Source organism: Colletes gigas, unplaced genomic scaffold (genome assembly GCF_013123115.1).
Source record: "Colletes gigas isolate AHSC1104 unplaced genomic scaffold, ASM1312311v1 Colletes_gigas_Sc00011, whole genome shotgun sequence".
NCBI classification, from domain to species: domain Eukaryota; kingdom Metazoa; phylum Arthropoda; class Insecta; order Hymenoptera; family Colletidae; genus Colletes; species Colletes gigas.
Window position 1 is genome coordinate 8,482,943 of NW_025106640.1, and position 72,089 is coordinate 8,555,031.

General features: G+C 45.1%; 2 protein-coding genes across 2 annotated transcripts; one reads left to right on the forward strand and one right to left on the reverse strand.

The window, feature by feature from the left end:
* Nucleotides 1–5,918: 5,918 nt before the first annotated feature.
* On the forward strand, nucleotides 5,919–15,160 carry LOC122398298 (protein rhomboid-like). The gene is made up of 4 exons (XM_043398023.1): nucleotides 5,919–6,191; nucleotides 11,646–11,816; nucleotides 12,093–12,248; nucleotides 14,587–15,160. Exons 1-4 carry the CDS (start codon nucleotides 5,937–5,939, stop codon nucleotides 14,905–14,907), a joined length of 903 nt encoding a protein of 300 aa, XP_043253958.1. The 5' UTR covers nucleotides 5,919–5,936; the 3' UTR covers nucleotides 14,908–15,160.
* Nucleotides 15,161–20,835: 5,675 nt separating this feature from the next.
* LOC122398318 lies at nucleotides 20,836–57,326 on the reverse strand. The gene is made up of 14 exons (XM_043398054.1): nucleotides 57,230–57,326; nucleotides 36,629–36,832; nucleotides 36,224–36,313; nucleotides 35,757–35,942; nucleotides 35,647–35,685; nucleotides 31,840–32,031; nucleotides 30,691–30,785; nucleotides 27,351–27,587; nucleotides 26,567–26,875; nucleotides 25,843–26,114; nucleotides 24,048–24,226; nucleotides 23,038–23,169; nucleotides 22,608–22,793; nucleotides 20,836–21,866 (listed from the first exon to the last, which is right to left on the reverse strand). The coding sequence occupies exons 1-14, from the start codon at nucleotides 57,324–57,326 to the stop codon at nucleotides 20,836–20,838; spliced, it is 3,249 nt and encodes a 1,082-aa protein (XP_043253989.1).
* Nucleotides 57,327–72,089: the final 14,763 nt, after the last annotated feature.

Genomic DNA, 72,089 nt, shown 5'->3' on the forward strand with positions numbered 1-72,089 from the left:
GGAACGTCGCTGAAAATTAATGAGCCAATCGTGTGTAGACCCGCTAGTCGAGCCGGAATAATTAATGATCGCCGCGTTTGTAGTTCTTCGGGCCCCGTTGGGACTCTGGCTTTCCAGAGAGAAAAAATTTCCCAACGCGCCAGCTTTCCAGGAAAAGTCTGCGATTCGAGTCTCGTGAATGGATCAACGTATTCGTAGTTTTCGAACTGCTGTCGAGCTGTTTTAAATATTACGTTATTGGAAACTTGATCGTTCGTGAGTAATTTATTTGTTTGACATTCTTTATGAAACAGTGAAAAAAGGAGAAGACCCTAAAAATATTCAAAGACCCTAATAACCTGATTGCGTCCGCCTTGAAACTATCAGAGGATAAATTAAAAAAATGTAAGTCGCTAAGTGAGTTAATTAAAAATTCTGCCAAACGGATGGAAATCAGAACTGTAACGTTGTTAATTGTTTGTTTCTTCTTCTATATTATTTATTTCTGTACCGAATTATAAAGATTAGAACTTAAAAAAGTTTCCGGCGGGAAGTTTCGAAATTGGCCAATTTCTGGTATTGTCCTCTATAAAGTTTCGCGAACGAAACGCGTTGCTCTGGCCGGTGCATTCCATCGTCGCGCCGATTCGCGAGCTCGAGAACGAAGTTCGATCGGAAAGTTTCCGCGAAACGGCCGGGTTCTGAATAACCCGATCGCGGGGTACGGGCGATGATAAGGCTGTCGCCGCGAAAGTTCGACGCACCGCTCGCCGTCGTGCTTAATGAAGCATTGACGCGTCCGGCAAAAGCGTGTACCTGTCCGCGCGTAATTAACGTAACGGCCGTCTGGTCGACGCCCACGCAAATCAAACGTACGCGGACGTACGAGGAGCGGCGTAATTAAGGCCTCTCCCAGGCCGCGCGAAGAACAATGCGGGCTGCTCCCGCATAGATCACGCTCCCGTGACCGTCCCTGCGTCCGATTACGCGCTATCAACATACCCAGCGATCGCCTTCTTCCTCGAGACCAAATCCTACAGGGAAGTCTCACAATAATACGCGATAAATTCGAATATAATCGGTTGAAACTCAAAGAAAAATACTATAGGCCTGTGCGTATCGATACAAGGATATTACAGAAAAATAGCGACATCTGGCGGCCAAAAACCTTTCCAAATTTAGAAAATATCTGCATGTTTTACAACCCTTGCATCGACCTCTCGCTTCCCCGTGTTAAAAAGGACTATTTACGCGTATTAAAAATAGTTAAACTTTGGACGCGTGTAGTTCCGAAACTACTAGTGTTTTATTAATTATTAAGGCATTGTTGGCAGCGGTGAACCTTCCTCTTTAATATGGCTTTTGGTTTTTGACGATCGGGCTTCCCGTTTTCGAGATATCGTAATTTATGTAAAAGGTAATTTTTCAAATTCCGCCGTCTCTCGCTTCCCCGTGTTAGAAAAGGCTATCAACGCGTATTAAAAATAGTCAAACTTTGGACGCGTGCAGTTCCGAAACTACTAGTGTTTTATTAATTATTAAGGGATTGTTAGCGGCGGTGAACCTTCCCCTTTAAAGTGGTTTTTGGTTTTTGACGATCGGACTTTTCGTTTTCGAGATATCGTAATTTATGTAAAAGGTAATTTTTCTAGTTTGACTATCTCTGTCTCCGTCTGACGCGTCGGACCTCCTTGTCGCACGTTGACCCACTGACCGAGTGACCGAGTGACGTCACGTTTACTATTTACTACGGTCACGTGACTTCATTCATCTCGAGATGTAAACAAACGTAATCAGGCCCTTCGGACTCACGCGATCGACTTGACATTAAAATCGCCATATCTCCGGAACTAATAAAGCTATCGACTCCCACAAACGCTCATTTTAAAGGGCATTTAATCCTCTATCCGATGACTATACCAGCTACTATAATTTTTGCTATCTTCTATGTTTATTTTGACATCTACTTTAACATTACATACCTAAAGAAGTTTCAGCACTTCCTATTGATCATACGACTGATGTGGGATAAAACAAAACTGTAAATTGTTTATTTAATTGAAAATAAATTTAAATTTAAATGATGTTTGAGTAATTGCTAGTCAGTACTTTTTCTTAAATAATTGTTTCCTCGAAAACTAACTACGGTATCGACTTGGAACAACATTTTTTGACATAAAAGAGAATAAATATCAGAACACAACTCGGTTACGTTTCGCCTATGGCGTTTAACAGTTTTCTAGTCTTCTTTCCCACGCAACAGATTTATTTTCCGCCGTTCCGTCCCTCCCCAGGGAGACTATAAAAAAAAAGACCTCGTTAGCAACAATCGCGATCGTTTTTCCGAAACATTGCCGCGCGGAAGAGAAGGCACGGACGGGGGGCCAAGATGGGCGAATAAATATTTGAAAAAAACCGCGCTCGGCCCCGGTCATAATCAGGAATTAAAATTCAGGGGTAGTAAATTTTAAAAAAGCTCGTTTCCCGTTTATCCAGCTTTGCCGGGGGAGGGGTTTGGAGGGCGAGATATGAAAGTCGCGGCAATTAAAGCGAACCGAGAAAAAAAATAAAACGGATCTATTTCTCTCTCTTACTCTCTCTTTCTCTCTCTCTCTCTGACGGTCTACCGCGAGATTCATTTACTCGGAGCGGAGGGTAGAACGATGCTCGACCGCAGCGATCGTTTATCATCGAAATGGACGAACGCCCGTTACAATAATGAACATCAAACGCGGTGTCGCGTCGCGTAGCGGCCGTAGCTGTCCGCGGAAAACGCGACAGGGGTGGTGGTGGTGGGGTGGTGGGGGGGAGGGAACATTGATTTACCCTGCGGTCGAAAGTGTACCGTGCGTTTCCGTTTCCGCGTGCCCGCGCGTTTCAAGTGGCTGCCAATGATCGTTTCGCGGTCCTCGAACGCTCCGCGACATCGACGCCACGCCGGGATTATTATTCCCTCGACGGCAAAAGCCACCCTCCTATGATTTACGCACGAATTTCGCGGTAACTGGCTCCTCGGACGCGTTCGACCGTTTCCGTTAATCCTTCGATCCTTCTCCCCGGGGGATAAAGTTGCCCAAACAATACGCGTATTTCACACGAATTTGTTCCACCCTCCCTTTTAGACGCAGCTGGAATTAATAAGGACTCGTTTTAATTTTCTCGGACCGGCCAAGGGTTGAATTTTCTGTATTTTTTCAACGGTACTTAAAATATTGTATTTCTTGCAATAGTTTTGAGTGAATCGAGAGAAGAGTTTTGAAATATATTTTAAGATATTTTAGACATTTTCCCTTTAATATCTTAATGCAATGACTTGTATGGAAAGCTGTCTCGAACGTAACTAACTAAATAATTAACTAATAAAATGAACAACTTCTAAATGCATACTTCACATAGTCGGCAATGCCTTTAATGGAAACTCTCGTATAATGTAACTGCACTCATTCATTGCAAACCTAAAGGTTGCTTACAATACATATTATTAAAAGTTGTTTTCCTGCAAATCCTACAGATTCCAAGTGTAATTTCCGACTTCTCGGGAACGAAATATGTATTAAACGGGAACAGATCGCGGTACTTTCGATTCCCCGGGTGCGTCGACGTCTTTCGAAAAATCGAGTTCCTGAGAACGAGTCATTCCATCGCGGGACGAGCCGTAGACGGCTTAAATAAACGTTAACGCCTTTCGATTCCAGTGCCTCTTTGCATGTGAAAAGTGCGCGACACCCGTCTTCCCCGTATCTTCCCGCGAAATCTACCAGATTTTGCCACGGAATCGATTCGTCCCGAGGCAGCCAGCGTCAGGATCGCACTCCCGGTTTCTCCGACTCGACGAGCCCCGATAATTCACAGCGGAATTCTATGGGTGGCTCGAAAACACGGCCCCGGAACAAAGAGCAGTGTCGGAACGGACAAAAGGGCTCGCCAGGATTGACCCAAACCCAAAACTTCGGCCCCATCTTGCTCCGCTCTGCTCCTACCGGGTCTTCCCTGGCTAACAAGTCCTTAAATTTTTAATTCACGATCCTCGAGTAATGAATACTCGATAAATTGCACGCACAGTAAACCCTGACGCTAGTATCTCGGTCACTCGCGAGCCATGTCGACCTTTCCCTGTATTTAACACCCAAATGAATGCACCTCGACGCGTTCGGGATTAAAGGCTACGTCCGGTGGGCTAACGAGGCGGGAAAAATCTCCGTGGGTGGATCTCTTTTCCTCCTTTGTGCAATTAGAAGCGAAGACAACGTCCAGAAGTGAAATTTTAGGGTCGAGGACCAGCGAGGAGTCAACTAATTCGGTATCTGTGGCGAAATCGTTACTACTCTGATATTTCTGGTATCAAGAATAAAATTTTACAGTCGTAAGTATCCAAACGCGCAAAGTTTCGACGAATAAATGTTGGGAAAATCGTTGTTTCGGTGCGTTCGCGAATTATCTATTCACAGTGGGCTTTGTCAAGAATTCGCGAATTTATCGAAGGCGGGATCGTTCGACCAGGAACGGCGGAATGGCCGTGTTTAGCGCGGAACCGTGTACTTGAAACCGCATGCAAATTAATGCCTGCCCGTTGGCGGGCAGTAAAGTGCGGCCAAAGTGAGTTTAGGGAGCCATACGCGTGTAATAGCGCGGCGAAAGCTCTTCGCGCTAATTATGGATTCCGGTTCTGCAGCTTCCGTTCTTCGACGCTTTCCTCGCCCACCTCCTACCCCCTTTTTCCTTTTAATCGTACACGTTCGCAGCCCGTGAAAGAAACCCGTTTAATTAATATTCCGGCCCACGTAGCTGCGAACGTTCGTTTTTCTCCTCCTCGGCACGCGAAACGGAACGTTTCTTCCTTCCGGTCCGGGTCGTTTCTTCGCGGGGGTCTCCCTACGTCTACGGAGATCACGTTTCCTCTTGTACTTCTCTTTCCGGACGTTTTCCCCGGGAAGTATTTTACGATAATCTTCCACGGGTAGAAAGAATATCCCCGGGACCCGAAAGCAAGCGTCACGGTCCATAAATTACGATTAGTCGCGTCCGTGGCGAGCTTATCGCGATAACTGGACGGCGATCGCATCGTGATTTAGTCCACCGAGCTACGTTCATTTTTCTCTCGGTCTTCCTGCCTGTCTCTGCCACGCGAGGGCACAGAGTCCTCGACGTTTCGACCTTCGAAGGATCAATTTTTTTACCCGGAAAACCTTGGAAAGCTCAAGATCGAAAGTCGACCGTGAATAGCTTAGATTCTGAAAGGACGAAGGCTCCAGCTTGATTTGAACTAAGTCGAGTCTGAATCGAGAAGCTTCGTCCTTCGCAAGGTCAACGGTACCGAAAGCTCGCGAAAGTTGTCGAAATCCAGGAAGCTTCAATTTAGAGATCCCGAGGTCCGGAGAGCCTTAAAGAGTGACAAATTAAACCCTCGAAAGATCAATGTTGCAAACTCCGACACGGGAAGCTCGAGGGCCGAAGTTTCGACCTTGAGAGAGCAGGAAAAGACAAAGACTCGGAAAGCTCGAGGGTGGAAAGTCAAGCGTTTAAAGCGCCCCAAGAAACTTTTCGCCCTGAGACGTTAAAAGAGGGAAACTTTGAACCTGGGGAAGGTCAATGCTCGGAAGCCACACTCTCCGAAGCTCTGGATTACGACACTCGCAAAATTCTGAGTCCCTCTTTAGCTCGAAATTTGTTCTCCAATATTTCAGACGCTGAATTCAGCCCTACGACAAAGTACACGTCCACGTAAGATTGTTTGAAGGTCCCAATGTGCTCGTGCTTAGATAGATATTCCGTTGGAACGGCGAGTAGGTTCCGTAATGGCGACAAAAACCGTTTCCCAGACGACCAGCGGAGGACCCTCGAATTATTTCATAATCGTGGCCCTCGAAGGGCGGCTGTTAACGCGGAGATTATGCGCAGAAGGGCCACTCGAAGCCAGAGGTTAACGAGTCCCGTTGTTTTTTCGCAGGTAGGCCAAGATGGACGTCGAGGCTGCGCTCCTGGAGAACTCTCCGACACTCTCGACCATCTCGTCCGACTGCACGGACACCACGTACTCCGGCCCCGGGTCCCCCTACTCCCCGGAGTCCCCGATCATCGTCAAGCCCACCTACAAGAAGACCAAGGATGACGAGGTCACGCCTAGACCAACGCCCAGGCATCCACTGCCGCCCAGGAAGCCCAACTTCCGGATACGACCGCCCTACCTTATGATCTGTATCAGCATCCTCGAGGCGAGTCTCTCTAAAACAGCACTAAACGCGCGACACGGTGATTAAAACCAGCCCTCCGTCAATTTGGTGGACGAGCTTTCGTCGAATAGTTCGATGAATATTAGAAACGGTTCGGCAAACACCGGCGAAACGGGGAATTCGGCCTCGTTAATTAATCACGCGACCGATTCGACGAGCAAATACAGTCGGGGCGAGATAAATTGACCGCTCAAGGCCACAATTTCCACGCCAGGAAGTTCCGTTTTTACCGCAAGTGGTCGGGGAGATATTTTGTAATATCAATCAGTCGTTCTTTCTCCAGAGTCGAGGGAGATTGGCGAATTACCGTGGATCTCGGCTGAATTTAGGGAGAAACGAACAACGTGCGTGGGCGGGGCAACGCGACAAAGAACGGAGCGGTGGGCGGAGCGATGTCGCGTGGTGGGGGATAGCCTTTCAGTGGCCTTGAGCGGCCAATTAATTGCATCCCGCTGCGAGAGACTGCACTCGTGGTCCGGACAGTCCTTCTTCTCCGCGTTTGTCAATGAAATCAGCTATATTTCTTTAAATTATTACAAGCTGTTGTAACATTAGAGCGATTTATATAATTTTCGACGGTGTTATTCCCCGGTAGAAAATCGATTAAACCTGAAAATTTCAACGAGCGGCCCGCAAAAAGTTACGAAGCGCGATATCAGCGTCGTCAGTCTCGGAAGATTAAGGGCGAAACGCGTGTTTACGGCGTCGGGAAGGTTTCCTAGGAGGGAAATTGGCAACAACCGGTACACGTATTACCCGAAGACACGGGGTTCGAGCACGAAAGATTTCCCATTAGCCGGAGCTAATGCGTAGCGGGGATGGCGGGACAAGGACGGAGCAGGCCGATGGGAATCCCCCTCAATTATACGCACGAGTTCACGGACGAACATCGTACCGATATTTCAAGAAACTCACGCTCGGGAAGAACTCTCGGGTGAACAGAAAGAAAAAAAAAAAGAAAAACGTGAAACGAGAGGTCTCCTGGACGCGTGGATCCCCGCCTTCCCACGCTCGATAATAATTCCAGGATAGCTTGTTCGAGCGTTTCCCGAAGCTCGTCGGGGCAAGAAGCGTGTGCAACGGTCCCCCGTTAAAGCCGCGAAGTTAAATGCACCCTTCTTTCCCGCAGTTTCGCGCAATAAAACAGAAGTTAACGCCGCGCGGGGAGTTAATGAAACGCCCGAGATTGCGGGGAGAGCCAGGACCGACCAGGATATCGTTGATTCGAAATCGAATTCCGTTAGTTCATGGGTACAATAATCGGTCGAGATCCGCGATAAAACGACGGGGGATCGCGTTCGCGTGTTCGTTTCGCAGGCTCTCTTACGCTCCAAACCGGAAATCTCCAAGTTCCTTCGAAACAACTCTCGAAACTATCCTATTCTATTTATTTTCTGCGATTAAAGTCGTGTAAAATTATGTACACTTCGAGATATTATACTGTCTATGTAGAGAAGAATTCTACAAGCATGTAACTGAAAAATTGTACGTTTATAGAATTTATATCGTTCCGTGCAATAAACGCGAGGCTGTTAGGGAATATTTGTGGTCGATTTTGTCGAATAATCGAGGCTCCTATAAGCCATATTTTCGATTTAGTTTTTAATCAAGCGACCTTCGGATTTGCACGCCCTATAGTATATCCGATACCTTTGGAAAAATTCATGAAACTCGCTCAGTTTTGTTTCGACTCCGATAGAGCGAGATTTCAATAGCGAATTTTTGCCCCCTCTGAGTGAAACAAAAGTAAGACTCCCCGAAGCCTTTTGGCGTTTCCATTCGGAGGAAAGCTAATCGCAGTCTGTACTCTGCCCCGTCCAGTTTCGCGCGATGGAACGAACGATAATGTTTCGAAAGGGCGGAGGAGGGCGGGTTTAATGAAACGCTGAGATAGCGGAAACGACGATATCCGGTTACGCGGCCTCTCGCCGAAAGGTCGACTTTCCCCGTCTGCGTCGTAATAATCGGTCGAGTTCTTCCCTAATATCGCCGGAGATAGGATAACGGACTCGATAAATCACGAGCGAACGCGCCGTCGTAAATATGGCTCGTTAAAGGATTCGCTGATAAATCACGGTTAACTTTCCGAATAAAACGATTTTTAAATAGAATAAAATACCCCAATTACCGTCGCTTAGTATCTTTGACTTTCCACGACTTTGATACCTATTCTGAGCTCGTAGAATAATTAACCATGGCGGACAGTCGCGCTGTTTAATTTTGCAAATATCGGAATTGATTCAAGTATCGGAGAAGTATCGGTCTTTTGCTCTGACCTGTCGCCTTTTAATGGAAATTGACGCGTCTCGAAATCGCGGAAAGGTCGTGGCTCGGCTCGCGGGGGTCAGCTCTTTCGGGGATAATAATTGCTTGGGAAGTTGCGGGAGTCGTTATGGCCGGGCGGCACCGCCGAAGAATGCGTCCAATCTAGAACGGTTCAACTTAAAATTGCTGGAAAATGTAACAGGGGATAGTAAAACGACAATGAACGTTCCCGGGGCTAATGAAACGTCGAGATACGCCAGAACGATACCGCAAACCGCCGCGGACGACCCCCGGGTACCTCGATCCTGCCTCCTTATAATGATCCCCGGGCGTCGTCCGTCCTTCCCACGATCTTTCCACTTCTCCCCATCTTCGATCGAAACACATTTTCCTCAAAATTAACGCTCAAATAATTCCACAAAATAATACAAGTGGGAAAATAAATCGAAAATTCGTGGGGTCGATATTTCTACCCATTAATCTTTCTTTCTGATATTTTTAAACTAGCAACGATATTAATTTTGTCGTTTAAAAGTGTAAAACACTATAAATTTGCAACATAATTAAATAGAATTAAACGAACAAAGTAAAAAGAAATTTAACCTTGGTACAGAGTGTATTTTACACGAGAGGAGTATCTATCGAGCAAGCGGATCGGATAGATCCAAACCTCGACGTCTTTTCAGCGAAAGAGGAACGAGAGAGGAGAGGGTTGGGAGGGGTGTGGCGCGGGGAGAATATGGAAATTCTTTATTGCCGGTCGTGGCCCGAATTTTCGAGGGTCCCGACGTTTCCCAAGACTACAAACACGACAGGGCATTAAGCGCCGGAGCGAGACTGAAACCTCGCAAGGGTCGTAAAAGCACGTGACGTAAAAATGGATGGCCCCGAAACGCCGCCCCCGCAGCCCAAAAGTGCCGTGTATCCGCGGCGAGCGGGATGATTTACAGAGAGAAAGCTCGCGGTCGGGGCGTGAACATCGCGCGAAACGTAAAAGGAGGATATCAGAAAAAGATCACGCGGAAAGATACAGGAAGGTTAGTGGCGCTGTCGAGGTTTCTTTCCGTCGTAACTATTCGACCAAATACGCTGCTTACAACAAGCTTGTGTCATAATAAAAAAATTTAGGTGATTCCTCGTAGGAAAATACATCTAAAATATAGAGTACATATTTTTTGTACGAGGCTTGGTTCACGAGAAAATTAATCTTCCAAATTCTCCGAGACCTGTCTGACCATTTCGCGATATTTCTACTTACATTATTATTTTTCAAACCTAAACCGATTTAATATCGTGTTTTCTATAAACGGTGCTGTAAAGTAGTTAGAATCGAATACTCTCAAGTAATTAGAACCGGTTCAAGCAGCCAGTACCGCCGTGAACGTTGAAACCCCTCGACGCAAGTAGAAACATCGAGGAACGGTCAGACACGCCAGTCACGTACCGAACAATTTAAAAATCAATTTCCTCGTGAACAAAAGGTCGTATCAAAAAATTTCATTCCATATTTTCCATTCATTTTTCCACAAGGAATCATTCCCCATTCGGTTGCATTACGAATTTATCTCCATCCTGTGCACACGGGTGATATAAACTCGCGATCGGCCAGACGGATTAAAATTACTTTCTCCAATAAAGTTAATACCCGCGAATAAAATTGCGAGCAGTCTTTCGAGGATTTAACAGACGTTCCGACCAATGTCCCTGATTCAATTTAAAACCTTTCGATCATCGCTATTACCAACATACCTCCGAGTAACTCGATGGTTCCTGTAAATTGAACGTCAAGATCCTCGTCTTTTGATGCGATTAAGAAATCTTCTTGTCCGGTAAATTTGATACCACTCGCCGCTTAATCGTATCTCGAATTTTATCGCGAACGCAATCGACGCCCGATTCAGTTTAACCCGCAGAATTTAATACACCAAAGCGTTTAACTAACTTTAACCGAGCCGTTCGGATCGGGCACGGTCAAACTCGATTTAACAAAATTTCGTCTCGTCTGGCCAGTCGGGAAAAGTCCCCTCGTCGCGCACGTTTCCGGTAGCCCAAGAATTATTTCCACCGGAGATATTGCTCTTTCCAGCCGTCGATCGTTTTCCAACGAATATTTGCGACTCCAGAATATTTCACCAGGTCGTATCGAACACGTTTTATCGCACGATCGTTCTGGCTGGTTATTTACCATCGATCGACCAATTAGATACACCGTTGTTCGTCGATAACTTCGACGAATATAAACTGCTGAGCGTGGATATCTTATTCGGACCATTTAAACCAACCCGGAATGAATTATTATACAAATATGATGAAAAAGATCTTGCAAAAAATTCATACGAGTAGTAATCAAATCCCCCGTCGAGCTATCTTTGAACAGAACATCGGAGAATATTATTTTATCGCGTTTTTAATAACTTTCATTCTGGTTGTAGAGAGGAAGTCATTGTTCGTTCGAGTGATTTGAGAGGAGAAGTAGCCTTGAAAGTATCCACAGAATGATATCAATTAAAGACAATTAATAACGAATAATAGCAAGGCTTTTCGAGTCGTCGATTATCGTTCGCTTTCACGCCTTTCGTTGTTTAAAGGCTGATAATGACGGCGGTTTATTCGGCGTTTAAATAAGGCAATTTTGATTAATTACCATTCTGTCAGTAGAATTTCCGTTAATTATTGGCTAGATTGTTTGTCGATAACAGCGCAGTTCGAATTTTCGCGTCGTTTTACCAGCGAAACGGGTCGTTTAATCCGTACCTATACATTTATTCTGTTTGCACAATAATTCCAACGAAAAAAAACCACCCGTTTCTCTACAAGTTTGGATTTCGGTTAACTCTGTAAATAATTGAACAGATTTCTGTGATTTCCTCTCTAATTTAATAATATCCCATTAACGGTGTGCATTTAACGAACGGGAATTAATAACGGACTAAATTAATCCCTATAATAATAATGATGTATGTTTGCTAGAGAATTATCGAATGCCCCGTGGGGATGGACATTTCGGGAAATCTTTCGAAATTTTGCTAGATTATTTTGCAAAGAGATTTCGATAATGCTGCGAAATAAAAACGATCCCTTCGCCCCCTTTGCTCCCTCGTTAGTTCTTTCTTTTGCGATTCGATAGGGTGTGTGAGTGGGAAAATTGAAAGGTATTCTCGATGACGACAGATAGCCGTCCACTGTTTGGGGGATGAAGCGACCTTGCGCAGGTGGTTGGTCTACGACCCGCGTCAGAGGGTCCAGGGATGGAGGTTCGCCTCGTACATGCTCCTGCACTGGAACGCACTTCACCTTGCACTCAACGTGGTCATCCAGCTGGTGCTGGCCACTCCGCTCGAGGTGAGTTAATCAGACTAATTGCTGGGGCTGTCGCGGAGCCACCCTTTTTTCCGCTCGCGAGCAAAGCGAATCTTTCGCCGGGTACGTTTTATCGATTTTGCGCGATGAAAGGCTCGAATCGACCGGAAACCGCCCGAGACATCAAACGCTCGACGCGAGGGTCAATTTTGGGGGGATTTAAACGTCGCGTCCGGCATAATTCAGGAAGAACGCTGTTCCTTCGACGCGATCTTAGAGTCGATAGTTTATAAGAGAGAATAAACGCGATGTTCGCAGGTGGAGCAGGGTCGAATAGGCGTCGCGACGATCTATCTGGGCGGAGGCGTCTGCGGAGCTTTGGGAGCGTCCCTTCTGCAGCCGAGTCTGTTCCTGATGGGCGCCTCTGCAGGTGTTTACGCGTTGCTCACCAGCCATCTCGCGCATCTTTACTTGGTAAGTCCGAGAAAAAGTTGTTCGATCCATCGACGACGGAGTTCCAATTCCTCGCGAGGGGAAAAAACTCGATGGGACACGCTCGACGAAGTTTCCTCCTCGAGCTTCCCGCGCCCTTTCTTTTCGTTAAATCTCATTAAATCGGGGAATAATAAATTTCTACGGTCCGGGTGAACCGAGGGGGTTGAAAAACAACGAACTTCCGAGGGATTAACGGAGATCGCGACGCTCTTGAATCTGGTTTGGCTTCGTCGCGATTGTTTCTGGATGTGTTTTCCATTCCAAAGTTACCGCGTTCGGTGCAGTTTTATCGAAGTTACGCTTTGTGGGATCGTTTCTTGTCGTCCGGGAATCGACGCCGGAGGAAACTTCGCCAACGGGGGGAGGGAATTTGTTTCGCGGTAACTACGAACTTAACCCTCCCTGGAATATTCCAGGGCGCGGTAACATTGTAAAACCGGGGAAATTGTTTTTACAGATCCCTGGTTCCGCTTGGATTCTCTTAAGGAGAAATTCGCGATTCGGTTAATAACGGTACCCGGTGGGGTGCAAAAGTTTCCGGGCAATTATTTGTTTAGTGATTCCCAAATTATTTTCTCGCGAACTGGAAACCTACCTACGTATGAAGCGATAGAAACGAGGAATTGGACCATTTTTATGGGGTTTTTCCCACTTTACGGGGTTAAGGAACAACTTTTCGAATATTGTTAGAATCTCTACATATTCTACACTAAAATACGCGTCGTTTGCCTTTTTGAACATTAAAATCGTCCAATCCGTTCAGAAGTTATGACGTTTCAAAGATTCGCATGAAATTTCAGTGAAACATATCAACGTATCATCGGTCAGACATTTCAGTAAGGAATTTTTTTCTCGAAAGTGCGTAGGATTTCGGAGGTATGTCTATCCACCAAAAATGATTGTAATTGACCCACGCAACCAAAAATAATTTTTTTAAAATGATTCCAAATTTTTTAATTTTGTCGAAAAATTTCACACATTCTCGAATTTTTTTCTTGAAAGTGGGTAGGATTTCGAGGATATGTCTATTGACCAAAAATGATTGTAATTGACCCCTGCAACTAAAAATAATTTTTGTAGAATGATTAGAAATTTTTAAATTTCACCAAAAAAATCCACCTTCTTGAATTTTTTTTCTCGAAAGTGGATAGGATTTCGGGGTATGTCTATTGACCAAAAATAATAGTAATGGACCCCTGCAACTAAAAATAATTTTTTTAGAACGATTTGAAAGTTTTTTTTTTCGCCGAAAAATTGAGGCACCTACCCCCTGTCGATTTTTCTTAAAAATCAGTTTTTCATTTTTAATACATTTGATTGCCGCTGTACGGAAAAGTTGTTTAATACTTTTTTGTAGGTACCCATGAGCTCTACTTCAGAAAAAAATTTCATTGAAATATATTCACTATTGTAAGAGTTATGGTCATTTTGAAAATTGGGCCGCTTTTATGGGGTTTTTCTAATTTTACGGGGTCAAGGAACAACTTTTCGAATATTGTTAGAATCTCTACATATTCTGCACTAAAATACGCGTCGTTTGCCTTTTTAAACATTAAAATCGTCCAATCCGTTCAGAAGTTATGGCGTTTTAAATATACGCACGAAATTTTGGAGCGATATTTCTGGCCTGAAATTATAGTTTCGGTAAGGAATTTTTTTCTCGAAAATGGTTAGGATTTCGGGGGTACATCTATTGACCAAAAATGATTGTATTCGACCCCCGCAACCGAAAATAATTTTTTTAGAACGATTCGAAACATTTTTTTTTGTCAAAAAATTCAGACACATACTCGATTTTTTTTCTCGGAACTGCGTAGGAATTCGGGGGTATGTCTATTCATAAAAAATGATTGCAATTGACCCCTGTAACTAAAAATAATTTTTTTAAAACGATTTGAAACTTTTCAATTTTGCTGAAAAAGTTAGGCACCTTTCTGAATTTTTTTCTCGAAACTGCGTAAGAATTCGAGAGTACATCTATTCACCAAAAATGATTGTAGTTGACCCCCCGAACCGACAATATTTTTTTCAGAACAATTCGAAACATTTTTTTTTATCGAAAAATTTGGGCACCTACCCCCTGTCGATTTTTCTTAAAAATTCGCATTTGACGTTGAGTCTCTTTGGTATCGATGTCATGCTGGTTCAAAGTGGCTGTGAGTTCCCTGTTGCACGTATACATTAAGTTCTATCTATCGAATGCAACGGCGTAAACGTTTTAAACGTTGCAAACTAATCCCCCATGGACCTTTTGCAATCCTTTTGGACATCCTATCTCGCGCAAAATGACCACACGGTGGTCTTTGTTTTGTTACAGTGTCACGGTGAGCTACGTTACGCCAGCTGGCGTCTGGCCGCCGTGTTGTTGCTGGCCAGCGCGGACGTGGCGTCGCTTCCGGTCCCGGCGTTGCTCGGTTGCGGAAGGGTCGGTTGGGCGGCGCACGTGGCCGGTGCCCTCGCGGGGCCCCTTTTGGGCCTGGCGGTGTTCCCGAACCAGAGCAAGAAGGACGCCAGGGGACGTAGATTCGTCAGGTTCGTGCGCCTGTTGTCGGCCATCAGCGTGATGCTGCTGGCAGTGGGCGCCATCTTCGGCAACATCTACCTGATCGCTCTGCCCCAGCTCAGAAAGCCATCCTGACAGAGGATCGAGCTGCTCGTCAAGTTCTGCAGGCGGTCGTTCCTCATCATCAAGATCCGGGAGGCCGCCGAGAGCGTTTTCGAGTAGAACCGCCCCTGGAAATCTTCACGGAATAGAAACTCTTGGGGGAAAAATTAATTAGAAATTGTGATTGCCGGGAGAAAGAATTTTGGAATCGATTGGAATTTCGAAACGATCGTGCGGTGGTTCGATACCGCGTTGGTTTGGACGTTCAAAAGTGATGCTGAAAGCGACGGTGAGATTAAAAAGCTTGATAAATTATCGCGTGGAGCGAACGCGATCAACAAACTGTTGGATAGTTTTCAACGTCCACGAGGATCGGTGGACCGTCGAGGGAGCTCGTTTCCCGATTATTGATACTCGGTCCCCGCCGGAAACCGGTAGAAGAAAATAGGACGCCGGGATAATGGAAAGACGGATGAAGGAGATCACCGGAAATTCCGCGGAACTTAACCAAAGACAACCAGCTGCCAAAGTACACTCGGTTTAATCGGGGTCCGGGTCGGTCGGTATCGACAGAAAGGATCGAAAATCCACGGAGGAATCCCTCCCCCCCCCACGTGCTGTTAATCAAACTCCGGCGGAAACCAGCCACGCGAGTTTCTTTGTGAAATTTACGGACGGTCGTGGCCCGTCTCTAATTGTAAGATTAGAAGATTGTTGCCCCGTGCGACCGTTTTTTCCCCCCCCCTGGCGGAAACGCTGACGAATCGCCGGTTTCCGGGACAAATGGACGCCTCTGTACTATAAATCGCCTAACCCAGGACTCTTCGGTGTAATCGAGTATTTAACGCTAAGACGCTTCCAAGCTGGAGGATCGACGTGTAACCCGGTTTCCGTGGATCGAACGAGTTCGAACTTAACGAAGATGTTTGTTGGTGCCGTTCAAAGTTCACAGCTTTGCCGAGTGATCGCTAGGTTTTTGTTCGAAAACGACGTTCAGAGTGATCGAGACGGATTCGACACGGAGCAAGAACTACGGTGAACGTTGACGACGAGTGTACAATCGACTATCAGTAAGCTACGAATCCGTTGATTGGTAAAGTATCGGTAGATCGTTGTTTTTTTCCACCCTGCGTGCAGATCGATTCATCGAGAAATTATCACGATTTCTGTTCGGGAGTTTAATCTTAACGAGGACAATAATTTCTAACTGGTCCTTTGATTGGTAAGCAAACGTTTCACTTCTAATTTCTGGTGATTTTCAAACATTCATTCTAGTCAAAATCTATATGGATACGAAAGAGAAATAATCGTTTTCTATCGAATGAAATTTTTTGGTCAATCTGCGCACAGCGTTAGAGATGTTAATCGATAAGGGTGTTTCGAGTCGTTCTTCGATATTAACTATCGATAAAAGTAGCGTAAGTTGGTTCGGTGTTTAAGCTGCAGCGGACGAAGCAAACCCCCACGCTGCCCTGGCGTTTCGACTATCCGTAAATCCGACGAAACTCGAGGAAAATTGCGTGAAACTCGAGAGATCGAGTACGGATCACGGATTCATTGTACGCGTCGATGCATTTTTTACGTTAAGGCTGACGTACCGGCCGTTGTCAACGATATCGACGCTGTTTCAATTCCACTTGGAGAAATCCTGCGCTTCTGTGTTCAAATTTATGATCCTCGATACAGGTTCGCGTCGACCCTTCGCATTCCACGTAGGGCGGGGACTATTAAAATCATTCGATGCACAAGCATTTTCTACACCCACCACGAATAATTTGATATTCCAATATTTTATATACTCGACACGGGAACGGTAAAATAATTTAATATTCCAGTACTTCGCGCGTAGATTCAATAGGGAACTGTTGAGATACTTTTATCGATCGGACCGTAAAAAGTAGTCCCAGCCCTAATCGCAGGTTTGTCGTAAAACTTCTAATATCACTGACTTCCAAACGTTAAATTGCCTGAATCGAGAAATAAGTTTAATCGTGAAAGATCGAGGAACTTGTAAGAGATAAGTTGTATGTTGGTTGAAATTTAATTATGTTGATAGAAAGGACGATAGACCCTTTATTAGGATATATTGTCCCGGGGAAGGGAAGAAATTTAACGAAAGAATTTAACGAGGCCGAATTCCGGGAGGATATTCGCGGGAATCGTGAAACGTGTCCGCAATTTTGATCCGCGATATTAGTACCTTTCGAACACGCTCTAATCGTGCATCCTTGGTCAGTCTTTTTTTCTCCGCCCCCCCGCACCCTCTTGTATTTACGACGCCGCACCCTTAACTCTAAGCTAAAGGTATCTTTTCTATCAGCTCGCCGGTAATTCTCATCCTGAATCACCCTACACGAAAAGGCTCGACTAAATCTCTGCCAAACATTGCGCGATAATTGATCGGCCAAAAATAAAAATAAAAATAAAAATAAAAATTCTCGCTGCCCCCTCTTTTAAATTGAATAAATTTTCTTACTCCAGTCTTCTCGCGAAAGAGAGTTTCGAACGTGTAATTTAAATTTAATTAGATCAGCGTTGTGAGTGGCCAAGCAATTATCGCGCGCCACTTTCCACTGAAAAATAGAAGCAAAAATGGACGAACGAAAGAAACTACGGGCTCTCTGCGTGGCCGAGTAGAATTTAACGCTTATTAAGGGTTGAGAAATGCTGTCGGAGGATCACTTTCGCTTGGATTCCTTTCGCGAGGGCTTCAAAGGCGCGACGTGGATCACTTTCGGTTCCAGTGTCCCGCGATCGACTCGAAGGAATCGGATATCGACGCGGGCGTTGCGTAAAATCGCTGTAAAAATAATTCTGGGCTCGCAAAACGGAAGCTCCGGCTAAAGAGGAAGGAATCCAAGCTTCCCGAGGCGATCGAGCAATTTTCGCGGAATCGCGAGAATTTCCCAGAGGCCTGTTTCTAGGAGAATGTTCCCATAGTTCCATCGCGACGGAGCATCGAACGATGCTGCCAAAAAATAAAAAAAAATAAAAAGAATACATTTATAGTTATATGTAGAAATTATTCGATAGTGGATCGTAGAGCCGAAACCGTGCTCAGGTTGTCCATAAATTTTCCACGAACGTTTAAACAAAAAATTCAAAGTTACGCGCGATCGAGGGGAAAGTAGTTAAGGTAACAAAGTCTTTGGCGGGAAATTTAAAACGGTTTTTTAATTACTTCGCGATGGAAAATTGCTGAAGTAAAAGCGAAACGAGGTGTTTTTTTTTTTTTGTGGAACAAAGGAATATCCTGTCGAGGATAAAATTCATTTTAGAGGAAGTAAATGATTTTTGTTCGAAGAGACAAAGAGCCCTCTTGGGGGAAAATTCGTCGAGGAGTCGATAGGAATTTCGCGGATAATTTACGGGAGAATCTGAGCAAATAAAGGATGTGTTCTCCCCGGCAGTTTAGTCGATGATTGTACCTACTTGTTTACACAATATTATACACACGAGGCGAACTGGCTGTGATTATGTTAGTGTTACTGACTACGTCGACACGATTAATAATAACGATAATACGATCTGTAAATAGAACCGACTATTGAATATAAATACGATTATATACACTGTGATTCGATCACGGGCATATAAACGAGGAGCCGTCACCTCCCCATTGTGTATCGGAACAATCGATTGCCTGCAATAAAGTCGATATCGTACCGCGGTTCCCGTATCCACGCGTCTTTTCATCCAACCCGTCATTTTTATTGAATTTCAGCCGTTGACGCGACCAATTGCCAAAGTCATCGTTCCATACGATTAACAGAAACGTAGGAACAGCTATTTATTATTTGAAATGAAAATTTTCAGCCTCGCTAAGGCTATTTCTACTTACCCGAATAATTTCGTGAATTTCGTTTTTAATTCTGCAAACGAGGAGGGAGATCGTGAAGGGTGAGAACGTGAATTCCGTAAACGTTTATTACGACGAACATAAAACGTATAGTACAAGCCTCTGTGCGGCATTCAGAGCGAATTTACGGCCTTGAAACGCGATACAGAAACGACTGTGCGCTTTCCCGTCATCCTTTCCAATGCGATTCAAGCGTATCCTTAATTCTTAAACGGTGAGAGAGAGAACAAACACGGGAGGTGTACTTATAGAGAGAGAGAGAGAAGATCGAACGAGTCCAACGCGAGGAATCGTTTTTACCTGTTCGTTCCATGCGTCGAGATTATAGTCTTGATCGATTACATCAATTACTGGCTAACCTTACTATCTACGATAACGCTGCCGACGACGGTAAGTGAAACCGATAGCTCGCTTTTCCCGATTAATGGACAGAGAAAGTCAGCAAATAGTATCCCGATGCTCTTGCTCGATAGAAAAACGTAACTCGTGGGAAGCGATTCCGAGAAACACGATAGCTTTTCTTTAAGTTCTTTCTTCACGATTCAATTTGATTATTAAACATTCAATTCCGAGACCATTTCGCGGAGACACGTTGCCCTAAATGTTGCAACGTTCTCGCGAGAGAGAACCCGCACCGAAAGTTCGGAGGAAAGGAAAACTGTTATGTTTCTCGAATGGCTTCTAACGACTGTCGCGATTCCAACATCAACGCGGAAACTTTTCGCGGCAAGATCGTCGACGTGTCTGTCGGGGAACATTCCCCGTTTACTCAAACAACGGTGAAATTGTTGCCTCCAGTTCGAAACTGGATCGTTTGCGGCTGAATTTGAATTACCATATTTTCTTAATTTCTAAACTATTTCGAATCGCTGAAATAAAATTCTAGTCGCGAGAAAGAGTGAAAATAACCGAGACTTTCCGTTTTTTTGCATTGTTTTGGCTAATGAATTTATCCGGGAGTCCTGAAAAAGGCTTTCAAGGGTCGACGAATCAATCTACGTTGGCAGTAATTGCAACCCGCCGACCAAAAAAAGTAGTTTTCCGTTGTTTCTCCGCTTTCTTGCGACTTTAATTTCCTGTAAGCACCCACGGAGCAGTGTTCCCCGGAGTCTCGACGGCTTCGTGTCTCGTTTCTATTTACTATAATAAAGTTTGTATCACTCTGTTGAAATGAAATTCCTCGTTTCATTCAAGTACTAGTTCCTACCTGCAATTGAATGCCTCCGCGTCGCTCTCGTTCATGCATTTCCATTCGCGCGCGATTGTTTATCAGCGACGGGGAACTCCGTCGTGGAAATAAATTAATAAATTTCGCGAACGATACAACGTCCCGTTCGTTGTTTGACGATTATTCGATGCAAGGAGGACGAAGGGTAATTTGCAAACGGCCCTTCTCGACGTGAACAAAGGGCCGAGAGAGAGAATATCTCCTCTCGGTTTCGAAATCTGTCGATGATCCACGGGGAGGTTCCATAACGAAATAAACTCGAGCGGAACGAAAGGGCGAAGAGCGAAGCTAACCTAACAAGATAACCCGGGGTTCTCCGCTGTCCTCCGGGGTCGTATCTTTTGCATTTAACCGGCGGAGATAAATTGCAGAGATAAATCAAAATGGGGGGACGTCTATATAGCCGAGGATAATTCCCATTAAAGCGAAGGGGCCTGGCCGAGGCGCTAACTTCCGTCTTTATCCACTTATCCTTGCGAAGCACGGAAGGACTATTCCTCACAATTACATCCTGATCGATCCTACCAAGGCTGTGGATCCTTTCCAAGGGGCGTTTATGGTCTGGTCAACGACGCGGCCGGAATAAGGCGAGAGAAGGTAAGTAGCGCGGGGATAATTGAATACTTTTTGCATTGGAATCTTCTTTAAAAACTTGTACGATTTTTCTTTTAAAATCTCGAGCAACGCTGTCCTCCGATACGTAAGTATTTTCAAACTCGATGTACGCTAAAACGCATTGGGATTCATGACTCCCTGGACAACCTGCGAGCCAATTTCCCCTTCAAGAACAGCGAACGCGTTACTCCGGACCGAACCGAATCTCAGTACCATCGGAAAGGAAGACTACACCCTCCTCCACGACGCCAAACACCGATCAACACTGCAGCTGCTTGCATTGGACGCCGATCTCCGTGCACCTGCACTCGAGACAAGGACCGGAGAGCTCGGTGATGATCCTCCCCACGCGATACATCCTCCCGTAGATGTTGCACCCGGCCAGCTTGAGCAGACTGGCCACGGAGACGGGGATCTCGTTCTCCAGGAGCTTCGAGGGACTTCCAGTTTCCGTGACAGGCTTCCTCGTGCTCTCCGTCGACACGCTGACGTTCTTCGTTTCGAGTGTAGTGGTAGCAACAGTGGTGGAGACACTCTGCGTCCTGATACTCTCGCTGCTGGGATCGTTGTCGGAGGCGAACAACAGATCCAAAACGTTGTCCAGCGAGAAGATCGGTTCCGGGTCCTCGAGAGGTTTGCTGGTCGTGGAGGAAACCTTGGTATTGTCCGTTTTAGCCGGAGAGTCCTTGGACATTGATCCGTTCGAGACTTCCTCGTCCCTGGAGTTGTTTAACTTAAGAGATCCAGGATCCGTGACGTTGCTGGAAGAACGATCCTCCGGGTCCCCAGTGGTACGTTCCAGCGGCGGCGAGCTGATTCTATCAAAATCGAAAGTTCCCAGGACACTTTCCGAAACGTGGCTGGGCGTCTGATCGGTGTTCTTTGAGCCGTAACTCGATGGAACTGGTTCTTTCGGATGGTTGTCCTGATTGGCGGCGTATTTGCTCTTGGAGATTAACCTGTCGGGGGCTTCTTCCGGCCTGTAATCGTACGGTGGGTGGATCAGGGGCAACTTGTCCATGTAATCGAAGTTGGACGCGTGCTGTGGGTGATTGGATCCTTGGGTTTGCAAAGGCTTCGACGTGCTGGCGGTGGTGGTCGGTCTCGGGGTGGTGATTCCGTGCTCCACCAGGTAGGGGATCATGTCCTCGATGAGGGAGGGCAGGTCGGGGGCTGGTTCCGTCTTGATCACGTCGCGAAACGGATCGGGCGATACGATCGGTTGGTGGAGAGACGGGGCTGTTGCGTCTGCGCGATCCAACACCACCGTAGGCGACTCCTCCGCCTCCACTGGAACAATTCAAACAGCTGAACATGGTCTTGAAAGTCGAGGACATCCAGAAAAAAGATTTTGGGGGTTTCTTCGAGCGTTTGAAAAATTAGAAAGAAGAACGTAGATTCTATCTCTGCTCCATTGGATGTAGGTTTAAAGGTGGTCGTTGCAACGTGGGTGGATCGTAGCCAGGGTCAATGTTCAGCAAGAAGGAAACTTGTGGCTATTATGAGTATCGTTAGACTCGTAGTTAAACTAGTTTGGCAAACTCTGCCTTGCGAAATTAGCGGAGTAATATACCGGTAATTTCGGAGACATAGTTTTCTCGCGATAAACACCCTCGTTGCGGATAAACTTTCCATTTGACCGATGATCATTATATATTAAAGGGCGATTACGATGTAACTTTGTTAAAAAAACATTTTTTTAAAATTCGCGAGTCGTTTGTTTCTGGTAGGTGATCAGAGAAACGTCTCGGGGCGCAAAAGGGTTGGATCATCCCCTTTTCTGTATAACTGGTTAAAAGTTCCTTAAAACTGTCCGGGGAAAATTTATGACCGGGTCACACTAGCCCGCCGCTGCAACGATTTATAGTCGGTGTAATGCCGCTCTTAAAGAGTAAAAGTTTCCACCCCTAACAAGCTGCAAGTTCTAATGGGAGGGGGGTCGAGGGAAAAGCGTGCGAAGCACGAGTCCGGGGGATTTCGCTTTGTTACGCGGGATTTTCTGTGTTAAATCCGGGTGTGTTTCTTGCATACCGCATACGATTTTCCCGCAGCAGGCCTCCTCGGTGTTCATTCTTCGGCAACCGATCTTCAGGGGCGGGCACTTCTCCGACGAGCACACCACCTCGCCGTAGTAGCACATGCATATCACGCAGATATTGCTGCTGGGCAGAATCTCGCCGTGACGGTGCTCCATACTTTCGAACAGGCAGTTGCTGCCTGAAGTTTCGTGAAACAAAAACACAGCCACTCTTCGAACCAACTTCGAAAATAAAATAAACGAAGCGGGTCGTTAGCAGCGGGTTCCGAAATGGATATTTTTGGGGGAAATAGGAGCAACCAGACGGGGAAGATACTCCGAAAATAATTGCGTTATACAATACTCGAAATAAAGGGGGATTCAGATGTCGATGTTAAAGCAAACTCTATGTGATTGAGGATAGTTACAAAAATCGAGTGTTACCATCGCTTTTACGGTGAGGATTCGTCGTGATCGGTGCTGGAACAACAGTGACGGCTGTTCCAATTTCCAGATTCAAATCGGTGGAATGATAAGGGGCGTCGAAATAGGGCGGTTCCCTTGGCACGAAGCCACCTTGCAAAAACAAATCGGTTTCAACAATAAACAAGTAAGACGGCGAGCAGACCGTAAGTTCTTTCAGTTTTTTAAACTGACTAATGATCTTACGGACCACTCTAGCGTACCAGACTTCGGAACAGACGCATTAAAATTGACAATAAACGACAGCTTGTTTGACGAATCCTGGTCTGCAACTAATAACGAGAAAACGTCCAAATTATATAAATGGACGCGTTGGTAAAAAGAACGAAAATATCGTCGAAAATACTGTCAAGCCCAGTGTGTCTGTCCCGGTAAATTGTACAGTCTCGCAAAGGGAGGGCCCGCGAAATGCATGCACGTCAGCGTCACGTTGATCGCAAAAAAAAAAAAAAAAAAATCGTTATAACTTCGAGCGCCCATGTCCGTTTCTCCGGCAGCAGCTGGAAATTTTTCAATTGCTCGAAATAGGTTTCTGCGGAAAGGAACAAAAATAAAAAAAAAAAAAGAAGCAACCCGAAAAAGTTAATAGCACGTGTGTGCCACCGGCACGGCGGTGAAACCAGCGATGGAACCGAGACGCGTTTACGTTTATTTTCGAATTTGGTAATAACCAGCGAATCGCCTTGCAGCGAGAAAAATAGAAGATAATTGAATTTTATTTGGAAATCTTTAATATCAGAATGTTCGAAGCGTTTCAAATTATCGTTGGATTTTGGTAGTAATAAGGAAAGGTGTCCTAAAGGGGAGGTAAACTGATTTTTGTTTTACGGGGGTGCCCATCGCTGGTCGAAACTGTTTCGAACGGGGATGTTCGTCGTCGGGCATGCATCGCGAGAAATTTGAAATTTACGGGACGGATAAAGTGTGAACGCCGGTGCCGGGGAATCTTGGAAATTTAAAATACGACCCACCTTCGGTCTCGACCGGCGGACTGAATCTGTTTTCCTGAGTGGCGATATCGTAAAATCCAGAAGTGTCGGTCGGTCGTAGTTCCGGTGGCACGACCACCGAACCGGAAGGATATCCGGTGACAGGCGACGGAACCGTCTTGTCTTTCACCAGCGCGTCCGCCGCCACGAACGGAATTATCCTGCGCGGGAAACGTACAAAAACCCCCGTCTTATTTCGCAGCGTTTCAAACTCCGCGACAATTTGTAAATTACCTTGGCAGCCAAGAAATTGGACCGTGTAACTTAAAAACGAGTGACATTGCACCAGAGTACGAATACCAGTACCTTGGTTTTACACAAAGTCCCCTTACCGATATTAACGAGAGAGGTTCCTGGGAATGGCAGAGTAGCAAAGGTTTGCTCGACGACTCATATTTGCTGTAATTTTCGACGGATATCTATAAATTACGTAGCTCGCGTGGAAAAGCATACAAACTGCTCGAGGGACAGGAGGGTCGGAGTGGACCGTGGCCAGCGCGTCAAAGGGCCATAAAGTTTGTTTGTTTCTTTGTGCTAACCAGCATTGATTGCTGTGTCCACCGTTCGGGGCCCTGCATTTTCAAACGGGCTTTGAAACCATCCGCACACGGTCCTTCTAAATAATCAAATGTCCGACCGCCGAGCGTGTCGAATGCACGGGACACGATGCGTTATCGGTGGAAACGAAGTAACAGTTAAAGCCAAAAGGCTACTTTGCAGGAACGCGGATGAGCAAACCATAGAAATGCTGGTTCCGTTTCTACGGTACTTCTGTCATCGATCCGAGTACGTGGGTGCTTCGATAGAATTTTCAGGGCTTTCCCCTTTGAGGCAGAGTCCGGGCAAAGTTAATTGGTCGCTCAAGGTCGCTGGGTTAACTACCCCCCACCCTCTTTGCTACTCGAACCGGGGAATTTGGAAGATTGAAAATGGATCTTTGTTAACCTCTTCTGGTAAATATTTGTATTAAATTTTGCGATATTGTGATATGTTAAACAAGGGTAGAATCTCGTCGCGTCGATAGGATGATGATCGGGTTGGGGTCTGGGTTGTTTTATATTTCGGTGAAAGTAATTCGTCCCCGAAGAGATTAAAGGGAGGAACAAGCTTGTCGTGGGATTGGGAATCGTGACTCGTGTGATTCACAGTCGAGGGAAGTGACCTTGACAGTCCAATCTCTTCCGTCCCGACAATAGATAGCCTTACCAACGAATCCATTAGCAGATCCAGTTTCGAACACACTCCTCCACAGAGTTTCTCCGTCCATTTTCTTGTTACGTTACCGTAGCCACCAAAATAGCAACGATAGAGTTCCAAAACTACCCCTTTACGGAGAAGTATAAATTGGAAAATGAAAACATTCTTCGAGAATCCAAATTCGAAAGTTGGTCGCCTATCTTAATGAATTTCCAAGGGCGAGAGAAACGACGGGAGGAAGGATCGGTTGTTAGGTGCGCGAGATTCTGCATAAAAACGTGTTTTCTTTGGTGTTCCATTCGCGGGGGCTCGTCTTTCAAAAGTAACACAATAAACGAGGGGAAACTAAAACAGAGGAATCAAAGCTGCAGACTTCTTTTGTTACGACCATTTCGAGTTACCCGTTAAAATCACACCGGGCACCGGTGAAGGATAACAAAAGTGGAGACTGGAGGAGAATTCTCGCTCCTTTGCCATCTTTTGTTCCTCCGATGTCCAGGGCCAGCCTTCAATCTCGGTAATTGGTATTGTTACTTCGTGTGGTTTCGAACCGTGTCTCGTGGAATCGTATTTACCTTACCTGACATTCGGTAGCGACGGCGGCAGAGTAGGCTCGCTGTAATCGTAATCGTAGTCCTCCCCCTTCTCTCGATGAGTGATGTTCAGTATGGCCTCCACGTCCGGCGGGATTGACCTAATCGGGTTTATCGTGACACCCTGAATGTGACCCACCGAGACGTTCGTTTTCACAGTCACGTTCATCACCAGGATGTCATCCGGCATTAGTACACTGGATGACGTTTTGCTGACGGCCCCTTTGGTTATGGACTCCATTGTCTCCGACGGCTCGATCTAATCGCAACAGGTTGTTAAACGTCAACCCCCCGCGATTGGCACCCGGATCCCTAATTTCGCTTTTAATCGATCCTCTCTGGGAAATTAGTTCACTGGTACAGGCGACGGAGCATATCAATTATCGAATCCCCATTCGATTCTTAAACTTTAATCATTAATAGATTAATCCTTTGCACTCCTATCTCGAGTGTGACTGGACATCGTACGCTTGGAAATTACAAAAGTACAACAATAGTGTTAATGAAACAGATATTTAACCCTTAAGTGGACTCTCGATCACGACTGAATTATTTTACCAAATTTTACTAATGGAGGATTACATAAGTTTGAGGATCAATTGCCTTATTTTTTGATCAACGTAAATTTCAAAGCGTTGGTGACAAAATTTAAATATAATTTGGGGTGCAAAGGGTTAAAGAGACAGCTTGTTGAGCGATTCATTCACTGACCGTGAAGTTTGCGTGCTCGAGGTCTTCTTTGAACGCAGCATCCGTCAGATTCGAGACGGTGTTCTTGTTCCTCACTGTTGCGTTGATCTTGGTGTCCTCTGGTTCCGTTACCGTATCGTTTCCGATGGCTTCCGGTAACGGGGTGGTCCGGTCCGTCGTCGCGTCCTCCACAGAGGAGAGATCCTCGATCGTGGTGATCGTCGATCCCTCGGTGCTGGTCGAAAACGTGGTCGACAGATCGTTCGCGAATTCGTCTTCTCTGCTGGCCAGAGTCGACTCCAGGGTCGTCGAATCGTCCACGCTGGTCAGCTGAGAAACACAGATTTTTCGAAATTTAAACCATCAAAGATCAAATATGGGTCGGTTTGAACTAGACGCCCAGTTTTACGAAATAAAAGAGATCGCCAATGTTTGTTCGAGTGAAAACTGTGCCAAACACTGGGTAAAAAGTTCTGATGGTGCAGGAGAGTGGTACAGCTGGTGAACTGGGGACGTTATGGCTCGTAATCTGGACGGATGGAAACAGCTGTCCTAATTGAACGTAAGACGTAACTTGGAGTGGTGGCTGGGATGCAGGATAATAGCAGTGTACCTCTATGCATCCTGTATTCCCAGGCGAGGGAATTCGCCAGACTGTGCTACTATGTTATAGTTAATATATGACACGACCTTGAGACAACCAGACCTCCGTCAAATTAAACATCTCGGATACTTTCCACGAAAATTTCAAATTTTTGCAATTCGTGAGACGAAAAATGGACGCGTTGGATGTTGGGGAGATTACCTCGTCCAGGGACGCTGGCGTCGTGGTGGCGATCTCTGGGCTGGATTTCACGTAGTCCACCGTCTCCACGAGGATCTCGTTGTCCATGATGTCGGTCTCGAAGGTGGATGGCCAGGACGTGGGATCGGTGGGGATCGAGGAATCCTCGCGATCCGTCGTGCTTGAATCGATCCGTTCGTCGACCACTCGATGACCGCGTCCCTCGACCGGTGGATTCGTTATTTGCTCCACCGCCGGCTGTACAGAAAATCGTTCGTGGCCTAATCGCTAAAAAACATCGAGCTTTTCGTTCGATTTCGTAATTAAAATTCTACGAACACCGCGTTTACTGTACACCTTCCTCGCGTCGAACCGCATTAACGGGGTTATGCAACCCGATTTTATCAAACTCGTCAATGAATCGAACCGAACGCGTATTTTGATCCTTTGCAATAAGTGTTTTTCCAAATAGCAAACGATCCAAATAATAAAAATTCCATCATAGTTTTAAACTATTCGAATTGGTTTCGAAGGGTACGGGAAAACAGATCAATATTTAAAAAAAAAATATTTGCCCAACCGGCGTAACGCGCGATCAAAATCATTCTGTTTCGTCGAGAGGCAACCGCCGTTGCACATAAAATATTTGTCCAGCTTTGTTTGTAAAAACGATGGACTGCCGCGTGTTCATAATATTTTGTCATTGTTGCGGAAAAAAATATTTGGAAAAAAACGTGAATTATTCCCGGGATACGAAACGGTACGGGAATATAATTGGAACGATGCGGACGCGTCTATTTTTTTTCGAGCTTGTTTTTGCCAGAACGTGTAAACGACTAAAAAATATGATCGAAACAGCATGAGATTTTAATAGAATAAGAGGGAACAAAGGTATCGTTTTTTTCTACGAGGTGAAAATATACCAAAACCGGAAGTATTAACTTGTAATTATTTCAAAATAAACAATTCATTTTGTAGAATTGTTATTCGTTATAATGCGCTAAGCTCAATTATCGAAATTAAAGCGTATAATTTGACTGTTCGACGTTGTTATCGACGATCTTGTGAGTGAATTTCATATATTAACAAAGTCAGACAACTTAATGATTACACTGTCTCGTTAAAATGGTTAAATCGTTATCGATGTATTATTTTGGCAATTGCGGCGGTTTTAATGCCAACGTATTAATAGTATATTAATATTTACAGGCGTTAATAGCGTTTTAATTTCCGTGTAATGTTAAGTTTAGGATGCACGCTCTTGCCACCCGTTGCACTTAACGCTGAAGAACTCAAGGCGAGGAAATAACATTCGGAATCTATTTTTCGAGGACGTGTGACATGCCACGGGAGAGCTACTTCTTTCATCTACAAGGCAAAAGAAGCGAAATTACATTTGCTCCATTCGTTTTCGACAGATGGAAACAAGAGTCGTAGCCTGCACAGAGCTTTGCGACTCCACGCTGAATAGTTAACAACGTACCGGGGGGAAAAAAATTTCAATGTTAATTAGAGGGGACTAACTGCAGCGTCGCCTTAAAAAAAGAAATACTCACGTTTTGATTAAAATAAATACGGAACGACTGCGTCTCGAATCTGAACTAACAAAAGATCTCCCAAAAATCACCATTTATTCTTGGAAATAGTAGAAATTATTAAAATTTTTGACAAATCAAATATCAATGTACGGATGGTCGACAGTGTAATGGAAAAGTATTCTCTTTTAATATTTATTTGAATATTGACGACTGCAATATTGATTTCACGACCGAATTTTTATTTATTAGCGACATTATAACGATATCAATAAATTCGAAGCATATGAAATACTGAGAAAAAACGTAAATGCTTTTATCAAACGGTTAATAATCGCGTTAATGAAATAAATCGAAAGTGCCGGTGATTGGGTTATATCGATATTAGGTGCACTTACCTAATTAATATCGAAGGAAAATATCAAACCATTCGTTTCCACTGTTATCCAAATGGCAAGATATTTAAAATTATTAAACAAAATACTCCCGTCGTGTGGATTTATTAAATCCGTGATGTATTAATTTTACTTTAATTTCATCTGAATAGTAGACAGTACCACGAAGTGAAAATTATTTGAAAAATTCACTAAAATAATATACGGATCCGATAATGCAAGAGTCTGGTTTGCCGTTCGACCGCAAACATTTCTATTTTAATATGGTGGAAAAATTCGTGGAAATATTTTTCCTCCCCCCGTGACTTTTTAATTAATCGAGAATGGAAGGGTTTAGGGCGCACGAAGCAAGGATCGTCAACTATTCCTTTTGTCATCGATGTATAATCTCGTTCGCGGCCACGTGATTTACAACCCGTAGTGGAATTTAATTAATGCAATCCCAACGGAACGGACGTCGCGCCGGTTAGACATTTAACTTAGTTAATCCGGAAACGCGAAGTGAAGCATTCCTCGTCAGAGACTTCAGCCTCGAATTGGACAGTCGCGTCTTGTACGGTGCTGTCGGTGTTAAACCGCTCTAAACAATTACAGGACCATTTATTCGAGCGATTTTGTCCCTCGAAATGCTCGATATTCGAGAGGCTATCGATCAGAAGCTTCGGAATCTCCCTCGCGGAAACTGAGAAACTAAGTTTAAGCAAAGTACTCGATAGTGAAATAATTATCCGAGCAAATACACTGTCAAAAAATCTTTGGAGCGTTAAGATCCCGTATCCTCTTTTCAAAGCACATCCACCGAATACGAAAACAGCGATTTTGGGTAACGCGGACGCGGATAAAACGGTCCGCGGTGATTTTTTCATTTTTATTTTCACGCTCCTCTTACACCGGGCGATTTTTCAGTCGGTTTTAGAACGTTTCGGACGGATATCGTCGGGAACGAGAAATTTATCGGTGTCGGAGTACCGTAGCTCCTTTCCTCGACGAAAAATATGAAAACACGATCGATACATCCTAACGTTTCGTATAAGATTTAAACATTTCTCGATTCCTGGTCGATCGGTCCCTTTGACCTTTCAAATTCGTTTTAAATTAATATTTCCGTGAAAAACCGCTTCCGAGGGTCTTCCATTGGCTTTCTAAAATATATATATAAGAATAAGAACTCGGGGATCCATCCAATTCGACGAGAGCCGGCGAAAAAAGCCCAGAGCCCGGAAGTGGATCGAATGCAGGAAATTCAGGAAATTCACGAAAAGCGGGACAGAGTTGAAAATTTCCAGCCAATCACCGGGAAGGCGAAAGAAGCATGCACGGAGTGGAAGCTGAAAGCACAGGGACAGGAAGATTGATTCGCCGGAGCGACAAGTCGGACAGACAGAAGAAGCGGGGGGAAAAGAATTCGAAGAGTGAAAGGCGAAAACATACAAAGAAATTGGTCTCCTTGCGGAACTTGGCGTAGTCCTTGCTGATGAACGCGTACGAGGCGTAGTTCTGGGTGGCCTTAACCTCGATGCTACCGCCTTGAACGTTTAATCTGTCAGTTTCTTATGGCATTCGGGCTAGAACACCTAGGTGGTAATCAGGGTTGTGAAAGAGCACAGGGTTTTTGCGCTGCGCCCGGCCCCGCTTGTGTTTCCGTCTTTCTTCTCGGCGAAAATTCGAACGACCACTCGTTCCTCGTGTCGCCAGATCCGTCTTCGTTAAGGCTCGCGAAAAACTTCACGCTTTTTAGAAATATCTCGCGAGAGCAAACCTAATTTCTTGCACCGGGAAATCCCGAAACTAACCTGCCACCGATTCTCCGTCGTCTCGACCCTCAAGTGGACTCTCAAATTGGTAAATTGAAATCAAATTCAAATAATTACATTTACGTTTAGTCCTCTTGAGGGTTAACTCGACTTCTCCCCGTTTTTTTTTTTATTTACTATCGCTATTATATTTCTTAATAAAAGAGCCGACTGATTTTGACTTTTGTGAAAAATCACGTGGCTGTAATTTTGTTTTTACGTCAAGCATTCCGCGTCTAATCAGGGAGTTTAGCGAATATCGAGGCAGGATGTTTTCGACGAAGTTTTATTTCACGCAACGACTGGAGAAAAACCGTTTTGACCGGTGTCAAACCGTCGAACGCTTTATTTTTTTTTTACAACAAACATATCACGGCTCGCTAAATTATTTTCATTCGTTAGTCGCGATGTATCCAATCTCGAGCTGCGACCGGATCGAATAAAACGCCGCGTCCCCACCCCGTTGAACGAATCAACGAAAATGGAGTACTTCCAAATACATACGTGTCAACAGCGCGGCTCTTTTTATCAACGCCGTGCTCCCGCGGAACACGACCGCTCGAATTTCACGACTTTTCCGAGTGGACGACGATCCTAAAAATTCCCCAGCAACGAATTTTAAACGGTCGAAAAATAGATTTCGAACATTTTATACATTTTGTGTGTGTTTTTTTTGTTAGCCCGATGGAAATTAACGCCGAGGGGGAACGCGAAACACAATCCGGGGTGGGCCTTTCGGGCGGGGCGAAATCGCGGCAACCCTGGTGCATAGATTATTGCGACTCACTGCAGTTGTAGGTGGATGGACAGCAGTGTCCATCGCGTACGATGGGGCTGCAGCCTTGAAGAGGCGGCGCGCAGGCCAACGGGACGCAACGCACCGCGCCCATCGCGCAAAAGCAATTGTCGCAAGCAGCTTTCCACTCGATGTCCCTCACCATCTCGCCCTCCTCGTACACTCGCGAACCCACGCGACACCCTGTAGAAACAACAAAAAAAAAAAAATTCCATATTCAAGGGAGAAGACTCGTGTAAAATGATAGAAACGAGAAGCGTTGTTTGACCATTTTTTTACAGCTTAAGGGTTCGATGAAACTTTTCGCCACTTTCCACGTATGTTCTTTAACGTTTCGAGATACAGATGCAATTTTTTTTTCGTTAGTAAAGTAAAAAGAATTCGCGAAGAAATGGAAGGTCCACGGTCGATCGAAATATAATTTTTGTGATCGGATCCGGAGAAGAATATAGATTCAAAGATGTCCGCTTAGGTTCGACGCCGGGAACATCCACTCCGCATGGACTCGAAATTTGAAATCGATCGTCGATTCCCAAGATATCGCGTCGACAGAGTCCCGAGAAGAATGGTTCCGAGAAATACGCTTTCGAAGTTTTAAGAGCGCCAGATTTATATCGTGCTTTTCTGTTCGCGCGGTGTTCTCCTCCAAGTATTATAAGTTCGACAATTTCTCATACGTCGATATAAAATTCACAGGATATATTTTCAGGAGCACTCTTTAAATAAAAAAAGACCGATAAAAAGAAACGAATGGTTCGAGGTGTCTGATAGAAAATGCCCCGATAAAGTCTTTCGAATTAAATTCGACTTGTTATCGGTAGAATTTAGAATCCCTTGGATCTGGGTTCTTAAATCATGGTCTCGAGTCCGCGTGCTCGTAATATCTGAGGCGATATCTTCACCAGGATACGATTAATAGCGTAGTAATTATCGTTACTGTGCAATAATTGTAAATAAATCCTGTAAAAACTGATTATCGTATTTATTTATAATAAATTTTCCCAGCCTCTAAACATCCTCGAACCAAAGCAATGGAATACAAAAAAGGTTGGAGAAGTGAAGGAGAACTATCGCACATAGTTATTCCAGAAAAGTTGGCAAATCCGGCAATTAAACTTTCAAACTGAACGGAATCCAGGGAGAATCAAAAGGAGACGGTTGCCTTCGAAGGGAGAAAGGAAGGATAATCTTTAGAATCCATTCGGTCGAAGGTGATACAGCACTTCATAAAGCGCCGAGAGCCAATCTCCTTTCACCCTCTTTCGAGTGGCGGTGGGCAGGGTTGAAAACCGAACGAACCCAATATCGGTCCCGATGATCCGTTCCAGGACGAAGTTCTATCGCGAGAACGTCTCCCGAGGGCGTTATTACAATGTTATGGCGACGTTCGACGGGGCCACGCGTTGTCTTCTCGTTCCAGACGAAACGACGGGGCTGTCGTACGATTTTTAGCCAGCGATTTCAAGGTCACCGAGTGTTCTTCGCCAGAAACGATCAAATAAACTACAAAACACTCTGTGTACTTATTCTTTCTAAAATGCACGTGTTAGGGAATGGTTCTGTAATGGCCATGAGCGCTCGCATAATGGAGGGAAACGAGGGTTCAGAGGTTGGTTTAAAGTTTTAAGCAGTCGCGGGAAACTGGCCGTTAAACCGACGGCAACCACCGACGTCTGAGCTAGGCTTTCGAGAGACCTCGACCACTAGAAACAGACGACGAGAAAACTAAAAGTAGCGAGAGCTTTCGAAACCTATTTTCCGCGGGTCAAAATATGGAAAAACGAATGGAGGAGTTATTTAACGCGGGAAATATTTGTATGAAATTTTTCGTTGTTTTCCCCCCCGGCGGAACGGGACGAAAATTAAATAATGTACGAGGTCCCGTGCAGCGTTTTAAAAAAAACGTTCGATTTTCATCGCCGAGCGAACAGAAAATTAAAAAATAAAAAATTTCGCGACATCGTCTGCGCGGTGGCGGGGAGGGAGGGAGGGAGCAGGCGGGAAATGGGGAAAAGCGACGCCTCGCGCGGCGGGCGTCTCTTCACCCGTCAGATTTACCTGGAAACGTGATTTCCAGTTTGCCCGGGAAAGGGCCGCCGCGTCGTAAAATTGAATGAAACTGGGCGTTAAGTGAACGAGCTGAGAAACGACGGTAGAAATCTTTCTGAAGCAAGTGTCACGGGATAAAGTAACGCCGACAGTAACCGTGTTTTATTGCGCTAAACGTTTCCCTCCAACTTTCCGACGCGCGCGCGTATTACGGGAAAAGGGGGTGGGAAAGTTTTTCCCTTCTCGCGGCGAGACGACCGGTGGGGATTCTTAAAAGGGATCTTTCGCGATGATAATTAGAGATGCCCGCGGATGAGAGGCTGTTACGACTCGAGAGGATTAAAATTCGCGGTACAGGGGTCCGCGTGATTTCGTACCGCGCGGCGATTTTTCGCTCGTAAGCCGAGCTTTTTAAACTCGACCAGCGGCTTCTTCCGAAAGCGACGCGGGGCCCGGTGAACTTTCCTTTTTATCGCGCCGGGGGAAACTTTTCGTCGCAACTTTCCCTGGACGGGGGTCGTTGTTCGAGAGAGGCTTTCCCCGGACGACAGCGTTGACGTGACTGCTGCCGTGGCAGCCGGTGATTAAACTCTTAGCCAAGACAAACGCCGGAACGCGATGTCGAAATAGATCGAAAGTTTCATTTTGTTAAGGATACCGGGGGTATGATGCGCGATCCGGCGAGCTTAACCCTATCGTTCCTGTTGATTTACCAACAACTTTACCGTTGGAAAACTTTAGTAATCGTACGATATGTTGGTGGATCAAATTCTGTCTTAAAACAAACTAAAAACGCATATTAAAAATAGTCAAACTTTGGACGCGTGCAGTTCCGAAACTACTAGTGTTTTCTTAATTATTAAGGCATTGCCAGCGGCGGCAAGGCTTCCCCTTTAATATGGTTTTTGGTTTTTGTCGATCGGACTTTCCGTTTTCGAGATATCGTAATTTATGTAATAGGTCATTTTTCAAATTCCGCTCTCCGTCTTAGAAAAGGCTATTAACGCGTATTAAAAATAGTCAAACTTTGGACGCGTGCAGTTCCGAAACTACTAGTGTTCTATTAATTATTAAGGCATTGTTGGCAGCGGTGAACCTTCCTCTTTAATATGGCTTTTGGTTTTTGTCGATCGGACTTCCCGTTTTCGAGATATCGTAATTTATGTAAAAGGTAATTTTTCTAGTTTGACTATCTCTGTCTCCGTCTGACGCGTCGGACCTCCTTGTCGCACGTTGACCCACTGACCGAGTGACCGAGTGACGTCACGTTTACTATTTACTACGGTCACGTGACTTCATTCATCTCGAGATGTAAACAAACGTAATCAGGCCCTTCGGACTCACGCGATCGACTTGAAATTAAAATCGCCATATCTCCGGAACTAATAAAGCTATCGACTCCCACAAACGCTCATTTTAAAGGGCATTTAATCCTCTATCCGATGACCATACCAACTACTATAATTTTTGCTATCTTCTATGTTTATTTTAACATTTACTTTGACGCTACATACCCAAAGTAGTTTCACCACTTCCTATTGATCGTACGACTGGTATACTAAATAATTATAAATAATTCTTTTCTCTAGAACCAACCACGGTATCGACTTGAAAGAAAATTCGTTTTCAAGGGGGTTTCATCTTCTATCCGATGAAAATTAAAAACTTGTTCAACGTAAGAGAGAAGGATATCTCACGAATAGAAATCAAAAGACGTAGCGTCGCGCGAAGAAGAGTATTTGGACTCACCGTTTCCCACGACCGGCGCCAGGGTGGAGGAGTGGAGATCTTTAAGAAAAAGAAAAGACCAGAATGAGTTATTTCGCGAGCCCGCGAGCCTGGCAGGAAAGAACACTCACGGGTGCAATTGTAGGCAACCGGGCAGCATGAGTGCGGCGCGTACAGCGGAGTGCATCCTGGCAGGGGCAACAGGCACTTCGGTCTGATGCATCTTCTTGCACCGGAGATGCAGTAACAGTACTCGCATCTGCGGGAGCCCATCATCGCTGAACCTGGACCGTATCTCACCCCCTCGTGCAGGCAACCTGATCGTCAAAACACCGATTCAATCCACCACCTGCCCATAAACCCTTCCTAGATCCTAATAAATATACAACCCTTAAAAATCATTAAATACTTCGTTAACCCTTAATTGAATTATTATCCACGAGTTTAACCCAGTAATTGTTTAATATATATCGATGTAATTATTTAAAAATTTATGTAACCGTTAGTTCATTATTTTTTTAAATGCCTTGACACGTTCACTGACAGATCTAAAATATAATATTCTTTCTTCGTTCCATCGTTAGGACGCAATCGTTACCTTGAAAGCGAGAATTCTGATAATCCTCCTCGTACGTTTCTTCCTGCTCTACACGAACGTTCGATCTTCGTAAAATATTCACGGAGTCCCCTGCAAATTCCATGAGCTTTCAACCCCTCTATCTTCGTCGGTGTTTCTTTACGTTAATCAGTATTGACGTTAAATCTTACTGAAATTAGATTTCGTTACAGCATTCTAGCTACGCGATTCGCCTCTTTGCACTTTCGATTTATATTTGCTCTCTCTGTACGTACGATTTATGTATAAATAATAAACTATTTAAAGTCTAACAAAGATTCCTGTATTCGAGAGAAACGATTAGTGTTTCTTAAGGGTGAATGTATTACCGTGGCCAGTATTTTCTCTCGATATTCGTTCGATTGGATTGTTCTAAATGGTACTAACGTGTCTCGCCGCAAACCAATTCCGCGCAGCAGACGTTCTCTCCCGGTGGACGAGCGCGACAACCCGAGGGCGGTGGGCTGGGTAATCGTGGACAAACCCGAAGACGGCATCTGAGCCCACCTTCGACGCACCTGCACTGCAGACAAGGCTCAGACGTGACCACCGACGCGCCCTCCTGGTACCTGCGGCCCTCGTACCTGCATCCTGCAACAAAATCTCCCGCCCTGTCAGACCGAAACTGCATCTTACAATGCATCGGGGAACGAGGCATTCCTTTATGCATTTATTCAACGAAAGTAAAACGCAATGGAGTCGTAAAGTCGACGGATACGTGGGAAGAAGAGTCGTAAAAGGACGAAACAAAAGGAGGACCAAGATTGCAGGCTGATTTCTCGAGAAGAAATTAATATTTCCAGTGGAAAAAATTGTTGATAGCCTCTCTGGGAAATATCCCGGGGAGACATCGCGAATTAGATGTTATTTCACGATCGCGTTGTCCCCGCCGTGTACAGCTCTATTACAACTTGTTCCGCACTGATTCTATTGTATTTAATCCCGCGCCATCCCCGTGCTTAAATCGATTTTCAAGCCTCCGAGCGAGAATCCTCGTTAATGTTCGCGCAATTTACGCGAAAAATTCCCGTCAAGGGATCCCCCACGAACATTGTAAAAAAAAATAAACTACACTTTATCATCGAATCTCCGCGCTATTTGTATTTTTAAATTCTTTCGTAATTATTGCTAGTCGAAACTTAGAATTATGCAATTCTAAAACGCACGATTTTAGTTCGAATCAACGAGGGTTAATGGATCGAAGATCGTACGTCGTGAATATAGTAAAAGTATCGAAGAGATCGATGGACGTAAAAGTCTACGTGGGTGAAGTTTCGCGCCGCGTCGCGTAGAATGAAAAATGCAGGAAAATAGAGAAGATGGAATTTCGCGAATTTTCCAGCTCGTGTCTCGCGTGATCCAATAACAGATCGGATCAGCGCTCGCAATGTCGCTCCCGTTGATTACGTAAATCGAGCGTACGGCGAAAGTTTAACGGGCGTTAATTAACGACTAATCGGATTGTTAATAATCGCGGCTTCCTCGTCGCTTCCTAGACAGATTTTCTGCTCGTTACCGCGGACCACGGATCCCTCGCATATTTACGCTCCCAGGGATCATCGGGTCATTGGAACTCGGTGTTTCACCTGTCGGAATAATAATAAGGCCGCGTACTCATTAGACAACCAGGGAAATTTTATAGATCCATTCAAAGTAACGCACTAACTATAATGCAAATAACTTCGAGGAGGGCAGATAAATATTTTATCGAGTAGAATTTATTTGTAGGCCAGAAACGATAGAAAATGAAGCGATCTGCTTTATCCAGAGGCAAAGCAAAACGCCTGAAAGGAGTTACGCTACTTAGCCACAAAGGCAAACCTTTATAGAGTGATTCAAAGTAATGTATGTACCAACCAAAATGCAAATAACTCTGTAAAATTTATTTTATCTTCGAGAGGGGCGGAGAAATATTTTATCGAGCGAATAGAATTCTTTGTGGGTTAAAAGTGATAGAAAATGATTTGATAGGAATCCGGTAGAGCACCATGGAACGATCTGCTTTGGGTTTGGGGTCATCCAGAGGTAAAGCAAAACGCCTGAAAGGAGTTACTCGCGCTACTTAGCCACAAAGGCGAACCCGGGGCGTCAGGAGGCAGAAAAGAGAAGAAAAGAGGCCCGTCTACGGCTGGAAAACTCGAACGAAACCAACTGGCGGCCGCCTGTTCCTCGCCCCGGTGTTTTTCCTCGTCTCTTTGTTTTCCCCCCTCGTACCACGGCTCGGTGGCAGCGAAAACGTTGCCCGGAAGTAGCGCGAAATTCAACAGTTCCAAAAACCAAGAGTTAAGAATCACTTTTCGCGCGAGACAATTCGAGTTGGAAGTTCCGGCTCGCTCGAGAAACTCAACGAACGACTTATTCCCCCCCACCACCCACTCTGCTTCCTTCTGAACCGTACCATTCGGTGTTCGGACTATTTTTTGCCAACTATTTCTTCGAGCTAGTCTATAGAAATTTTCAAATATGGCGTGCGTGTTATTTTTAACGACTCGAAACCCAAAATTGAACAATGGAGTATCATATGGATGTAGGTCATTCATAGGCTCGATGTGGGATTTTTATCCGACAATGGATTATATTCGTACAAAAACCAAACGCGTATTCCATGTTTTTTTTAAAACGATTTTTAGGTCTTTGAATTTTGAAATGCTTCAGAAAGAGAAAATCAAATAAAATAAGTAACAGGACGTTCCGCGGCGGAGAAAAAAAATGATTAAATCAACGTGAACGCTGGACGGGTTCGCGAACGTTATGGTTTAAGGGCCGAGAAAACGAGAAATAAGTGTTTATGCGACTGGCGAAAACGCTCGTGTGTTTATGGAGATGGGATTACCGGTTAGACTGTGTAAAGTAACGCGAAGTGTGAGTAATGATGGTGGAAGAAGAGGTAGAGGCATAAAGCGAGTTAGCTGTGTATATAGAATAAGGAAACTTTCGGTTTGATGCTAAATACGCGGGTACGGAGTAATAAAATATTTAGTATTATAATGCAGAGCAAACTGTTCTGTGCGTTAAGGCACATAGCCTTCGGCGTTTCGCTGGTCGAACTTCCGCCTCGTCGAAAGAATTCGAACCCGAAAAACGTGTTCTTATCCCGTCCAATTTTCCACGAAAACTGGCCAAAATACGTAATATTGAGCGGGAATTATTTTTCAACTAATTTCCAGCCCAATTCGGTAATACCCGCAACGTTAATGAAATGTAATTAATTATTAATATACAAACAGCAAGAGAAATCAAACATTCGTGTTTGCATTAAATTTATATGGATTCGGATGAAATTAGGCGGTGTAAATATAACTTGCAAATGGACCTGCATGTTGGAAAATATTATAATCAACCACATTTTGGTTTTAGACTGTTATGAAACTCGAGAACGTTCAGGATTTTTAAAAAAAACTTCGATCGACAAACTAGGAATTATGTCCGCGATTGGAACCGAAGAAAACACGCGTTCGCGCTTAATAAGAGATAGCGAAAAATTGTACCGTAAATCATCGCGAAATAAATCAAAGCAAAGCTCCGAGCGCTTTGCCTTCCAAAAGCGATAAATTACCAAATTTATTACCGCGTTTTATCATTTGTTTCGAAACACTGTGTAAACGAAGAATTAACGTCTAGTTAAAATCAGAAAATACTTCGTGGGAGGACAGACGCTCCTCGTCCGACTATCGTCCACCTAATCTACTGAGACCACGCATTGTATCGTCTCTCAAATAGAAAACTGCAAATTCTATTTATAAGTATTTAACACTACGTAAAACTTATCGAACGTTCCTTCGAACTCTGCTCTCCACTAATTTTTTCCTGCAGAGTACAATGTTAAAAAAAAAAAAACGCTAACGACGCTAAGTATCAGAGCAAACGAGCTCGTACCGCCGAATTAACGTCGAAAAATGGGTCCTCGGGAGTACTTCTTGCGTGCTTGATGTCTCGGGAGCACGAACACCAGGTTGACACAACGCTGGGGAATTAGGCTGCCATTAGTCGGAGGTAACGCGAGTGCCACGGTGGAAAAGGTACTCTATTGTTGGCCAAAGACACTCGTACGCGAAGCAAGTCGTAGCAGCTAATGGCGCAAAACCGGATAATGGCGAGGGGATGGAGGCAGTGGGCGATCTCGCGAAGAAGATTTTAATCTCGAGGAAAGAGCGGAAGCGTGTTCGACGAAAACTTTGTTAGAGAATCGTTCGAGGCATCATCGCGGTCGTTAACGCGAGTGAAACAAATCGCCGAGCGTGTTCGAAGAGGCAAAACATCGAAAGGGTTGCGCTAACCCAAACCATATTACACCCTATGAATAAGGCAGTTAATTATTGTTCGTTATCGCGTAATGTGCCCCGATCGGTGAAACTGCCGAATTTTCGCGGCATTATTCTCCCATAGAGTCGGCCACTCATTGTTTGCTCGCGATGTTAAATTGAAAACGCGCGAATATCCGACAAATTGGGTTCAAAAAGGACGAAAACGATGCCATAGAGTCCATCGATTCGATTTCCAAGTTCGAGTTTGTCAGGATCATTAACAAGTACGTCAGAAACCACGGAAGATTAACGCCCCCCGAAAACAGTTTCCCAAAGTGCGGATTTGATATCCTCCGAGGGTCTCGTCTACTTTGACCTCCTGGAACGCTTTTCAAATGGCGGAGGACGTAACCCCCAAATTACAATTTTATACTTCCCGAAGAATGGGGTCGATATCCTTCAGGAATTACGTCTACTCTGACCTCGTGGAACACTTTCAAGCTGCGCGAGACCTTATCCCCAAATTACAATATTATCCTTCCTCGAGGAGCAGATACACTGCGTGATTCAAAGGTCTATTTATTATTCCACGGTGTTCCTAACTACTGTAAAGTTATTAAAAATTTTAAGAATTTACTTAGAGATTAATCAAAAATTTCCGTCTGTCCGTTTACTTTCGTTCTTAAAAAAGGAATTTGATATTCTTCGCGGCTCTCTCGAGACCCAAACTCCAAATCACAATTTCATAGACGTCTAACAGGACGGTACTCACCGACGACCAGAGAAGAAACCGCAGCCTCGGACGTCCTATCGATCATACAACGTCCCCAATCCCATCGACGGCGATCTTCGCGAACAACTTCCCCGACCGCCAGTCGATCGCGCCAATTGACGCACCATCTTCCTTGCAAAGGGAGAATCCACCCCCGTGGTGAATAGCGGCTCGCTAGCCCGTGAATTTCAACTTCCAATGAAACCCGCAACCCCCAGAACCCGAGCGACAAAAGCCTCGAACGTCGCTCGCGCGTCCTGCCAATTAGAAAGACAAGGGAGGCTAACCGTGAGCCGTGGTCATTGTCGGTGAGAGCCACTGCCCGGTATCGCGATCCACGCAATAGTCGCATGAATGGACCGAACTCTGCCCTCGCCTCCCACTTTCGAACCACTCTCCTTCCCCCAACCCTCGCCGTCTTCGTATTTCCCGTTTCGTTCAACCTTTCTCCCTCCCCCTCCTCCGCGAAACAACACAACGAATAACGTAACATTACACGCACGCGAGGTGCAGGCCAAAGGTTTTCACCGCGATCGATGACCCTCACCTTTGATAAATTGGTGGAATTTTGAATTCGAAGCTGAGAACTCTCAAGAGTCACGAGTCTGTAAAATCTTGATGTATGTTAGCTAATTGATATTAACTATAATGGGAGTAGGTGATCGATACGATGATAGTACGGTGGGGGTGGTAGATGCTATCGTCCTTGAGCGACCAACATATTCGACCAGAACTTCGAGGATATCCAATATTTCTAACCATCTACTTGCGGTCTCTAGCGAGAATTTATGGTGAGAATATACGGCAGTCATTACGATTGAACGGATAACCGTGCTTCAGTCTTAAGTAGCAGGCCATTACGATGTAATAGCAATCGATTAGTACAATGAATGGGTAGTTTTATACTTCCTGTTTCTTTCTTAGCCGGGCTGCGTTAATGAAAGCTCCGTCTCTGCCTAGAACCCGAGCACTTTAACGCGGCAGCAAAATTTTTCGAGAGGTTACCTAAAGATTCTCTTCGTCGTCGACAAAAAGGGTAGTATTTTCTTGCGAAAGGTGTCCCTTTCTTCGTGAAAGTAGGCGTTTTGTCCTCGAGGAAAGCTGCTTTCTTTCCTCGAGAGGACCCTCTATAGACCGTGACTCTTTGAAGAACGCTGTCAAAGAACAGGATATTGGTAAACCCAATGGCAAACCTTTATTGCATTAAGTTTGAGGAGACCGCTTCCGCTTTCTCGAAACCTTTACCTCATTTGCATAACAAAGTAATCTTGCGATGATGCGATGTTCTAGTAGCGCGATACATATTTCTCCTTTTTTATCTTTTTGAGTATATTTCAGCAACCCTCCTACGACACGATGAAACGTCGATGTTTAAAAAGAACATTTCCTATCGGTGCTAACAATAATTTACCAAACGGAACACGTATCTATTTCCTGTAATATTTATGAGATTTTCCAGAAAGGAAGGGTCGAAAGAGTTAAAACCGTCTATTGTTTATAAAGAAACGAGCACTAGGGTCGCGTTCTCGTGGTTCGATTCGTACAATTGCCGGAAGTCTGGGGATTCGAGCGTCCGGGGATCGAAGAAGTCGCTGACCGGAAATTAAACCGGCGTCGAACTCGCTCGATTCGCGGGTAAAAATAGGATCGATCGGTTTCTGGAAGGGCGCGGGGGACCAATAGGGGGGGGGGAAGGGACCCGTCAGAGTGGACGAGATTGACCAATCTGACTCCTGGAATCGCGAGGATCTCTCGCGCGGGCTGCGACGCGCTGATAAATCGGATTCCGGCTGATAAATCAGCCGGGCCGCGACGATAAATTCGTGCTGGCCTGGCGGACGTATCGCGAGGAAATATCGCGTGATCGTGTCCGATTAATAATCCGGCCCGATCGGGTTTCTTCGGACGCCATGTTTTAATTAAAAACTCGAGATCCTGCGCGAGGACCTTCGCGACGTGGTTTCGACGCCGTCTCGACGGAATAGACGCCGTTTCCCGTCGATCGGCCCTGCTGCTCCTCGTTGATTAAAAACCGTGGATTCGAAATTACGAAATCTCGATCGGGTGAACAAAAATTCAACCAACGAGATCGGTAAATTTACTGAAAATTTCACTGAAACAATATTCCGTGGTATACGGTGAATCGTCATGAACCACGCTAGGCTTGTTGTTATACAGAATTGCATCGCGAATCGTAAATAATGCACGCTTTACAATGTTCCGTTTACATTGTCTCCACGTTATGTTATTACTACGTTGCAAGTTAATTGCAACCAGCTGGCTGCGATTCTACGTCAAATGGGAAGACTCGAAAACAATGGGTCGAAACGTGAAACTTCACAGAAGTTGCCTTGAAGATCTCAAATAAATAATGACAAATCGTGGTGGGATAGAATTGCTACAAACGATTAGAGTTTCTTAATAAACGTTCCTTATTTGGCCAATCTGATAAATATGTAGTTATGAAGTTCAATGTACCGAGCTGGTAGCTAAAGGAATTTCTATCGAGCGATTATTCTTCGGTTTAATCTCTGATTATGTTTTAAAGGCAGTGAATTAAACTTCGTACGTTGGAAACGCTCGTCTGGCGTACATAGGGGGATAAGCAGCCGGAAAACGATTGACGAGACCTGATAACCCGGCAGAAATGTTTAACCAACCTCGTTATATATTAACGTTCCGCCGCTGGCTGAGCTGTAATTCGTTCGAGCCTCTGAAACGATGTAATTTCACACGGGAATGATTTATTTAATACCGCCGATGATCCGTCGAAATTCTCGCGTCTACGCGCGCCGAATTCGAATCCCGGCCAAAGCGGAAACGTAATTCACGCGCTGATTCATCCGCTCCTTTGAGCCCCGGAAACCTGAACGAGTAAAGGAAACCTTTCCCCACCAAAGTCCAAGAAAACAGATCATTTCTGAAATCGAGAATAATTATAATCGACGAGTAAGAGACAAATATTTTTATTCCATATCTTTTCTCATAATAACTACGTTTTGTGAAATGTTCAGGATAAATTCCCCGCTTCATCGTCCGTTATCGAACGTTCGTTCCGGATTGAAATGATCCTCGATGGTCGGCTGTAACGTAACTTTGGGAGATTGAAGCGTATCCGATAGTGGGTGAAACGTAATTATCAAACTTCACTATGAAACCGAGGGTATGATTGAGAATTAGAAAGGTTAATAGCTTCTGTCCGCGTTGAAGCTTCGTTTCGAGATTTTAAATAATATCTTTGCATACAAAATGGCAAGAAAGATCGGAGTAACTTTGGAGAAATACTTTGCGGGTGGTTCGTTGCGCGTACGAGCAGAGATTAGAAGTAACAGTGATCCTAAACAGTTAGGGTGCTCGTACGTGGGAAAGGTGAGGATCGTACGGGGACAAACCTTATTGTACCATGGATATTACGACCACAGTTAATAGCGAATTGCCGTGCCATTGGAATTTATACGTATATTTCGAACTGACAGTATTCCATCCCTCGATATTATCACGAAATTCCGTGCTAATATCAACATTCGTGTCTGTACCAGCCATGTCTAAAATTAACGTCAATATTGCCGTCCCTATTGGCGTTAAACCGTGATAATGATAACGCATCTTTATCGTTCCAAAATAGCCTGCAAAACGGAACGAACAGTTGCATTGACTTTTCCTAATTGCATCTATGTGCGACTTGTGTCGTAGCTGGCGTCAAAACGAGTTTCTAAATACTTATTTTTCCTTGCATTTCAGACTAGCGATCGAGATTTTGGATCCCCTGTTCCAACGACCAGAGAAACGATTCAGCGATCACGATGTTTTTCGTGTCGAAAGAACCCGACACGGAATTGCGGAGGAACGCAATTGCTTTCGAAACGATGACGAAGGACCGTAAATTATCGTGCTCGAAACGATATATTGTTGCAGTTATCCCTCGATAAACGAGGCTCCTGAAACGCACGATACTTTTTGCCGCGTGGTAACGCGTAAATCATTACGGCCTGTAAAACGATTGAAATAAATAGAACCGTAGAAATGTTGTCGAACGTTTGAGAAGCATCTATTACCATCCCGTCGTCGGTACGGGACCAAGAGAAATCCGCTTTTCAGCATACAATAAGAATATCAAACGCCGTCGCGTCTGGAGGTTCGTAAAACGCCTAAAGAAACTCGCCAGGCTGCCGCTGCCTGATAAAAAGATTCGAGAATTCCAGCTACGTAATCCTATTACCGGAAACGTAATCGCGATCGAGGGATCCGAGCAAAAAACAATCGATCGCGAAACTCGCGACTGTCGAAGGGCTGTTAAGTGCGCGAAGGCTTTCAGAAAAATTGAATCGAAAATATCGAGCACTGGTTTTCATCGCGATTAATAATTAACGAAATTAATCAATCGTCGTCTATACGATCGTTTTTTACCAACGATCGAACGATGTTTGCGCAAGCCGCGGCTATCAAATGTTTATCGTCGGAGATTAAATAAAATAACGCGAAAAATGCGGCGTGTACCGACATCGGTGTTTTCCCAAATCGCGTATATCGGAGCCGCGTAAAATCCGTCGCGCAAATAGTAAACTAGAAAGGAAATATTCCTCTTTTAATACCGCCAACGTCAAACAGATCGAGCATTTATTAATCGCTGTTGCGCGAAGACGGAGATAAAAAGGATAACGGAGATCGCGAACGACGAATTTCCACGTCGATTTTCTTTTTGTTTCGCCTGTCGTTCGTTCGGGGGGGGGGCGCATTCCGGCGTGGATCAAACGAGTCGAGAAAATTATTATTCGCTTTGAAACGGCCCGGGAGAAAAGGAAGCTAGGATCCATCGATCCCGTTCGATCGGGGTGGCGGGAGAAACGTATCGCGAGAATTAAGCAAATCGTGGAAGGTTATCGATTGCGAGAAACGAAGGGAAACGTTGGTAATCGTTCGGTAATGTCGACCCGTCCGCGGAATCGATGGTATTTCCGATTAAAATAAAAACGCGACGGAAACGCAGATCGCGGGGAATACGAAGATTTATGTATTCTAGCCGGTGGAACCTATTAAAAGAACCGATCCTTGGGATCGCGGCCACGGGGGATTATTAATTCCGATGAAATTGCGAAAATCCAACCGCGCGGAAACGGGACAATCGATTCCGCGGTGAAAATTCAGTAATACTTCCAACGACCGGCGGGGAAACGCGTTATGAAAGGAATTAGAATTTCATCCGCAACGGATACTTCCTAAGGAATTAAGGAATAAAATGTTTCCTCAAAAATAAAATGCAAAAACGCGACACCTGGAACGCCAATTTTAAACAGTTTTCCGCCGTTCGGGGATTTAGAAATTGTCGGTGAACACGCGTTAATTCGTGCTGATCGCCAGAACACGGATCGTTGGTAGTCTGAAAGCGTCGGTTTCGCGGTTAACGAACCCCCTGACTGTGTAATTGACGCCCAAGCAGAGATCGCCCGCAATTACCATAATTTTCCCATAAACTAATGCACGGGTCGCGTATTGTGAAACATTTTGCGACAACGCGAAACCGATTACGAATTTCACCGAAAGATCGAGCGAACCATTCTGTTTGAATTATCTAACCAGAGACACTTTCGAATAACAAATAATCGAAGCAACGATTCGTTAAGGATTAATCGTCGGTGAAGGTGAAAAGAGAGAAGTTTAAATAAATCGATACACGGTACCGTGAATGCAAAAATGATCGGTTAATCTTTTCCCTGTCGTTCGTGGATGTTCAAGATGATGATGAACAACGCTGACACAAAGAATGTTCTCGATGAGTCTCTGTCTGGAGCTTGAGTTATTAAGTGCCACTATTACGATACCGCGGAACAGTCCTCGAGTAGTTTGCAATTTCACGCTGTGATTCAGCACTCCTTTTACAGAGATTTTAGTAAAAAGGAGTTTGGATCTGGTCTATCGTTGTTAGTTTTGTCAAACGAAATCCAATAGAAGCAACGGACAACAGCCAAAGAGAATACAAAGTTCAAACGGTGAAACAGCAAGTTGGTGTCCTCTGTACCGTTTCGACGCGAGTTTAATTATTTCCCGGTGTTCCTCTCTGTAAACTTTTTACCGATCTTAAAACACTATCCTTCCTAAATATATTTTCGGACAAAAATGTGCAGGATGATACTTTAGTTCGCGACGTTATTATTCCCCGGGGACAGCAACAGTCGAAGAGAAATCCAGTAACGTTTAGACAGCAAAAAGGCAAGTTGGCTTTTCTTTGTACCGTCCTAACTCGAGTTTAATTGTTTCCCGTGTTTCCGCGGGGACCAGAAAAGCGTTTCATCGATCTTAAAACACCCGGCGATATTGTTTCTAAACGCGTACGGTTTTACAGAGAGAAAACTCCTCCGAGTACACTTTTTTAAATAAAAATGCAACCTGTATACATTTCCCATAGATGTGTATACTATGGCTGGAGATTAAAAAAATGCAGAAAACGCAAGGAAGAAAATTCCCATCGAGGCGAACCGGAGAGTCGACGGGTTCCCACAGTCCCCGGGGCTCTGTTTCCGCGTGAGTTTCGCGGAAACGATTATTTGATCGATTAATTTACACAGATGTTCGTTTCGAACGAGGACCCATTCAGCGATGCGTTACAGAGACGCGCGCGCGTGTACTCGTCCAGGTGTGCAGGTGAAGCCGAGATGCCGCGGGCTCGCTCGTTTATCATTGCATAAGATTCAGAACCTGTTCCGGTGTCCATTCATCGCCGGCTGCTCGTATATACCTTCGAAAGTTACTCGTGGAACGGGCTACGGAAAGGTGTAGCCGCCGTGCCGTGGAACATTGGCGTAGAAACCGATCCCCAACCTCTTTTCAATATTTTCCACCAAATTTCCAACCCTCCTACCCCCTTTCAACTCTCCACCATTCGATTACTCCACCTATGCAACGCGTGATAGAACTCGAAAGAAACGTGAAAATCAAATCTTTAAACGGTGTTTCTTTTACAAAGATCGATGGCCAACATCATCAAAAGAATAATATTAGACGTTAGTAGTTTTACAGCTGTGTTTCTTCCACTGATATTATTCCACGAACGTCTGAATTACCGGATGCAATATCGAGCGATGGCTGGTTCGATCCCCGGTACCATTACGGTATATATTTTTTAATAGGCGCGTCTTGACGGGAACGAAATATGAAAAGTGGAAAACTGTCATCGGGGTACGAGCAGACGGAGACAAAGCGAATTCGTATCAATGGTATCGTCTCTGGCCGGCGCGTCAATAACGGGTTCGAGCAATATTTTCATCTTTCGCGAGCACCGTGTCAGCGTCGCCTAACGCGATATATCTTTATCCCCGATTTTACGACCAAACTATCCAGTGGACAGGTTCCGCGAGAACGTATTCGTTTATCGAAAAAAAAGGAAGCGGAGAAGAAGGACCGAGACAGAAAAGCGCGCGTCAATTTCACGGAGCCCCGACAAACGCTGGCATTCGATTCTCCTTAATCACAAATTTTCCAACGATTCCCTTTTATTTATCCTTTACGTCGACCTGATTAATTTTTTGATCGACAGGCGCCGAGACTATATTCTCTAACTATCTGAATTTCGAGTAATTCGACGCGCCGCGAAGCGTATTGAACCCGTCGCTACTTTCGACCCAGCCAGCCAGCCGACTGATTTGTAAACTGAATAATTCATGATCCCGAATAATTAGGCGTTTTATGCTTGCTGCGACTACTAGCGCGATTCGATTCGCGCGTCGCTCGCCCCGACGAACGAGAATCGTTTCTCTTCGCCACGTGCAACGAGAATCGATCGACGAACTTCCAAGTACAGATGAAACGCGGAAAACTTGAAGAGCGTAGAACGTTTTTCGCAAAAACTTCAAGTCGAGGCGACTTCGTGACTTCCAAGAACGTAGTCCGCTTCGCCGAAAGCCTCGATAAGGCAGGTACTACTAGCGACAATTTTTTTTTAAATTTATTCCGACGTAAAGAGAATAATCTCTTTTTTTCGATTTTAATGTATACGATGAAATTGCGAATGGTAATAAAATTAGACGCTCGGCACTTTGAGTCGTTAGCGTAGCTACGAAATCGCCTTAATGGGACGAGGGAGGGGGAAAAAAAGTGCAGTCGGACAGGTAAGTGACTTTCAGCGCGCGTTTTTTAAAGCCTGGAGAACTTCCAAAGGGAAACTTTGATTTTCTGCCGCCGGTGGAAATACTTTTCTTATAATTACTCTGCTAATGAACGCGCCGGGGCTCCATTTATATCCGAGACGCGGGAATTCTCGATTTACCAAAATGAAGATCGTCGAGGGAACGCAAAATGAATGCGCGATCGGGCGTTAAAAACGAACAACGACGGACCCGTCTCGAAGCCATTTTCGTCCGGTTCGATCACAGGTACGAAGACTGACAAATTGGAAGACAGGTTTCGATACCCATCGACGCATTTACATTCGAAATTGCTATTCTCGTATCAAAACTTGCCTATCAATTACATCACGGCGTCGAACCTGTTCGACCTCGTTCGTGGATAAATAAAATAAAATAATTTAACCGGTTCCACGGTTTGTTTATACTCGGTGGTGGCTTCGTCGCAACATTTCGCCATTAGTTTGTTTAATGATCGCGTCCCCGAATCGGTCCCATAGTTCTTGCCGCCTCTGAAAACTCGACGTGGAAAGCCAGAGCTTTAATTCCTTCCAGCAGCGGCGCGCCATAAGTTAAGTTCGATCGCAACGATTTCTCTTCAACAACAAATCACCGCCATCTTTCGAATTACCACAATGGAAGGGCGGCCATAATTTCCCGACTGCTGGATGGGACTCGCGAGACTTCCGCCGCGAACTTACCCCTACAGCGTATCGATAACGAACGATCGTCGATCGAAGCTTAAAAAGTTTCCGGGGGACTTTTTTTCTGATCGTTAACTCGACAAAACTGTTTTTCGTCCGCCATTATCGACTCCGGGAGCAAATATTCAGACGAATCGTTTTCTCCGATTATTTTCATAACAAATAAAAACGAGCGCTGATGTAATTTTACGATTCAACGTATTTTAAAAAGATAGAGAGATCAAACGTTTCTGAACGTCGTTGGACGTAGACGGTTACAGATACCGATCTATCGTTCGAATATCCTCGGAATTTTATTTCCAATTTTCTCGATTGCATCATACCGCGTGCTTGTCCCTTTCCACGATTTCCATGCAAAAGCGTCGAGAGCGTTTTTCTATTAACTTTCTCGCGTAATGGCATTCCAGGGCGCGCGATACTCGCGCGCAACAGCCTCGAAAAGCCTCGAATTTGCATAAGGGACGCGATCGTGTTCGCCCGCGTGAAATACTCGATTTCCTCCACTCGTCGAACAAACAGTTCTCTCTTTCGATTTACCTTCCGCGAATCTTCCTCGAATAAAATTGATTCGAGGAACCGAAACGAGGAGGAAACCAGATCTACGCTCGAAGAATCGTGAAATTCGCTCCGTGGTTTGGCCAGACACGATTCTTTTATCCTTCTAATCGGTCTGCCGGACCTTTCGGGGGGGAATTTCGCTAACGAAGTACGGAGAACGATCGATTCGAAAAGTGGACGGCGCTCGGATCTTTGCGAAATATTTCAAGCGTGTCGCGTTTCTCTGTCCACACGCCACTCTGCTTCCCACGTTCTTCTCCGGTCGCTCTTGTTGACTCAGGTCAGCCTTAAGGCCTTTGAAATTATACGACGTACATCTCGTGACTATTCGCCGAGTGTGTGACCACCTAGCCGACGAACAAGGAAGAATTCCACGCACGAAGTATCGCTGGATCGTCCGATCGCCGCGAACGTTGCGTAATACTCGTCGTTCACCTGTCACGAACTCCGTGACTCACGAATATTAAAGGAAGAATAACCTGTCCAGACAGTCGTCGATTCTCTCGATAATAGGGAAAGAGATTGGTTGTTTTTTTTTTAAATCGTCATGAGGATCGAACGCAGAACGCGGACGCTTTAATTAGAAATTAATTAGATTCGAGGGAGTTTGGAGGAAAGTTTCTGGAGCGAAGGATCAAAAGGACAATCGTGACCCAATGCCGTCACATCCTTCATACCGAGGTGTGCCTCGCAGCCCCGCGTTTTGTGAATACCAAATTGCCACCTAGTTAACTTCCGACGAAGAAAGTCATTTGCATGTCGCACACGGACTACCTTCTCGCGTGCGTGCAATTTTACGCCGCCCATTAACAGTTATGACTTCATTCTATCCCCCCGAACTCCGTTTCAAAGTAAAACCCCGCACCCGTACCCGAAATTCTCAATACTTCGTCGAGTTATTAGTCAACAATTAGCCAACAGGATCGCATAATGAATTCAGTCCTCTCGAACGATTAACGAATGTTTGACAAAGATTTGCAAATCCTATTAAACTGTCAAACAGTGTGAAACATGGATTCGATCCCCTTTGCTCCTTCGAGCGGCTAATTACCAACCTTTGTTACTTTCAAATCCCGAGATCCTATTAACCCACCATACTTCGTCCAACAACGCGACGCAAACTCTTTTCGAAAACCAGCTCGATCAACCTGACTCTGTTCAAGTACCTTTCGGACCAAATCGGTCCTTTGACGTCCGAAAGCAATCAAACGTGACAGGAATCCTTCTCTAAATGCTCTCGACAAAGCTCCCTGCAACAACCACGAACGAAACTCTTCTCGAACGCGTAAGATAATGGACAGAGATCGCTCTAATTTTCCAGACGGACGACTCGACGTACTCGCGATTCCTCGCGTCGAAGATCGTCGTCTTGACCCCTCGATAAAAAATCGTTCTCGGTGATCGAGGGTAAGAATATCTCTTTGCGAGATATCAATTAAATTTAATTGCCCGTGTAAAAAAAGGAAACCCCCGATCGTTCGACGAGCGGTTCGGTTCGAATGTTAATCGCCGGTTCTAAGGATACTGACCGAATTATAAATAGTCTGACTTCGTTCTCCTAGATGTCCGATTGAATGCAAACGAGCCGGCCGTCTTTAATATACATCAGGCTAATTGGACCGACCCGTTGAACTATATTCGAACCGACCAAGCGGGATTCGCGCGAAACGGGAGAACTCAGAGCCGGAAGAACGGTCTATTTTCTACTTCTTTTTCGTAGTAACACCATTTATCTTCGATTTTTAAATTTTTAAATTCTCCATTTTCTTCTTCTACTTCTCTTCTACCTCCTTTCTACTCTTTTAACTCGGAAGAACGGTCCGTTTCGTCGGTGTATCGACAGTCCGAGCAGGTCCTGGCGATTTAACCTTCGGCACGCGCGACACGCAACGCGCGATTTGCATGCGGTCGTCGTGGCTCGTTCCGATTTATGCTATCGGACGTCTAGACATCCGACAGTTTAGCGTCTTCGATTCTCATCCGTGATTTAAATTCTTTTTTAACCATGGACAGGGTGTTATCTATCGAGAGACGATAGTAACTCAATAAAGTAAATAGATAAAACGGTCGATGAGCTGTAAAGGGTTTTAGACCCGCGGTGGTATCGTTATCGAATCACGCGGTTCGTTGGAGTTGTAATATTCCTTGAATATTAATTATTTTATTAATTATCATTGTGTAACGATCGACGCGATGCCAGATAATTAATAATTAAATGTGTCCGCGGCGAACAATCGAGCTACGGCCTCTGTTCGAATTAATTCCCGGCAACGAAACGCGCGCCATTATAATTGCTCCCGTTGAGGGTCATCCGATGGCGCGCAATTAACGTGATCAAAGCTTTATGAATCATCGCGCCGCGAGTCGTCGACGCGTATTTTCGACGCGCGTGCCGTGGATTTCGGAACGACGTCGGATCCAAGGAACAGGAAAAAAGGGGGACACTTTGTTTGGAACGACCTGATATTTTCCAGGCGAACACGGCAGCCTCCGATGGCGATATATTGATCTTTGGATCTCGAGAACGGTGAAGATTCTACGGAGGGATCGCGAAGGGGGTACGGAGGTAAACAATGCGAGGGGATCGACGCCTATGGCGGCCGACATGGGCTGGCATTTAGTCAGAGGAGGACAAGAACCGAGCTCATTCACGACTCCGGCGAGTAGCTCGCCGTGGACACGGAGACACGACGGATACTTTGTACTAGTTTTTTCCAGGCCAGCCCTCCGCTAGCTGGCATTATTATGTGTTCTCGGTACGGGTAATTAGCCTGGACGTACCCGAGCACATACCGGGTGGCCGCCGCGTCCTCAGGAAATCGCCGACCTACCGCCACACCGGCTACGACTTCCTCCCTCGTACTTCTTTTCATTTATGTCGGGACCAGTTCGTTCCACGCTCTCTTCTTTCCCGAGAAAACCAATGCTCGTTTCAGACTTCAAGGTTCAACAACGCGATCGATCTCAATTCAGATTTCGTTGCTTCGTTCCGTGTCAAGGTTCCTTTAAAAAATTCGAGTCGCGGGACCACCGTGCGTCGTTCCCGTATCTCCGCACTTTTCTCCAATTAAAGACCACACGCGTGGCAATTACAAACATGGGAGGGGACACCAGACCTCGATGGAGGGAAGCAATTAATACGTTTTTTATCGTCTTGACCGCGCTTAATATCCGTTTTACTTTCCGTGGCCGTGGCATCGGGGGGGAATGGAAATATTAATTTTCATAAAAGAAAAGTGGCGCGGCCGGTTTTGCAGACGTGCGTCGCGGTTCGCTCTTGGTCCTCGACAGTGTGCATGGTCGTATCCCATTCATGGAAAATTCACGGGGCCTGTTTCTTCCGTTTGTTAACTCGGGCGACTAAAATTCCTCCGAACTGCGTAAGTATCATAGTTTCGTCCGCCATAATATTGGCTCCGCCGAATGTTCGCCGGTTTTCTATGAATCGTAAAAATTCGACTTGGCGCTTTATTACGACTTGTACGATTCGGCGTTTAATTAAAAGAATTCCGCAGGATTTTACGGGGCTGGTTTATTTTCGCCAACGATGAAAATATGAGAAAGAGAGAGGGTGGAAGAAAATTTTAATCCGAGCTGGCGAGCGATTAAATTTTAGCTCGAGACTTTCGCAACGAGTCCTGTTAATTATCCGAACGTGAAAACCAAGGGGAAAGAAATCAAAGGCGAGGGAGGATCGATGGGGGGCGGACAAGACCGCGCGATACACAACGTCTCTAATTATCTTAAACGCGGTCGACGTAATTTATCGCGCGGTCCCGCGAAGTCCTTTCCATTAAAACTTTGGCCACTTCGGCGCGTGGAAACCGCTGCCCGGACCAAGGAAAACGGCTGAACCGAGATGATTCCGGGCTAAGGGAGCCGATTTCGCGGAACGAAGGCCACCGTGAGTGAATTCCTAAAAAGAAAATACATTTCGTTGAACTATTCTAGCCTGACGCTCTCAACGAACCGTCCCTTCGTTCGGAATTGCAATCTTAAAACAGCTCGAACGTTTGAAAAAGATAGATCGATACGAGTTTCAGTGTCAATAACGTTTGACAAGCTATCGAGATCTAGAGAATTAGTGGGTGGCAAAGTGTCGGTTAATTCGTGACGCCTCGAAGGAAACGAATGGTTTCTCGTTGCAGGGAGGCCAACGAGCGTGAAAGCCTTTAGAATCGAGTTCGCTGGTTGCGTGGACGATATATCTCGCGACCGGACCAGATGTTTTCTGGGTGCATATGCTGCCTCCGATAAACCTGAAACGGTTCCATATCGGTTTGCCGGCCCGAGACATCCCGAGCATTTGGCACGGTGAATTGGTCCTGGAGGGATATATAGGGGATGGCGAAGGGACAACCAAGGAGATCGGGTACAGTTTTCCAGTCGGAATGATGTATAGAGTCTGCCTGGCCGGGACGTACAATGTAAGATTCATTCGCTGGCCAACCGGTGGCACGGGAAAGAATCACTTAACCGATCCATGGACCAGCACACGGAGGAATCGATAATGGATGTTTGATGCCGGAAAAACCAGCGAATTCTGCGAAAGATCGACGGACCTTCGGGGAATCCGGCGTACGAATTTCATACGTCACGGTGGCTCGAGAAAGACCAGAGGCGACCCCGGAGTGGCTTCAATTTGTAGACGCACGGATAGGGGTGTCCCCCGGTGGAGATTTATGAACACACGGATAGGATGAAACGTCGCACGGCGGTGCAATCGCCGCGCCAAACGCGGGAAAACTGTCACCTCGGACAAATATACTCGTTAACAAAAAATATGTACTCCGATGTCCGGACACATCGACCATCGACGCTGGAACCATCCCTTTGGAATGATTTTATCGATAATTACAGGGTACATGGAAACAATAACCGACTTTGCGTCCGTGAAGTCGCCAGACCGCGGTATCGCCAAAGATGGAAACCAGCCGAGAACGCTGTTTACGCGAGTGCAGTAAATCTGTTGGGGGAAACTTCTGGATACGACTCATATTCTTCCCCGAAAAATGAATAATCCTAAAAGTTCCGCGATACCGGTTCCGGAAACAACTTGCACGGTGGAAGTTTTTCGACCAGCGTTCCCCTCCCCCAAAAGCAGTTTCGCCCTTCCGTTGGATGGAACGCGAACGCTCGCGATATTTCTATAACCCGGGTAACTTTGACGCAGGGACCAGACCCCGGGACAAGACAATAATTTCCCATCGAGAAAGGGATATACGTGCTTTAACCGAAACAGCTAAAGTTCTTAGACATTTACAGCGGCCGTAACGCCAGAAGCTCACGGTGTACCAAGGAACGTAAACTCTAAGCGCCCGTTCCTATCGTTGCGCCAACTATTCTTGGACGTCCGTGGTACTTAACTGCACACGGCGTCCCCCTCCCCCCGGTTCAGCGCTTAAATGACGATTCAGCCCTGAGCCCGGGCCAGACAGATCGTTAAACGAGAACCGAAACGCTCAAACGTGACGCAAATTTCGGTACACGCGTTACTTTTAAGCAATACGAACCCGAACGCGGCCGATTCGCGGCCCGAACAGTGGTTTCGGTGGTCTTATCGAACGTTTGGGAAGTCGTGGACGCGAGCTTGGTCACGTAGCCTCGAACGGACCTTTCAGGGTCAAGAAAGTCCTAAATGTACACGCACCTTTCTCCTTCGATAACGAGAAATTAAACGAAATCCCCGTGGAATTTAATTTAGAATCGTAATGCTTGATCGATTCGCGTAACACTTTTTTAAAAAAGAAAAAGTCGTCGAGACTGTTACATCGCGGGTCCCGTATAATAAGCGACAATTATTGCCGGCGTACTCCCACGGTCGTTAACTGGTTTGGAAAACATTGCATTAGGAGGTCGTGGAACACGCGAGTCCCGATTCGGCGGCGTACGAAAGCGAGAAAGAAGATACGCGTAATTCGCGTCGGACGAGTCGCGACACGCACAGAATCCGTTTAAATAAATTTGCATAAATTAAACGAACGCTTTCTCGTACGCGGGGAGATCAAAATCGAAACGGTGGATCCTGACAACGGCCGGGTCCGCGTGATCGATCACGATCACGATCCCGATCGATCGCGCACTCCGAACGAATTCTGGTGTGTGTCCATCGGTGCGTTCACCCTGGCCCCGACCCATTGCGCAACAAACGATCCTCGCTGCTCTTTGCCCCGCTCTCGTTTCATCGTTTTCGCCGATACAAAGTCGCATGTCGCGGACCAGGGTCTCTCAAACTGTGCTTCGGACGTTACGCGGATCTCGATCGAGTGTCATTTTGCCGGAAAGACAATGGTTTCCGGAGCACGTGGGTTAAAAAAGCGTTTCGTCGATCGCGAACTTTCCTCGGAAGCCTGTCGATACGCCTCCCCGACAATGGCGTCGTTTTTTCCAGCCGCTAGATCCGCGTCGATAAACTCTGAACCGTAACGAGGGAAGAGAAATTCTTCGCTCGTTACGAATCCTCTGCAATTATGGCGTCGTCTCGATAAAAACGAAACGAGACAATGGCGAAGGAATCGAATTCCCTATTTTCTACGTTGGAGAGATCGTGTTTCCGTGAGATTCTGGTCCCGGGGAGTGTGAAAAACGCTCACCTGGTTTGATCTGCTGAGGCTTGGCCCTCGTCCAGGAGGTTTCCACGAGCAGCAGCGCCAGGACCGCGAGGATCCTTCCCAGACCGGCCAGGGTCATCCTGCTCGACCCGGTGGCGGGCAGGTTCCACAGCCGCTCGAGAGCCTCGAAACGAGAACGATATATATCGCGGTGGCACGGTCGTTGGGCGGTCGTCGTTTCGGTCGACCTCGACTCGCCGTAGGTCGTGCACTACGTGGACGGGGATTATCCGTGGAGCTCCAAGGAGAGAACCGGACTACGCAGAGAACGGCTGCGAGGCCGTAGCCGAGGATCGAGTGAGTGAGGATGGACTGACAGACGTGCGGGCGTACGCACGAGTCAATGAAGTGAGTGGTACTCACCCGTAGGAGCCCTCACCTTACCCAACCCAGACCTCGGTCCCCTCGCCACCTCTCTCGCACGTCTCCCTTTTACCTTGGCTCCCTTCTTTCCTCTTCCTCTTCTTCCACTTCGTTCTCCGGTACACCGTCTTCCTCCACGACCTCTACACACCGCTCTCTTGCTCGTTTCCTCGACTCCGCCGACTCACTTCCTCCTCCTCGCCATCTTCCTTCGTTCCTTCGTCCACGAAATCCGGTACCATCTTCCGTTCGAACGAATCGCTGCAAATTTTACCTTTCGCCCGCTCGACCTTCTCGGCGTTCACCGGGCAATCGTAAAACATAAAATAAAGATGGAAAACCGCGTTCATTTTTCCCCTCGTTTTCCGCAAATAACGCGACACTTGCTCGGTGGACGATTCGCGTTGCTCGTTTTCGTAATTATCTTCTTCGCCGCTAAGTAGACTTCGCGTTCACCTTGTTCTCTCTTCTTTTCCCCGGACTTCTTACCGCGCTTTATTCGCCTCTTCCGCTCCAGGCACGCTTAAGTACCCGTTCTTCTTCTCTCCGCCTGCCTCTTCCTCCCTGCGAGCATGTGATTTTCTCTTCTGATCCGTGAGCATTTTTACTCCTGCACCGGCTGCTCCTTTTTTCCGACGAATAAATAGATAAACGACCAGACGGACATTTTTACCGAGTCCTTCGACCCTCGAAACCTCCACTTTCCTCAGCTGTCACGCTTCGTGATAATGCAAATGAAATTTTCAAACGTTGATACGCGTCTAATTTACAGTTTAACTCGGAATATTTTCATGCAGTTAGGTTCTTTCAGGGTACAGATGATGTCTCGCTCGTCGTAACAGTAGTCCATAATTGTCATCGGTCGAGATTGCAAGAAGGACTGTAATTTGCTCTATCGAAACACACATTCTTCTTCCTACTCTTCTAGAGATCTCTTCGGTCCTACGTTCCCTTCTTTTTTCCTCCCCCTCGTGATATTTTCAAAACGTTCGAACCTAATAACTCCTGATAGAACGAAGAAACAAGGTCTAACAACGTCTATGTTTCCGTCCACGTCTCGAACGAAGAATGAACGATTTCATACGACGAAACATTGTATTGGAAATCGTTCAAGAGAGTGGAAAGTAAAAATTTTGCACCGGGTGACCGTTTCTTTTCTCTTGGTCGTTCTTTCCTCCCGCTAAGGTGGACTCTCGACTCTTCCAGCCTTTCTCCAGGCTTGGCTACCTACAGGTATACCCTTGCCCCGTCCTGTTTTTCGTTTTTCATCCTCCCTCCCGGGCCCCCCTCTGTCCCTCCTCCTCCTCTTATCTGCAGCCACCTCCGCGTAGGTTGTACGACGACGGTGATCCGCCTCATGCAAAGATCCCCCCGATGCTCGGCTCTAACTGCAAGGATATGTACTTTACGGCGGCTTTGGCTCGCGCTTCTCGAGGAGCTTCGGGATTTCCGTGGCACGAACGTGCCTCCTCGCGTGTTCCTCCACGGTTTCTGCCGCGTTTACCGGCAGGCCCGGGGTCCTAGAGTCCGCTAACGACGAATGCGTAATTCCCGCTTGAAAATTACCCGTCCGTCGTTTCTTCTCCGCCGGATGCATCCAAGAGTCTCTTCGCGGGAGCCCACTGATCCTATTTCACTCTAAGCTAGACCCAGATTATAGACTAGTCTATATTCTATGCGTCGAGACTGCATTTAGATGGAGTTCTCGAGATAACTTGCACGGGGAATCGTTGAGTTAGCGTTTTATGTGAGGAACGCCTCGGATTTCGAATACCTGGTCCGGATAACATCTTTTTTTACTTAATCGCGGGAATTAACTTTGTATATTTGATGGGCTTAACGAGTCCAAACGCAAAGCAAGGTGCCTAAGAATCTACCGAGATCTGGCAATCGTTCTGTTTTAACTACGAAGAGGAAACGGTGGCCGTCACGCGGTCGTTTAAAAAATAATTTTCGTGGGGAGACGATCGCGGAGAGCGTAAAATTACATGCACAGTTTCGTTGCAGAAAAGAAAGCGGGGTAAACAGAAAATCGTATTACCAAGTAAAATTATTTCGAAACGGAATAACGTTTCCATTGAGATGCGAAACGCTGTACAAATAACCGGAATGTTTGCATAGGATGGGACACCGGCGAAACTCATCTTTTCGGATGTTTCCTCGTACACCGATAGTCGCGAGCATCGGGGAACGAATAAAAAGGAATAAAATAAGGAACGGCCTGAAACGGAGCGTGGAAAACCGGTAAGCCCTCCGCCGTGAAAAAGAAAACGGAATTCCCGATCGTCTCGATACTCTGTTTCGTTAATAATCGTGCGTTGTTTAAAGCGGAGTCCAACAACGCCTCGACTAATCTGCGATCTAAGCCTCGGGCCAACACCGCCCTCGAAAGCAGATCGAATCTTCGAAGAGCCCGAAGAACGTTGGGGAAACAGCGTCGAATACTTGTTCTTTAAATTATCAACAGTTGGACAAAATTAAGTTTCAGGAAGCCTACTATATTAAACGATCTACGATCTAGTAAAAGAATTCTTCGCGAAGTTCTTTGCGGAAGAGTTACGAGACGATCGCGTAATGTTTTCTTCTGGGAACGTGCGGTATTCTATTATTTACTTTTACGATTAATTAGTTCCTGGATGCGTGAAAGCAACAAAGAAATAATTTCTTCCGATTACGTGTCAGTTCGAGGATTAATTGGTTAAGCAAGCGATTCGATAACTCTGATTTCGTTTGTTTCGACGTATTTTCTATTCTATTTTCGACAATGTTGTAAAAGTTTGAATAGCAACGACCCATAAAGGGAAACAGGTAAAAACAACGTGGTTCGAACGCACGTCGGTCGAAATGCGAACGCCTGTCACTCGAAACTGCATTTTTCGAAACGGCGAGAAGAATAAATGGAGAAAAATTTCCTTTATGCTACACCTATAGTGGCAACTAGAATAATATCTATATTTACCAATTTTTCCCCCCATGCTTGAATATGCAGGGAATGTTTCCCTCGAAAAGGTGGAATTTCCGTTTGAATTCCAGCTTTGAAAATGTTCAAATTATCCTCGTTCGAGGCGCAAAAGGTTATCCGATAGTTACGAAAAGGAGAATCATTGATTTTTCGAGCCGTTCTCAATTAAAAGCGGAGACGCGATCTGTTTTGTTCGAACAAAAATGGAATGAAATCAGATTCGTGACCGATCGTAACGAAACGGTCGTTCGTGTCGGTAAATAATTCAATCTTTCAGCCACTCGACCGATTCGTAGAAGACTGTAAAAAGTAGTCGTCGGTTGTTCCGTCTTCGCGGCTGGTGGGGGAGAGAAAACGCGAGCGATCGCTGAAAACCGGACGCACTTTCGATTCGTACTCGATATCCATCCCGTGTGGCTCGTATCAGCCCTGGAAAAAACCGTGATCGCGTGTGCAGTGACGAAATAAACCGGGGGTGGGTGGCAGGGGGCCAATAAGGACGCGGCGCGGAAAAGCGTGCCGTGGACAAGTCTATCCATCTTGCTGCGCCGACAAATCTGGGGAACTGGAGTCCCGTGGCACAGGGAATCCTCTCTTGGGGCTCGATACGGTAAAAAACACCGAGGAGGGAAAGAAAACCTAGTCGCAAGACGCTCGAGAACGATCAAACAGCATCCCAGAACAATCCTTTCGTTTCTATTCGGCGCTGAACCGGTCGCTGATGGATCGGCCTTTCCGCATTACGCGATCCTCCAAGTATGAAAAGCTTTCACCTAACATTTCGTGGAGCACGGATTTCCTTCCGACTTTGAACCCCGGAAACGCTTGAATTTTTATGCAGATAGAACTCTCCCGTTCTATCGTTTGCCTTTGGGACTCCGTTTGAGCTTCCACCCCCCCTCCTCTTCGTTGTGCCGGTTTATTTTAACATCGAGAACCCGAAATTTGGCATTTATAGTCGACGCCTTCGCGAGGGGATGATTTTCTTTGATTTTCTTGCCCAGGAAAATGTTGAAAAAATTATTTATCGTCGCTCGGTTCTATCGTTGGACGGGCAAATAAATTAACAAAGCTGCGGATAGTGGCTGGTAATAAATAAATTTCGATAAACCGAGCCTGTCCGAGATTGCGAAAAAACAAGTATTTTGCATTCACGCGTCTGTACGCGTATCGGGGGAAAAAACACGCACACGTACACACAGGTAAAGCAAAAAGGATATTTCAACGGACTCTGCTCAATTTACGAATGCTGCTCCCTTTGAAGTCGCTCTTCCCGCAGGACAATCCCATTGAAAATCGCTGGTCGCTGCTGAAAAGCTCGTGAAACGTCAAAAGTGCAGAACCAAAAACGCGCGCGGCATTACTCGAAATTTCAGTTCGACAAATGCGAATGGATTTCGTTCCTTTCCGCATTTTTCCCCTCTCTCTCTCTCTCTCTCTCTCTCGTATACACGCGTGTTTTTTTTCATCCAATTACAAACATCCTGATCCGATTCCAGACCCCCGGCAAAAAATCACAAAATCACCAGTCCGTATATCGGAGCCAAAGAGAAAAATTTAACGACGATCTCGCCGCTACGTTCCGCTTCGATTACGAAAGTCATCTTTATTCGTTCACGTTGTCGCGTGGAAAAATGCTGAAAAATTCCCCGGGATAATTTCTCAAAGGTTGCTTGTAAATGTCCACGCGATTTCAAGAACTTTATTTCGCCAACTACTCCACTTCAAATTTTTATCAGGGTGAATTCCTTGAAACTTGAAATTGTCAAACACCCGATGGACGATCGTTCGATCGTCTGAAAAGTTGTGATCCTATTCTGGGGATCAGAGTGTGGTTCCTATCGTCGTGAAAACTTGTAACTGTCCGGTTGGGGGATCGTAGGCGCGCAAAGTTCCTTGTCCCGTGATTTCCCGATCTCTCCCGGACCTGGGGCAAACAATCGATCGAAGTCGCTAATTTATATTCGCGCCGGGCCCGCGCTACCAACGGGGAATACAGTTAATCGAGTCTGTCGTTAATTGAACGAACGCAATTCCTCGGTGCGCGCCGCCCGGTCCGGCGACAGTTTGTTCGGTCGGTTTGTTAGTTCGCAGCCAGTGTCTACGTAGATGGCTAATTGTGATGTCGGGAACGAGAGGGTGAAGAGATCGTTACGTCGTACATCACCCATTTATGGCCGCGTAGCCACCTGGTTCTCTGCTTTCGCATGAAGATAGAGCCGTTTCGAACGAAACCCGACCTCCCGTGAGTATCGAGTATTTTGTAACGAGGCTACCCCATCCCCCCGATCCTCCCCGCGGATCAATTTCTCCCTTTTTCTCTTCCATACGACCGTGTGCTCCACCGACCATCCCTCCCACCGCGATTTTCTACGAAGACGATCCACCACAGGACTCAAGATTTAGGAGTTTAGGAATTTTTAGACTCTCGATAGAAGAGGACCGCGAATTTTAATAAAAGTAACGCGGTACAGGAATTAAAAGTCACCGTAGGCTTCGGTATTATCGTCGAGTACAGAGGGATGATCCAGGTTTCCTCCCTACTTAATTTCGTAATGTAGTTCCCCCCTCCCCCTTCCCTGAGCTCTCTGCAAGCGCTTTCAATTAATTTCCACGCGACGCTCGACCGTCTTCCTTCGAGCTTTTAACATAATTATGCTCGCGCGCAAGAAGCTCGCCCGATTCGCGCGTCCCGACGCGACAAACATTTTGTCGGACGAAACCCGCCACGGATGGGATCAAGTTCACCGAGCACTCGCTAATCGACTTCAAAAATATACAGCTTCTTCAAATTTAACTCTCATCCCAATCAAATACATCGATTTTTCGCTATATTCTCCAAATTCTGGGTTAACATTTTCTATTAAAAATACATACTGCCAAAAAATTATTCCAATCCGTTATCTACGTTTAGCTTCTTCAAATTTAACTTCCATCCTAATCAAATCCATTGCTTTTTCGTTATATTCTTCAAATTAGAAGGTAAAAGAGATATCTGGGTTAATATTTTCTATTAAAAATACGTTCTGCCAAAGAAATTATTCCAATCCGTTATCTACGTTTAATTTGCACGACTATTTTATTTTAAAGAAAACCTTTGCAATGGCGCCTTGATGCGCTAGTGAGGACCCTTATGAAAGAGCTTGGAATCGAATTGTTCGAATATTATCGATACCTGATGCAATACCTTTGCAATTGTGCCTTTATGCGCTAGTAAGGAACCTTATGAAAGAGTTTGGAATCGAATTCTTCGAATATTATCGATACCTGATGCAATACCTTTGCAATTGCGCCTTGATGCGCTAGTGAGGGCCCTAATGAAAGAGTTTGGAATCGAATTGTTCGAATATTATCGATACCTGATGCAATACCTTTTTTCTTTTTGGGTCAGGTCTGGGTTAGGTCTGGATTAGGTTTGGGTCAGGTCTGGGTTAGGTCTGGATAGGTCTGGGTCAGGTCTGGATTAGTTTTGGGCCTAATCCAGACCTAACTAAGACTTGACCCAAACCTAATCCAGACCTAAACCAGACCTAACCCAGACCTAACCCAGACCTAACCCAGACCTGACCCAAACCTAATCCAGACCTAACCCAGACCTGACTCAGACCTAACCCAGATCTGACCCAAACCTAATCCAGACCTAACCCAGACCTGACCCAAAACTAATCCAGACCTAACCCAGACCTAACCCAGACCTGACCCAAACCTAATCCAGACCTAACCCAAACCTTTTTTCTTTTTGGGTCAGGTCTGGGTTAGGTCTGGATTAGGTTTGGGTCAGGTCTGGGTTAGGCAATGGCGCCTTGATGCGCTAGTGAGGACCCTAATGAAAGAGCTTGGAATCGAATTGTTCGAATATTATCGATACCTGATGCAATACCTTAGCAATGGCGCCTTGATGCGCTAGTGAGGACCCTTATGAAAGAGTTTGGAATCGAATTGTTCGAATATTATCGATGCCTGATCGAATCAGTCCCATCGCTAGCTCGATCAGGGTTTTTTCGACTATCCGGCATTACGGTGTCGTTTCTTCTCTGTTCTAATTGCGCTCGGCGTATTTCATCCCGAGCGATATCGTCCCGCGACGTCCGCGGCGAGCTTGAATTCCCTAAAACATCCACCATTTACTTCTTCAAACAGTAACGTCCGCCTCTAATTGCAGTCCACATGTTTCATCCGCGAGCAAATATTTTCTCCGACGACCCGGCGCAATCAAGCAAGATGGATTTCGTAAAACATTTCTGGTCTCCCCTTTCGAGCAGTAAACCCCGCGCTCTGACTGCTGTTCGCGGAAACCGAGGATTAATTTAGTTTTATTTCAAACCTAAGTTACGAACAGAGTAGCCACTGATCGAACTTATCCAACGAAATATTGATTTTGCAACCTTTTCATTGGGTTAACTCCAGGCCCACCGTGACCTAAATCATTGTCAAGAAACTATCGCGTTGAAAAATCCGAAAATTAGAGCGTAATCCAGCGAACGCGAACCCCACGGACAGAATTCTACCTGATCCAGCTATTCGGTAAGAGTTAATGCGACGAAATAATCGCGCCACGATTACGGTAATCTTCGATCGTTTGTTCATAAACGCGTTACCTAATATCCGAACGCTGAATACACCCGCGATTATCGCCGTTATACGTTCTCGTTAATAAATCTGGTTAAGCCTTTTACACCATTCGGCTCTAATGCACTCTCGATGCACGCTGGTCGTAAAATCCCATCACGGTTGTTAAAATATCATCCATATTGAGACTCGACGGGGACATTACGCGTACAGAAACATTAACAAACGTCACGTCGAGGATCGAGGTACAGGATCATCGATCGTAAACACGCGTCTGGGAATGAATCTATTCGTGGAGCTAACTTGAACCGAAGTAAAAATTCCTACATTCCGTAATAAGCGCATACGCAACAATCTCGCGCTTCTTCCGCCAGCTATATCTTGTTTTAAGAACGTTCGAGCAGGTTTGTCGCGTGTAATCTTGCACGACTCCGATCAATAATTAGATCCGCCATAAATCAAAGACGATACCGCCTAACTACGTCGCCGTAGACACGCGTTCGTGCATCGCCCTGTACAATTATCGTCGAAAGAAGTACAGCCAATGGTGGGGAAAGGATGGTTCTCGCGGTTACTTATCAAAACGATACAATTACGACGCGGTGGTTCCCGGTTTTGCATAATGCATATCGTCGTACGTAGTAATGTTCAGGCCAAGCATCGCGGTGGCACTAATTTCCGTGAATCGAACAGCGCCAGGAAGCTTTTCTTGCTCCCTGAGATCCCCCACACACACGGGAGAACCAACCGAGCGTAGTCACATCGGGTGATTAGCGATGGGACCGATCCTAGAATCATTCGACTCGTCGCGTTTTCAAAACGCATCCCCTCAACGATCTATCCTCGTCCAGAATCCCCCATCGGTCCTTTCCCTTTGATATCACCGCGTTTCTGACCTGCTCGTCCCCCCGATATTCCCACATTTCCGTGCAATGGGCAGAGATTTCTAAATTCCTGCATTTCCACGCGTTCTTCTCTTTCCCTCTTTGACTCCCACCCACGCATGGTTCTCAGTTCCCGATTCTCACGGTTCCATCTTGGTCCAGGTCCCCGAGACGGCCATAATTCCGAGGGGAGGCCTATAATTCCGATTCCGGGTGTTCCCGTGGCCTCGAACGCCTCCCTTCGACACCCACCTTGTTACGTGGGAACATCGATCAGACACGTCGAACGTTTTACGGGTCGTTTTGATCGACGACGTCCAGGAGGATCGTACGGTAACGATTCCTAAGACGAACGTCTCTAGCATGTTAGTTTCTCGTGTATTTCTACGGAGCTACGTCGTTGAATCCTCGAAGTCGACGACCCCGGGAAGACGAAGAAGACCCCAGGAATTTATACTAATTGACCATTAATTTGCATCGTTCTGTAAATGTCCGTGGCTCGAAACGTTCAATTTACGAATCACGTACGGGCGCGAGGGTATTGGTCCCATCGCTATCGGTGATGATCGTCGAGCGCGCGGCAGGCGGTCGGCTTCTTTCCCGCAGCTTCTTCCAGGGAGCCTCTCGATCCATGTTTCATGAGGCTCCTGGTGCTCGAGCTAGAGAGAGGCCACGTAGAGGCACTTACAAGCCGAGGGGGTAGCCGCTACTCTGAATCACGGGTGCGCCTAGGCGACTCTTTGTGATCGATGCACTCGCGACACCGCGGCGCCTACATCTGTTCTTCTTGTCGCTACGATTTTAGGTAGGCCGAACCGTTTCGATATTACATCTAACAAATACCCATCGAACGCACGAAATATCTCGAAATATCTAAACTAAGCATAATTTGCAGGCCTTAGTATATTACACCCCCGATATCTGACAATTTGATAATCGTTCGAAAAGGGTTAACGCGAGGACGGTGATCGCATGTTTTCCAAAGTTGTACCATAATTATCTCTCCCCCCTCGAATCGTGCGACAGTTTAGTGCTTTTCCCAACAGGACAGCCCTCGCCGACAAAGGGACAGAAAAATCGGGACACGAACCGTGCGTGCAGCGTCGCGATGAATAATGACGGGGCCGAATTCGTAGAAGAGGATCGTCTTCCGCGCGAGAGGTCCGCCGCGAGATACAGGTGCGCCCGGGCAATAGAATCCCCGTGGATTTCACGGAATCGTCGACGAATTCGACGAACACCACCTTTGCGGTGGACACTCGTTGGCGTGACTTACGCTCGCCACGTGTCCACGCGCGCCCGTTTGCGATACACAACACGATCGAGGGATCGATCCGCTCGAGTAACAGACCGTGGATCACACGTTATCGCCCACTGAGTTCTCGGTAAAAGAATCACTCGCCCCGAATGGACGGAGCCGCCATTTAAACCGTGGACGACGTTCGAATCTTACGATTATCGTTGCTACAGACATTTTTTTACCCCAAGGCGATCTACGTTTTAATCCTTTTTCCGCGGTTATTTGGATGCAAACGCAAAGGTGTCGAAAGATGTCTTTTGCGGAGTAAATCGAATATTCACGCTTAGAGAAATCTAAAAATCCGACTAGATCTAAAAACATCGCAGCTAATCGAAAGCAATATACTTAGTTTTATGTACGAGATTTATACTGAAATTATTTTAATTGCTCCGTTCTCCATCGGGAATAATTATTTTTCGTATTATTAATTGCTCTCCATTGATTGTTCATTGGGAACGGCCGAACTTAAACGGACAGTTTCCCGGTAATTGTCGCGCAATTAGTCGAATTCCAATTTGACGGCATCGCTTTTAACGCGGATTCGAACGAAACTACTTTTCCCGCTTGACGTTCGTCGAAGACAGAATTAGAAAATCATTACCGTTAGAATTATTCTCCGACGTGTACGAGGAAACACACCAGTAAACGAAACGACCGTTACGCTGCGCACAGAGTGATGAGAAATAATATATCACCGGCCATTATAGCGGAATTCTATTATACGTCTCTGAATCGACAAATAACTCACTTGCTTCTCACGATAGGAAAAAAAACAATATTACTAGGCAGATCGAGAGCTTTGATCGAGATGCGTTCAACAACTTCCGCAATTTATTTCAGCCGTTTGGGGCCCGGGGGTGGCATTTTTTTAATTCTTCACTAAATTGCCAGCCTATTGGAACGCGAGCGCGGTTTTATTAAAAAATTTCAGTTCTGATTACCCGTTAAAAAAAGAAAAGAAAGAAAATAGACAGCATCGATGGCGAGTCGCGCGAAAAGGGAATGAAAAATTCCTTGGACGGGAGGCCGATGATGCGTCGTTACAGCTGGTGCATTCTTCGATTCCCGATACACCGTACCGCGATGAGAGAAATTTAAACGAAACACAAAACGGGGTCAGGAACTGATGTTCGTGTAAATGCGAGTCTGGGCTACGCCGAGTGGAAACTCGCATTAATCCGCGGCTCGCTACTCCGGCTACTGTGTACCACGTTTTTTCCTCTCGGTCCGAGTTTTCCCCGTCGCTCTTTCGCTATCCGCTTTTCGCTTCATTTCTCTCTCGAACACGCTATAACATCGCGGTATTCACCGCGATGGCATACGGCAAAGCAGACAGGTCTGCGCGTTTCCTCGTGCAGGCGCACTGATACCGCATGAAACGTTTGTATCTCCCGAAAAAAAAATTATTAAATATGACGGGTCACCTAAATCCTTTATAATTCTTTAAACATAGATACCTAGATGTAAGCATTACAAAGAATGCTTGAAAAATGGTTGGTAATTGGAAGAACGATTTTCTATCGAACTGATTTTAATTATTTTGCTACGAAATCAATTTCAAAATCGAACAATTCACTGTAATGGGAATTACCCTGACTATGGCGTTAGGCGCCATCAGCGGCAAAAGTGCCAAGTTTGTGGAGGAGCTGTTCGACCTCCGCACCGCTGACCGACATTACAGGGATCTACGCTCGCTTAAAATGGAATTTAACAATTACTTCTAAACCATAAGTCAACGATTACAAACATAAGAGAACATTATACCACAGACGAGGTATACGAGCAGACCTTTCACCTAATATATTTTTTACCATTACCACTTCCCTGTCACTCGCAACGTTATCAACAGATTTAGAAATGAACACAAGAGGAAGTGAGACCGAAAATTAAATTACAGAAATTTTAGTAATTTTTTAACGAAATGAAAACGATCCAGAAGTGAGCATCGATCGACTAATTTCATTGGAGTAACCAATCGATTAAGATTACTTAACGATTTCTAGATTACTAAAATATTATACTATATTATAAAATACTATTTTCTATTTTAAATTGTGGTATTTGATTTTATTTGAAAACTAACTCGGCAAAATCGTAATTACGACTCGAAATCAGTGTTATCAGACCACACACCGGGACGAAGAAGCTATGTGGAACTATACGAAGAACGCAGCCATTAGCTCATATTATTTGCTATGTAATTAATAATTCTATGTAATTAATAATTCTATTAATTACATAGTAAATAATATGACCCGGGTCTCACCGCGAGGAGGTTGCTGCGTACGGAGACCCACCCTAGCCTCGCCCCAACCACCCTTCCTTTGGCGAGGAATTCGAATACCTATCTGAGAGAGAAGCTATCGAAAAGTTAGAAATTAGCTAGAAAGGAACAAGTTCTTAAAAGAACTGTCCAATCAAGAGATGAAAGACCTAACGAAACGTCAATACATGTGAGATGATACACATGTTTTCTAGAAACGAAATTGAAATGTGCAACTGCACGTACGAACTCTGACCGATGAAGAGATCGAAAACCTAACAAAATGTTGATACATGTGAGATAATTCAGCACATGTTTTCTAGAAACGAGATTGGAATATGCGACTGCACGTACGAATCCTGACTATTAAAGTACCAATATGTACTTTACTATTAATTGTTCCTTCTTAAATAAATACTAGCATTATGACAAGACACTCGTACAAAACGAAGAAAGGATCCTGAAGATCCAACCAGAAATGTGCAACTGCACGTATGGACCTTGCATATTAGAATACTAATATGTACCTTAATATTAATCATTCCTACTTAAATTTACGCACACGTTTCGGTAATATTTAATAAACGGCGGGAGAACGCTTTTTTATCTTATGATCTATATACATTTGTACTTATATTCTAATGCAATCTGTAGAAACATGAAGAAATATGAGGAAATATTTTCTTCTTGGTGTCTTCATCCATCCCACGATGTTTTTCTAAAACATACACTCATATCCAATAAAATATATCTCGTAAAACAAAGAAATATGAAAAAATATTTCTTCTTGGCGTCTTGATTAATCCCACGATGTTTCCCTGAAACATAAACCCAGACAATAAATAGAATTGTATGAAATATTTCTATAAGAACAATCAAGATGGAATTCGTGTACCAATTTTAATTCCATTCTTCTATGATTCTATACTCTGTAAAAAGAACTTGTTCAAAAGATTAATAGCTGAAATGAAAGTGTATTAATGGACACAGAAAAAAATAATATTATATTATGAAATTAATATTTGAACTGAAGTTTCCACGAGCAAAAATTGATACTGAAAAGTTTAAAAACATAAATACTATGTAATTGAAATTAAATGAAAAGATAAATTCGTCTCAGTGTTAAGATAAATACGAAATATTCATTTATCGAATAAAAAATTTTTCAAGATGTATACATTGCAATAACTATATTTTACTGTATTCAAAACTAAATTAGATTCATACAGAAAAAACAATGACGAACAAAAATGTCGATTCTACGCGGAAATTAACTCTCAATATGAAATATCGAATTGCAATTTGCATACTCTTTTGATACAAGCATTCTATTTTCCATCAATTAAAACAATGATCGCGAACAAACTTTGATTTATGCAAAGAATACAGAATAATTATAAAAAATTCCACTATTTATAAATAACAATTAGGTCGAAAAGGTTATTATATCCCGTAAAAATGATCAACTCTAATAATGAATAATTGGTGATATATATATGAATCATGAATTTAATCTATGACACAATTAATTACAATACAGCATTTTTAAATGCATCACAAATCTGTGATCAAAATATATTCATAAAAATTACAGGTTTTAACGCGTTCTGAAAAAGGAAATAATTGGTCTATTCACAACAGTACTTTCAAGCAGTGTTTTCATTGACAAACATATATTTTCCACTCATAAATTCAAAAAACAACCCGTGAGTGGATTTCTTTCGCAACGCTAATTTATAAAATATAAAAGTATACGCGACTGGTGCATATTATTCGTAAAATGAATCGCACAGGACTCCTTTATTAATTAAATCGCGTGCACCCATATTCAATCATGCGCAACACTAATTTTAATAATGACGTTGAGCCATTCGAGGCTTTGCAGAATCTCTTCTTGATTCTTAATGCTCCTGGTGCAGTGGCCAGCGTTTTGGCCAGCTTTTGGGCATTGGATCGCAACTCTAATTGATAAAAAACGCGACAAGTCAAGATCGCAACGCTAATTTATAATATAAAAATTCCAAACGCGATTTCTAACAATAAAAGCAACCGCGAATGGTGATTATTCGCAACGCTACCCTGAAAAGTAAACGCGAAAAATAGTAATTCGCAACGCTAAGAGCAAACCGATCAGTTCATTCGCAACGCTATTCTTAAATAACGATAAAAGCAATCGCGTATGGAATTCGCAACGCTAACCTGAAAAGGAAACGCGAAAAATAGGAATTCGCAACTCTACAACCAAACGCGATTATTGTATATTCGCGACTCTATCTTTAATGGAAATATATTTGTTTCGCAACGCTAATGCAAATCGCGTTGCCCAAAAACGCTGGATCAGGTGCTGGCGTCTTCGGTTGTAGCTAGAAACATACATGCACACAATAATCTAACTACATCAAGCTACTTCAAACTACAATAGAGTGGCACATATGGGGATGAAGTTAGACGTTTTAAATATCGCAACACTACGGGGCAACAACGCGATAAATCAACAATCG

Coding starts and splice junctions, on each gene's coding strand:
- LOC122398298 (XM_043398023.1), top strand. CDS start 5,937: ATGGACGTCGAGGCTGCGCTCCTGGAGAACTCTCCGACACTCTCGACC. Junction 11,817..12,092: donor TGCTGGCCACTCCGCTCGAG/GTGAGTTAATCA, acceptor CGATGTTCGCAG/GTGGAGCAGGGTCGAATAGG. Junction 12,249..14,586: donor ATCTCGCGCATCTTTACTTG/GTAAGTCCGAGA, acceptor GTTTTGTTACAG/TGTCACGGTGAGCTACGTTA.
- LOC122398318 (XM_043398054.1), bottom strand. CDS start 57,326: ATGACCCTGGCCGGTCTGGGAAGGATCCTCGCGGTCCTGGCGCTGCTG. Junction 32,032..35,646: donor GGCGCCGGTCGTGGGAAACG/GTGAGTCCAAAT, acceptor TTGTTTCTACAG/GGTGTCGCGTGGGTTCGCGA. Junction 26,115..26,566: donor TCGAGCACGCAAACTTCACG/GTCAGTGAATGA, acceptor TGTTGCGATTAG/ATCGAGCCGTCGGAGACAAT.